Source organism: Thamnophis sirtalis, unplaced genomic scaffold (assembly GCF_051295495.1).
Source record: "Thamnophis sirtalis isolate CommonGarterSnake01/CBP01778 unplaced genomic scaffold, rThaSir2_p1.2 scaffold_7, whole genome shotgun sequence".
Classification (NCBI taxonomy): Eukaryota; Metazoa; Chordata; class Lepidosauria; order Squamata; family Natricidae; genus Thamnophis; species Thamnophis sirtalis.
In genome coordinates, this window is record NW_028261387.1 from 60703521 (window position 1) to 60775609 (window position 72089).

The 72089-nt window shown below is 35.5% G+C and overlaps 1 protein-coding gene across 1 annotated transcript; it reads right to left on the bottom strand.

Annotated features, from left to right (window-relative positions):
• Positions 1-8938: 8938 nt before the first annotated feature.
• On the bottom strand, positions 8939-60061 carry NGF (nerve growth factor). The gene is made up of 2 exons (XM_014053911.2): positions 59685-60061; positions 8939-9806 (listed from the first exon to the last, which is right to left on the bottom strand). Exon 2 carries the CDS (start codon positions 9792-9794, stop codon positions 9063-9065), a length of 732 nt encoding a protein of 243 aa, XP_013909386.1. The 5' UTR covers positions 9795-9806; positions 59685-60061; the 3' UTR covers positions 8939-9062.
• Positions 60062-72089: the final 12028 nt, after the last annotated feature.

Sequence of the window (72089 nt, forward strand, 5' to 3'; positions counted from 1 at the left end):
ATACTGTGTTAGACTGGATGTAAGAGGTTTATAGGCAGCCTTGAAAAAGTGTACATCATCAGCCAGCAATATTTGACTGAAACTCTGATGCACTGAAGGTAATGAATGCCATTTAATAGATATTTCTGAGGATGCAACAAGAACTATGGTTTTTCTTATTCGATTTTCTTAAGCCAGCCAAGGATAAACACTTGATTTGGTGCTTAACTTCAGAAAAAGAGAAAATATTTACTATAAATTGCCCCTGTGCTAAACCCCCCCCCCCCCAAAATCAGGAGACCAATGGCATCTATTGCTGCCGTTCCCCAGCAACCAGTGCTCAAAGAACTTTACTCTGAACTTATATGGAGCCACCAGGATAAGTAGACATATCCAAGCAATTTGTCTAATATGGCTTTTATCAGCTTCCTCTATCTGAATTAGAAATGCATCCAGATTTGCTTAAGAATTCTGAGATCTGCATTCCTAATAGATTGGCCAGGAGCCATCTCAAGAAAAGCTTGTGTAATATTTTTAGGTATAAGATGGTAACTGTTGTGGCCCAGCAGGAGCTGCAAACAGACTCCGATAATGAGGGGCCCTATGAATCAGCTCTGGAAGATGTGGAGGACCCTGGACAGGGTTCCGATTCCGAGCAGGGACCAGAGAGGAGGGTTGGCCACCAGGAGGCACCTGACGCATGGAGCAGTGGTGAAAGCCAAAGGGAGTTGGTCCTGGACGACAGGCAAAGGCGGGCAGATAAACACCGAGAGCAACTACACAGATACAGAAGATAATTGGACCCAGGCGGTTGTAATTAGGCTTCTCCCAAGGGAGTATATAAGGAGAGACTTTGGAAGGAGGCTATTTGCAGGATTCAACTAATATACCAATGCTGGAGAAGCTCTCGGGTGTATTTCTTACCTTGGAAGTCTGGATTGCTACCCAGGTCTTGTCAGTGTGTTAATTTACTGTGAACAAATTGTCTAGTAGTAATCTTGTCTTGGAGAGCTTCGGTGTACGGAAAGGCGGGGTCAGAACAGGTAACTATTAGCACTATTTATGGCAGTACATTTTGTTAATTATTTTGATTTTTAATCAATTTCTTGATTTTTATCTATCAATAAATATCAATAAATTTCTCAGCCACTGTTTAAACAGTAAGGAAACCAGTACAGGTGTGGCTCTTCTTACTGAACTATGTGAATCAGGTTTATTTCATTCTCAAACAGTATTCCTAGTTATACCAGTTGTACCCTTAATTGTAGTAGTAACAGAATTTCACTACATTTTGTATTGATTGATACACCAGCTCTAATCTGAGAATGCCTGGGGCAAACATTGAACTTTTGCACTGCAATATTCCAATTGGTGCAAGCAAGCTAAAGCATGTAAAGCATGCATTTAGGTAAAGCATATTAATTTCAAATAAAGAACATGGGTTTGTTTGTACAAGGCATTTGGAGATTTATTTGAAATTATATAACCACTCACATTTTACCTTTAGCAAACATCTATGATTCCAGAATGTATTGGGAAAGCTTAAAATATGTGGCTCCAATGGAATATGCCACAACTTTTAAAAAAATGTTAATATTGGGTTGAATGTAAATCTTGCATTTGAAACTTATGGACTTACACCAAATGCTGTGCTAAACCATAATGTAGTTTCATTTTTAACCATGTGACACTATCCAGTATAAACCCATCTTATGATTTATGACAGTATTCTTTGCAAAGCAAACCAATTGTTGTTTATCTATTGATGTACCACAGATTAATATTATGTATGAATTTACTTTTATGCTTGTCTGTAACCATCCATTGTACTTATTATGGTAAATAACTGAATCTTAGCCAAATACTACATCATCTACCTGATTATTAGAAATCTTATTTACAAATCATGGTTCGCTTCAATGGAGCATTTTCTGCATATTAAAAGTTTTTAACGTGTAAAATATTTGGCACAATATTTATTTTTGTTCTGTCTCTATTTTATCATTTGGAAAGCGATATGACAATGAAGTTCATAACAAAACAACATGTTAAATTTGGGATTTTGAATTCAGTTGCTGAATCCCAGGATACCCAGAATATGCAACTGTTTTATATTTTCATTTTCCTCTGAACTTTATGATTTAAAGTAGATGTAGAGGAGAGCCTATTTTTTTTATCTCATTGCCATAAGTGGCATGGATGCAAAATACAAATATTTGTTTTTTTTAAACCAACTTGAAAATAATTTGAATTCAATGGGACAAATAAAGGGTAGTTGGTCATTTTAAGAACCTGTGTATCTTCTGCAAATGAACTTGAGTGGCAGCTGTCGCTGTCTTCCCTGGCAACACTCTGAAGTGGAGGTATAACTGGAAGAACCCTATGCTGGTTGCAAGTATGCCATCTGCCAGTCCTTCAACTTATTCCAGCAATTTGGAGACTGAATCTATATCAGAGTTCTCAAGCTTTTTAAAGAGGTGCCAGGTCTAACACATGTTTCTGATTAAATCATTACAAAGACAGCAGTGGAGCAGCAGTTTTGTGATGTTGGTGGCAATCTCTTAGCTGAAGTTTGATAAAACCTCACAAGCTTTTACCATGCCAGAGCACCATATCGTTCTCCCAGTTTAGAAGACTGGTTCACATAGCACTTCTCATCTTAGAACAGGGGTGTCAAACTCACATTGTCATGGCAACATCATGTGATGTATCAGGACTTCCTTTGTTAAATCGGGCATGGGAGTGGCCAGCATGTGACACATCCAGTCTGCAGGCTGGGAGTTTGACAGCCCTGCCTTAGAACATTTGCTTGATGTTCCTGAATTCTTCTTAATCCATTTCTGGGAAGTGTTTTAACTACATCTGCAAACTTAGTTTCCTTTACTTTTCTCCAAATAAACCTATACATTCCTTCCATGGTTATGACCCATTCCCAGTGTAGGTCTCCTAGAATCCTCTTCTAAAGTGACACTTTAACTGACACTTCATGTGAATTTTTCCCTCCACTGAAAAATGTGGCCTCAGAAAATTAAAGAGCTACCAATCTTTCCATAATATAAAATGCCGTGCATGTATTTTATTTATTTTGTGGTTGAGAGTTATCATTTCAACCTTCTCCTATCTGGTATCATCTGCCATAAGAAAGAGATGGAAAATAATTGCTTTGAGTCAACTTCCCAGTTTTCAAGTAAAAAGCCTAATCCAACCCAACCCAAACACAGAAACAAGAGTTGAAAAGATTGAATTCAGTTACAATTTCACCAGAGAAGCTGCTTAAAAAAAGCTTCTTTAAGATTGCACTCCATATGTCAAACATATATTTGAAAAAATGTTGCAATAGGAATCAGCCTAGACTTAATGTCAACACTACATACTACATAGATATGCTCTGATTGATCTTTTAAGCCATTTTATCACATCTAAAGCATAGCCTGGATTAGCATAAAGTTTCAAGCATTTGTGACAAAAACACAGTATTCTCAGCAGTACAGAATTATTGAATTGGTAGGGGCTACTTAAGCTACCATACCTTACCATAGCTTCTCCCACCATAAAACCTATTAAATCATAGGAATGGAAAAGAAAGGGAGCCTCCCTCAGTAAATCTTTCCTATCGGTTCTTGTCCTACCCTTAGGTGCTACGGAGAATAAGCAAATACTATATAATAAATCAACATCTGACATATTTTCAAATATTGGAGGATTGCTATCATATCTCCCTTTAGGCGTTTTTTCTTTATATGGAACATTTCCTTTCCCTTTAACTGTTCTTCATTGGATTTAACCTTTGAGCACCTCACTTTTCTCTGAATTATTTTAGGTTATTCATTATCTATCCTTCTTATTTTATATTGACCATAACGTGATACAGAATACCAAGTGTGGTATCAAGCTTAGCATAGAGTGGAACTATTATTTCCCATGATCTTTACCTCTGTTAATGCAGCACAAGATTCCTTTGGCTCCTTTGGCAAATGCAGTTTACTGCTGGTCCATGCTTAATTTATGGTGTACCTGGCTACCCAAAAACCTCCTAGTAAGTACTATTGCTGAGTACATCTATGTTGTAAAATTGATTTTTCCTGCCAAAGTTCAGAGTCTTATATATCTCACCATTTAATATATAGTGTGGATAGGACCAGTGATGGGATTCAAATAATTTAACAACTGGTTCTCTGCCCTAATGTTTTCTTAAAACAACCAGTTCACTAAACTGCCCAGAAAGTTAACAACCAGTTCAGTTTGAACCAGTGGTGCAAACTGGCTGAATCCCACCACTGGATAGGACCCAATATTCAAATCTATCAAGATTCACCTATCTTCTGAGGTGTCAGCTATTCTCCCACCTTTATATTATTTGAAATTCAATAAGCATCCCTTCTATCTCCTCATCTAAGTCTGTTAAATTTAGTTTCTCAGATCCCATCTTCCCCCTTTTAACAAGATTAGCCAATCTTACTGGAAGTTCCCTTATATTTCAGGGGTTCAAAGATTGTAGCCAGTGGTTCTGAGACAAGATCTGCTTGTTCAGCACCAATGTTGTTCCAGAGACTTGAATTCACCCAAAATAACTAGATATTCTTTCCTTACATATTTTGATTTGCATTTCTCTTCTGTGGTTTTTGACCAATTGATCCTTTTTTCTTTTGCGAAGACAGTTTCAAACTAGGAGTTAAACAGTTCAGCCTTCCTCATATTGCAAATCACTACCTTGCCAATACCAGCCAGCAGATCAACCCATTTCTTGACTTTCTTTATGTTCCACACACATCCAAAGAATGCTTTTTTATGTGTTACTTTTGATGTTCAAAACAAGCCTCAGTTCATTCTAAGCCTTTGTCTTCCTTATAGATTCAAGCTGTTTCCTGATATTCTGCTTTTGTTATATGCCTTTCCATTTGTCCTTTTGGTTTCTCAGTTAATCAGAGACCTTTCTTATGCAACTATGCCAGTTTCAACAAATGATTCCCATTTGTTTTTTTCTTTGGTATTGTTTGGTATTAAGCTTGGGCCTTAATTATCACATTTTAAAGAATTTCCTAATTTTCTTGAATTGTTTTTCCCTTTAAGATTTCACTATTCTGAAAGACATTGTAGGTTGAAATTTGCATGGTATTTATCTTGAGCTGGCTTCTTAAAAGCAGATGCTACTTTTTCAAAGAAAACAATGAAATTAAGATTTATTTAATGCAGACTGAACGAGCTGAAACACACATTGTAGGTCTCCCCCCAATGAGTCACTAAGATTAAAAAGTTTTCTCCTGTGTGGGAGAGAAACTGAGAAAAGAACGTTTGTTTATGGGTTATATTCCTTTAAAAATTGCCAAAATCTATTTTAAAAAGTTGTGTAAACAAACTCACTTCCAACCCCAATATCAGTTAGCCAAATGAAGTCATCTGCATTTATCAACAGTATGATAAAAAGTGTTTCCCAATGTGTCTCCAGATGTGGTTGATTTCACTTCCCATCATTTCCACCCAGCATGTACACATGTAATATTAGTTGGGAATGATAGCAGTTGAAATGTACTTGTATGGATGGCACAAAGTTTGGGAAGTTTAAACTATATTTATATTTTAAAAAACTCTTGAAAGTCCAAATTTTTAACTCCAATGAATCAAACTACATTTCAGTGAATCAATTCTAAATACCCTGCATGTGCAACCAATTGTGTTTCTTTCTGCATCCAATCTTCCATTTGCAGGTGGCAATCAACTAGGTACTCAATTTTAATTCATCCTCTGAGTGAAAATGGCTGGAAATTCTGGGCAGGAGAGGGGAGAAATATCATTTGCAACATTTTCATTGATAACTTTCACAAGTAACTTCCACTGACTTTAAAGGACCAGGGTGATCTTTATTCCTAAAAATCAACCCAAAAGTACTTTTTTTATTCTATCAGAAGGTCTGTTTTCTCAGAAACCTTCTATTATTTATTTCTGTGTATTCAGCTTTGAGTAGATTAAAATTCTATCACAAACATAACTTTTGGATATTAGATCATCAATGTTTAGACTAATCCATGGAGTTTTGCACTGATCCCAAGCCTAACCAAATCAGTTGCAACTAAAACAGCAATCTTGCAATTACTTACCATGGAGAAAGTCTGCCAAATAGAACAGAGCATGAATAAATCTGAAGTAAATACATTCTGGGTTGCCATATGAGATGATAATCTTACATATACTTACTTGAGAGCAAATAGTATTGAAAATAATGGAACCTATTTTGAAACACGAATGTGTGAAATTGGATTTTATGTCTTGACGAAACAACAGTCAGGACACATTTGTTCTATTGATTTAAATGGGATGGAGTTAGACGTAAATCTAGCTGACCTCAGGTTGGTTTTAGTTTTGCTATGGGGGGGGGGGAATAGGGCCTCAAGCCTGCTACATATTCAAACATAGTAACTATAGGGAACTGGGAGTGGGGATGGTATGGAGCTTGGGAGATGTGTAGCCAAAATAACATTCCTTCTCAGAAAGCCAAGGTCACCTCATCCCCGCACCTGAATGGATGTGGATAAGAGGAATCTTCATTTGTGCAATGACTGATTGGACCATGTGATGGACTAGTGGGTGTTGGGGCAGGGTTTTGAACTTTCAACCCCTGTGCCCCTGTGCCAACATGGCTCTTCTAATAAATTGGTGTTTTGAGGAATCTCTTGCCTCAAAATATTATTTTACAGAGGATGCTATTTGGAACCCTGATAGGGATGGAATTAGACATAAATCCAGTTGGCCTCAGGTTAGTTTTAATTTTGCCAGGAGCTAACTAAAAAGTAGTTGCTTTTAACTACCTGTTATAAAATAGGAAGCAAAATGTTTCCTATAAAAGGAAAAATAAATTTGTATACACTTCGTAAAAAAGGCAAAGCATAAACTATAAGTTCAAGTCCCACTAGCCATTAAAGCCAGGTAGGTGACTTTGGGCCACTCTCTCTCTCTCAGCCCAATCCACATTGTTTCTGGGGGTGGGGGGGGAAAGGTATGTTTGAAAGGTACGTTTTAAACAACTACCGTCCAGTCTCCAACCTCCCCTTCGTGGGGAAGGTTGTTGAGAAAGTGGTGGCCTTTCAGCTCCGCCGGTCCTTGGAGGAAACTGATTATCTAGATCCCTTTCAGTCGGGATTTAGGCCTGGCTACAGCACGGAAACGGCTTTGGTTGCGCTGACTGATGATCTCTGGAGAGCCAGGGATGGAGGTCATGCCTCCGTCCTAGTGCTCCTTGACCTCTCAGCGGCCTTCGATACCATCGACCATGGTATCCTTCTGGGACGACTGCGGGAGGTGGGGGTGGGAGGCACTGTCCTACGGTGGTTCTCCTCTTACCTCTCGGACAGGTCACAGTCGGTGTTGGTCGGAGGACAGAGATCGACCCCTAGGCCCCTGAATTATGGGGTGCCACAGGGTTCGGTCCTGTCCCCCCTCCTGTTTAATATTTACATGAAGCTGCTGGGTGAGATCATTCGACGGCTAAAATACCATCAGTATGCGGACGATACACAGTTGTATCTGTCCGCCCCGTGCCAACTCAGTGAAGCGGTTGACGTGATGTGCCAGTGCCTTGAGGCTGTTAGGGTCTGGATGGGGGATAACAAGCTTGCACTCAATCCGGATAAGACCGAGTGGCTGGTGTGTTTCCCTCCCACTAATTGGCCAAGTTTTCCATCTCTCAGGCTGGGGGGTCAAACAGTACGCCCCTCAGACAGGGTTCTCAATTTGGGAGTCCTCCTGGACCCACAGCTGACTTTCGAACACCACTTGTCGGCTGTGACCAGGGGGGCATTTGCCCAGGTTCACCTGGTGCCCCAGTTGCGTCCCTACCTGAACCGGGAGGCCCTCACAACAGTCACTCGTGCCCTTGTGACCTCTAGACTGGACTACTGCAACGTGCTCTACATGGGGCAGCCCTTGAAGAGCATTCGGAGACTTCAGCTTGTCCAGAATGCAGCCGCACGAGCAATTGTGGGTGCACCTCGGTTCACCCACGTAACACCTATCCTCCGCGAGCTGCACTGGCTGCCTATTGGTCTTCGGATACGCTTCAAGGCGCTAGTCGTCACTTATAAAGCCCTTCATGGTATTGGACCTGGGTACTTGAGAGACCGCCTGCTGCCAATTACCTCCAATAGACCGATCAGATCCCACAGATTAGGCCTCCTCCGAATTCCATCCGCCGGCCAATGCCGACTGGTGACTACCCGGAGGAGAGCCTTCTCTGTGGCTGCTCCGACCCTCTGGAACAAGCTCCCCATGGAGATTCGAACCCTCACCACCCTCCAGGCCTTCCGCAAAGCCCTTAAAACCTGGCTGTTCCGACAGGCCTGGGGCTAAAGAGTTTTTCCCCCCCTTCTCGAATGGTATGGTTGTTGTGTGTTTTTAAATTTTGTATTGTTATGTCTCATCTTTTTTATCCCCCTGTCTGTACCTCCTTCCCTGATTGAATTGTGAGCTGCCCTGAGTCTCCTTTGGGGAAAAGGGCGGCATATAAATGTAATCAATCAATCAATCAATCAATCAATCGATATGTTCACTGCTTATTTGTAAAAATAATACAAATAGGATAAAAATAAAGTAATAATAAATGAATAGATGTGTATGGGACTGCTATGAAGACATGTTTAACAAGAAGTCAGCTGCAAATCTAATATTTAGAATGTATAAACAGAAAGAAGTCAATGTATCTGAAAACAATGATAGTTATGCATCTCCTCAGATGTCTAATGATTCTGACCTAGGAGAGGGAGAATCTTCCTAATGGACTTGTATGTAATGAAGTTTGATTTAAATAAAAAGATCAGGTGTAGGACACTGAAAACTGCCATACACTCTTTTCAGAAACTTTTCTATGACAAGCATATTAAAGAAAAGCTAAAATATTTGTTTAACAGGAAACAATATGCCATTAATGCTCACATCATGTATTCAGTTTTCAAAAGGATTTAATAAATTATGATGATTCATTTATTTCATTGTATAAATCATAAATATATCATAGAGCCCTCATAATTTAAAATAATTTACAGGCTGAGGTAGGGGATGGGGAGAAAGTGAGTATTGGAGCAATCAATGGTCAATCAGAAGTTTTCAGTTTTTCTACTGATTACACACACACAGGCAGTGTCAATCGCAATGAAGCGCCAGGATGCCCGATTGCCTTCCTGGGTTATTGCCTTAACAAAGGTGTGTGTTGTGGTGCAATAAGAATTCCAATGCCTGGAATCAATGCCTCTGCACCCACTCGGTACTGGTTTTGGATTTCTGCACTTGGTCTCAAAAAAGTACTGTTTATAGATATTGTTATTAAGATTTACATCTGCCAGCAGAGTCACCAGGTTGCCTTTGATGTCCGTTGCTCTGGTTTTGTTGGCAACCCAGACACTGGTACTGTCACACACAGAATATTCCCCTCGGTTATGCACAGGATGACTGTCACGTTTGCTCCGGATATTCCTATTAAGAGAGTCTGCATTGTCCAGGAACTCCACACTTTGCTCATCTCTTGACAATGGTGGGGGCTGAGTGCTGAACAGAACACGAGGCGACTGGAACCGCCTCTTCTGAAAAAGCTTGGGATCCACAATGATGTTTGCTGCCGATGCAATTTCTTGATCCTCTGCCTTCTTAGGAGCAGGATGGCGCTGATCAGTGTTTTGAGATGTTTTCAGACCCTCGTGAGCTTTAGCACTGCTGGTGTCAGAAAGGTCAGATGTTGCAGGGGAGCCCAGAGGGACATTATCTTCAGATTGTGGTGCTGCCCATATGCCAATCAGAAATGCTATAATCAGAGTGTAGCACAGCATGGACATTACGCTATGCACCTAGGAGAGATCAAACCAAGAATGTTACTGTGAGCAAAGACAACCTAGAAAAACATCCACTCCAAGATGAGTGGAGAGATATGCTGATGCAGCAATGCCAGGGAAAATGTATAGCTAAGACATTTCACCATCTGATGAGAGGCCCAGCCATGTGGATACCAGATGCTGCTTTTTCTTTCCACTGCAGAAAGGGCCATTCAAACAGCAACCCCGCTTAATAAAGTGTGGATGCTAGGAAACAATACACCTCCCAGAGCCACTTTATCAGTGAGATGGGTAGCATATAAACAAACACATGAAAAAACAGGGTTACTATTAATTCCTGAAGTACTAGAATATCAAGCAGTGTTCTGAGTTTATTAATAGAGAGAACAGATGTTGACAAGAATCTCTATAGACTAAGTTGGAAGTTCTACAAAAAAAGCCCATGTAAAAAATAAGTAGCTCAAATATGCTCTGTACTTGCATCTAGATTGTCATGACCCACATGTTCACAAAAAGAGGCAGAAAGGCCAGCACAAAAATATTACTAAATTAGTTACCTGAATAGACTGTGGAAGAATAATTTCTTCTAAGCTGCACTTACTTCAATTTCTTAAAAGCTTCTCGATACTAAGTTGTAAAATGTTTTTTTTGCTACTAGAATAAAAGCTATTATGCAAGTCCTGACCTGATATTAGTTATAGAATTGTCAGTTTCCCCAGAGAACTATCAGTACAATAAAACATGGGACAAATCCAACATCCAGTTAAATCTGCTTAGATTCATTGACTTTAAAGGGTTTAAGGCATTTAATCTCATGTTGGATTGTGGCCATAGTTTCAATTGAGTAAAAATTCTGAAAACAGAGTCTCTTTCTCTTGAACCGAGTAGAAAAAAGCCTAAACCTCTTAAGGGAGAATGATTCAGACTTTGTTGTTTATCTTTAGTTCTGCCATCCATTCTGAAATCCTTCAAGACAACGGCCAGTCATTATTTTTGGGGCTCTCTGACAAACCATAGATCCTCTTATTCCCTGCAGTTATACTTTGCTAAAGCCAATAATCTGTGTCAAATTCAAAGTTCTTTTTTTGTTAGAATTCCTCAGATAATTTATACTTTTAGTAGTAGATTTAATAAATAATCAATACTCTTAATCTTAGGATACTCATCATCAGTCAGAGTGGTTGCTATGGTTGCAGATTCTATGCAAAATATTTGCTAAAATCACAAGAAAGGAAAATTCCAAGAGGCAATATAACCTAATTTTGAGGTATAATACTTCAGCATGCAAAAATACAGCCAGCCAGAAGATGGCAGCAGCAGGTTTGAGTTTTATTTTGTAACTGCCATCTAATATTTATTTTGATTTATGCAGCCCACATACTATATCCCTATCCATCCTCACCATTCTGACTGCGCTACAAAAGCTGGAGACAAACAGAGCTAGATGCTTGTTGTGCTGCAAGAGGAAATTAGTTTTAAACCAAATATGTTATAGCTCAGAGAGGCACCAGAAGCTTTAATTTCTCAGATTCACTTGAAGCACTGGGGCCATGGCAGCAATTCAGAACATGTCGAATGCATTTCTTGATGTCAACAGATATGCTAATGAAAAAAGTTTATGCAACAAAATTTAAAGACAATATAGGCACACCCTAAAGTAGATCTATATCAGTTTTGTTTACTGTAAGTCATTTGAGATTCATCATTTTGCACTAAAAAGAAAAAAAAGAGATTAAGTATTGTATGTCAATAAAAGCTATTTGTATTTCTAACAGGATGGAAGAAGGGAGTGTTGTGTTAACATAGCAACATTTTTGAGATTTTAGACATAAAAATTTTAATCAGAACTTTTCTTTAGGATTAGATTAGCAAGCCATTTAAAAATAAATCATTAAAATCCAGGTGATGGTGCAAAATATTGTCATTGACATTTATATTTTCAAGCAGAGTTAGGTTCTGTAAAATACTTACAATATACGAGCTTTAAAAAAGAAGATTGGATAATTTGTTCAGAATCTGGAAAATACTTTAGCTTCTCAGAAAGTAATTTTATCAATATTCACAATGCCCATCTATACTCAAACAAAAGTGCAAGCTTAGTCAAAGAAAATTTTTACAATCACTGAAATACTAGGGCTTATGCTGTGTTAATATGGAGAAAATATTGTATGGCAGTTGCAAATATTAACTGGTTTAGCAATCATTAAAATAATAATTAGCAAGTTATCTCTGCATATGAATGACCCTGGTTGTTCTAAGATATCTTGTTGTCTGCCACAGTCCCCAAGAAAGATCCAAGATCTTTTATTTCACTCAATCTCTCCCCAATCCCCCCTCCCCACTATTTTTACATAGTAGAACCCAAGTTGGTTTCAGTATTAAAATACTAAGGCTATTAAAAATAATTATTAGTTTGGTAGTAATGCATTCGTCCATGCTAAAAATTCAGGAAGGGCAGATATAACTCATGGACAGCATGCAAGACTCTTTAAAAATTCTTAGATTTGCTATCAATTTCTAAAAAAACCAGTGTCAATTAGAGAAATTTTCACAAAATAAAAACCATAAGAGAAAATAATGAAGAATGGTAAAAAGAGAAAATGAAACATAAAAAGAAAAAGGAAGAGAACAAGAAATATTATAAAGAAGCGGTTTCCAGTCTTCTTGTCAGGGGTTACAGATTCATTTTTTGTGACTTCTTGTTCTAATTTCCTTCCTTTACCATAACTTCCTTCTTTCCATAAGATAACCTGTAAATCACAAGTTCATTTTTCTCTTTTTTCAACAAAAAAACCATAAGGAGTTTCCAGTCACTAATCAAGGTAATTGTTGATCTTTCTCTAATCAAACAGGTTAAATTTGTAATTGCTAATTCTTTCATCTTCACTAACCATTTCTCTGTTAAGACTTGCAGCACTAAAAAAAATATAAATACAATCTTTATTAGCTCTTTACTAATTGGCCGCTGTCCATTAATCCCAGCAAAAAAAGTTAAGGTTTCAATTGAAGGTTGTTTTTTAAAATCCTTTGCATTACTCTATGCATTTCAACCCAAAATTACTGGGTTTTTGTTTTTACAAGTCCAGCAGGCATGATAAAATGCTGTCCAACATGAATCTGAAAAAATTTCATACATTCTAAACAACTTTTCTAGATTCTTAACCAATGGTACATCATTTTGTGAAAATTTTCTTTTAGCTCATGATATAAAGCCCTCTGCAGCCAATTCCACTTTTGATTTCATCTTATACTTTCCGTGTTCCTGTTCTAACAACTCTTGATAAGCTAACAATTTGTCTTTATGTATTGTTTTTTTACTTTAAAATCTTCTATTACTAAAATCCATAAAGATATTTTTGATTATAGACTGGGTTTATATCTGTTCCATATTGTCAATATGGCACTTCTAATATACATATTGACTATTAAAATCTACATTAATTTTAACTTTATTGTACCATAGAAAACTAAATCCTCTTACTCCTCAGAAGAATCCACACTTTCATCCAGGTTAAGCAGCAGGCTTCAGCTATCAATCAAATTATTAAAATCATTTAATGATGTACATATCTATATGTTAATCAAATGTAATAATTTTGTAATAATTATAAACAATATAAATGGGGTCCTAAGAATACAAATATAATATAATTGATTTGTTATGATTAAGTATTTTGAGCAGATATAAAAGACAAAAGAAAAAAAGTTATTTTATATAGATAAATCTAGAGAAAATCACACTGTGTTTTAAAAAGAACCATTAGCACTTTGCAACTCAAATGTTGTGCTAAGCAAAGATTAAATACAAACAGATGAGAAACAAAACAAAACAAAACTTTCCATACCACTAAAGACAATGTACAAAAAATATAACATTCTTTTGCTAGTACCATAGTTTCAAATAACTGACTGGGATTTTGGAGGAATAACGCACTTCTTAGCCTACAGTAAAATGAATGGCTCTACAGTTACATAATAGTGATTTTAAAAAAAAAATAATTTGAATTTTTATAGATTCAGAATTTTTCAACAAATTATAGCCTGGCTTTATGTTTGCTTTTGCAAAAATTTCACAGGAGCTTATTTAAAAAACAACAACAAAGGAACGTGTCAAGAAGTTTTTAAGATTTGTTATAAACTCCTAGTAAGCTTTTTTAAAAAACATAAAAAATATTGTGCATGCCTCCAAGTTAAAGGTAGTTAAAGTTAATTAAAGGAGGCAATATTCAGGAAATAATTGTGTCACAAGCAGAAATTATAAAATGTCCACAAAGTGTGCTACAGGAAAGTCTTTTGTGGAATCTGCTACATGAAGGTATTAAACATTTCAAAAAAACCCAAAGAACACTTTTTTGGCACATTTATTAACTTGTATGTATATGTATAAACAGGTATGTATACCCCCTATTCCTCAAGGAGTTCAAGATGATGTATGGGACAGAGATAATAACTGAATTTACGCACCTGCTGAATCCCATATCGTGAGAACTTTAGCCAGAATCTTCCTGGTCTCATATCATCACTTTAATTAAGATTCTCCAAAAGTAAGATCTTGATGTTGGAGACGAGCAAACATAAATGCAGCGTTTTTTAAATATATAATCGAACTACAACCTCTACTCTCTAAAGAGAGAAAGCTAGCATAGGTGGCTATTTTAAACTTTGTGCTGTTTCTCAGTTATAATCCCTACATTATGTCAGTAATTAACATAAATTGCCTAGTTCTGGTAAGCAATACAGAAATATGGATTGGTCAGCTTCCTTCTTACCACTCTCAACTAATACCTCTGAGAACCTGAGTCAAGGATATCCTCAGGTTCTCTCTTCATCTCTAAGACTGGAAGGGAGGAGGCAAGCCCTTTATAAGGGGAGGAAAAATAGGTACCTCCTCTGTCAAAAAACTGTGGGAAGGAACAGAGATTTGCCAAGAAGGGAGTATCTGTCAGGTGCTGAGAAATGCCCTCTCCCATCTCGACCAGCAAAAGGAGAAGGATCAACCCATGCCCCTATAGATGACAATGTTACGTTGGTCAGTCTCTACAACCTCATTTCAAGAAGTAGCCTGCATCATTCAGTTTCACACATATTATACCATTTAAATAATGTAAAGTTATGAAGTTAAAGATATATCTGTAGGACACAAACACACACAAAACGCCTACATTTCAAACAAGGAACCAAACCAAACACATCCATCCTACTCATTAATGTCAAAGGTTTTCCTAAAATAAATACAGATTGGAAGACCTGGATGTTCTCCTTAGATAAGAATCAAGTAAAAAGACAATAAAGTTTAAAGTTATCTTAAGCAGAGAGGAAGAGGATCCCTTTTGGCTCCCTCTGTCTTGTGCTTTTTTCTGGTCATTTTGGGAGTCACCTTATTATTATAGTCTATGGCTAACATGACAATTAGCTGTAGGTCTGGGGTTGGCACCAATGCACCAAATAACTTCTGAACTTGGATGCTCAAGCTAGTTTTTTACTTTCTTCTGGGCCCTCTAATAATAAAGATTACTACTGAAAACCAAACTGCAAATCTTTTGCAGCAGAAGGTAAGCTTACTAGCTGATGCATTTTCTATGATCCTTTCCCCTCTTCTAATTCCTTATATTTCACTTTTTAAAATCTATCTAGACATGGGTCTTCTTGTTTTCCATCATTGCTTTTCTTGTTTTTCCTTCTCCCTCTATTTTCCCCATGAGCTTCCTTTTTGTCAGTTTCATCCAGTTTTGACTTCTTGAGTCCACTGAAATAGGCTCTCCTCAATCCTCATAGGTTTTTCTATCTCAGCAATGGATGCTCTTGCTGAGGTAAAAGCCTCACCTCACAAGCCAGTGAGCAGGTCCTATTAGTCATTTCATTCAACCTAATACCCTGCTCCATTAGGAGAGGATATTCCCTCAGAATGAGGTTTCTTTAAATTGCAGAGAGAGCAGAATATTTTTGAATGAAGTTGCCAACGCTGATTAAGAAAATGTTTACAGTCTTAACATCTCAGCTATGGTCCACTTCATAAATAACTGATGTTTATGCACTGGCATATTGTTATTCATTCTTTGCCACAGCTTGAAATCCTACACTGGAAATACATGGGTACTCAGGCTCAGATTATTGATCAGAGAGATGCTCCATTATCAAACTCTTTATTACAATCAGATATGAAAATGATATTGATTTCAGTTTATTATGCAGCCAAATAAATTGCTTGCAGTGGGTGCTGTATTGAAGCAACAACATTGATTTTAACAATACTTATATATTGTTAGTATCAATATTATCTGTGAGATTGTTTTTGAAATAGTTTAAGAATTTAAATCTTTTCAAACATGAGCTTCCAAAGTTTAAAGGGACAACTCCTGAATATTGTATCTTAAGGGTCCATATAATGAATACATAGACAATTTCTCCCCCTGAAAATGGAGACATGCATTTTCTTATGTCCTATTTTAATAACTGAAAGAAAAACCCCAACCAGAAGAAAATCATACTAATTATCTGATCTACTTTCTTGTCTGTAAAGTTTCTAATAACAATATTTATTTTCTTTAGATTTAGGCTCTTGAAAACAAGTAGGGTTTTGTACCATTTGAACTTTTTTAAACACACAGTTTGAGACAGATGATGGTTCATACTTTAACATCCCAACAAACATCACCAAATTCTCCAAAATGTTTCTAAATCTCTAATTCTCATTCTCTACCTACACTAGCTTCAGAAAATAAAGACTGCATATTTTGTTCTTTCTTTGGTCTGATCTCTGCATTAACACATTCCATAACTGGGAGGAGGGAGGGAAGCTAAGCCATGATTCCCAAATGTCTTGGTCTGTTCCAGAAGAGTTCAATTATTGAGAACAATCTCCACAACAAAAGATATCTGGCCATTCTGCATGGGCCTTTGAAAGGATTCCAACAGTCCTACTAGTTCTATTGAACCCTTTCCAAATGTATATTTTATCATCAGGAATTACAGAATTGGAAGGGATCCCGAAAGGATTCCCAGCCAATCCCAATCCCTTAATAATATATTTCATTATACTGTAATCTATGTTCTAAAGTACAGCCTTTATTAATTTTCTTTTGTTCCACACACATATGCCAAATTTCAAGTGTTCTCATCTTCCCATAAAACACAAAATATACTGGATTACATTTGTATAGGACTATCCTATTAAAACAACATTTTTGTCATAAAATCTACCACTTTAAACATTGATAAACACAAAGCTACTAGCATTGGCTCTTGCCAAAAACAATTGAATAGGACTTCCAATGACTGCCATCCTAAGAAAACAGAAGTTTCTATTTCAACCCATAGTTTGTTTTAACAAGGAAAAAAAAATCCCAATTCAGCAGTATCTTTAATATTCTTTTTTTTTGGGGGGGGGGGTATATTTTCCAGATACTGTAACAATGATATGTCCAATAATTTAAGCTCTATAAAGCAAATGAAGTTAAGGACAATATCTGTGAGTATTTCAGTATTTTTTTATTATCTATCCAGTCTACAAGGACTAACATTTTACTTTATGCCAAAGTGAAAACTTTATTTGCCAGTTGTCAATTTAGATCTACATACTTTTTGCTTTTCCTATTTGAACAATACAAAACCTATTCATTTTAATCATTTTAATAATAAGAAGCCAAATCTATGCAGCTTCTCATGTATGATACCATTGATGTCCAAACGATTTCATTTTTCAGTAGAATGGAGGGGGAGGGCTCTCTATTCAATAACAAAATATTTAAAAATAAAATTCACATTATAAATAATGACCAATAATTATTGCACTTGACAAACACCTAATGTGAATATCCAAACCAATATAAACATTTACCCTCTTCTAATATTCATATGAACGTTTTAGAAACTTTAAATATAACTTAGAATAGTATACATTATAAACATTACAATAGAATGCCTATTCCCGTTCCTGGAAAAAGTAGATAACTTTTTTTTAAATCATGGTGGGACCCAGTGTCTTTGATGATGTGACTGATAAGGCTTAAAATATGTTTAGCATTATTGATGATCTGGTTAAAATATATTTTCACATATTACAAGCAGTCTACCAGCTCTCTAGAACTTTGGATACATATCAAGATCTGAAATCTTCAAAATATGCTGTAAACCTATGCAATTTTTTATATAGATAGTTTTATTTTCCATTTTCATTTTCTTACAGTCACACATATACTGTACAGAACCGGGCCCATATAACATTAAACAATAAACACAGCCATTCCTCTTGTCAATAATACCCCCCAAAATAGAAACCCAATGTACCTCTTCGACTCTCCATACACCCTTTCTTTCGTCCCCCTCCAACTTTCCGTCTTCCCACCATCATTCCCCTCTACCCTACTTCCCCTCCCCCTCTACCACGCAAACCTATGCAATTTTTACTGAAAATCTACTTAGCAGTAGTCAGTCATATGCTAATATAACAAGTCAAATATCATTAACTTCTACAAAACATTAGCAGGATAGCATGTCACTCAGAGGTTGCATCTGCTGCCTTGCAGTGGTTGTATCTATTTAAAACAAATGTTTACCCTAAAAATCTATGACACTTAAATGTGTTCTTTTATGAACTAAAATTGGATAACTCATATTCTTGAGCTTTGCAAATGAATTCCTAGGAAATTTGAGAAGATTTTGATACAAAGCAAATAATCTAAAATGAACAATTTATATCTCTGAAATGCAGAATTTGGTCTTTCTAAAATCTCTCTTGCAGCTATAATTAAAAAAAATACAAGGTAAACCATCAATATATTATTACAAAGGAATTGCTTCATATAATTACGTATATAGTGTTAGCTTTGATGTTGAAAACTAAGTAGATAAAAAAATTGAAGAACCAAATAGGCAAAAGCTGTTTGAGCTTTCCATATATATTTGAGGGCTTGCCACAAAGAGGAGTGGGTCAACTTATTTTCCAAAGCACCAGAGGGCAGGACGATGGATGGAAACTAATCAAGGGGCGAAGCAACTTGGAATTAAGGATAAACTTCCTAACAGTGAAGACAATTAACCAGTGAAACAGCTTGCCATCAGAAGTTGTGGGTGCTTCATCATTGGAGGTTTTTAAGAAGAGACTTATCTGAAATGGAATACTGCTTGAGCATGGGGTTGGACTTCAAGGTCCCTTCCAGCTCTATTCTGACTGGTTGATTGTATAATGTTGTTGTTGGATGATACAGTTAAACTTATTTCATTCCAAACAGAAAGGAAACCAAACAAAAACAAAAACTCAACCCTCACCCATCCCCCAACAACAGCATCCTTACTTTATATTAAAAAGGTTATAGGTACCTGATTATATGCAAAATAAATCAGGGAAAGAAATAAGTTTCTGTGAAAGGGAGATAAAAACCCATCAAACTGCTTCTCCTCTTAGAAAAAACTGTTAAGGTCAGTAGCTGGGAGGTGAGGTGAAGAAAGAGGTAGTGCAAATGGATAAACAGACTACCCACAAGCTCCACAGAGTAACAACATTTTCAAAAGGGATAGTTTTAGATACACCATAACTGAGCTTTAAATATACCACAACTGAGCACGGGCAGCTTTTGAAAACATCTGGCAATGGGGAATTGCAAAGCTTGAGAGTGGGACAGCTCTTTGGCTCAGCCCCAAATCCTGTCACTTAGTATTGCTGCAGAAAAAGCTATCTCAATTATGGATTAATTACAAAGCAATACTTCTTTACAGTTAAATACAATCCAATAGACAGTAATATACCATTTTTAGTTATCATTTTGAATGTGATATATTTTCTTCTAAGCTTCTTTCAGCTATCTGACAACAGACTAATGGATTCCCAGGTGCTAATTCCTAAATCACCATTAGTGTGATTACCACTAATTACCACTAGATTTTTCCCCTATACAATTGTGTGAGATTGAAGATATTACAGTGTGACAAACATTGGTTCAGTGTACAACTGGATGTATATTTAAATGGGTGCAGATTATGCATACATGCTCATTATACAGCTTCCTAATTGGCTAGAATCACCAGGTGAACACAGCATTTTAAAAAATGGTATCAGAGTAGACAAGAAAAAACCAATGAAAAACACAGGTAATGTTTAGAAACAGCGTTTAAAAATGCTCAGTTTTAAAAATGCTCTCGTGTAGAACTGTCAAACTCGCAGCCCATAGGCCAGATATGTCACATGATGGCCACGCCCATGCCCGATTAACAAAGGGGGGAGGAAAGTTGTGATACGTCATGTGACATGCTATGATGATGTGAGTTTGACACCCTTGTTCTAGTGTAATGTCATTCTAAGGGATTTTTTCTTTGTTTCTAGCTAGGAAAATCAGCCTACATTTTAACTCACCATATAAATACAACCTGTTTCAAATGTATTTTTAATAGTTGGTTATGTACTATGTGTGTTGAAATAGTGCTAAATTGTAAACAAAATGAGGTCTAAAATATTTCCACTGGTCCCCTATTAAAGGGAAAATGTGCTATATTAGTTGGTCATAATTTTCATTTTGTTTCATTGTAATTGGCCTACATTTTTCTTGTAATCTAATGCTATAGTTCCCTTTTCAAGTTTTTATTCTTATTCTTGTTCTCCTGCTTTGTAAAGTAGGTGTGTTCATTGGTTTGTCATGTCTCCTAACACAAAACATGAAGAACAGGCACAATACATTTAAAACTTAATCATGTGCAATGAGTAATTAAAGGCATATTGTTGGGTTGTATGCTTTTGACACAGAAGTTTTATATAAGGACACTCATGAAACTTATGTTCTCTTGAAGACATCATCCATAATAGGAATAGTGGCATCAGTTGGAATCTGGTAAGTTTTTATTAGAAAAAAATAGCAAAGCAGATTGTAAGAGAATCAATACATTTTTAAATGTTATCCATTTTCTCTTGCTTTTGTTTAACAATCATAAGAATGAATAAGTTTTTGGGAGTCAGAGCCTGCAAATTTATCATTTTGAACTAAAATTGTTTGGAGTGATGGCTGCAGAAAGGATGTAAGGAACCACATGGATGCATCAAGATTCCTAATTTCATACCAGATACAGCAACACTTCTTGCATTTCGTTTAGTCAACCTTGCATTCAGAAACTTGCTTACATCTTAAGCTACACCAATATTACACAATTGGGCAAATATTTACTGAAAGGGTTAAGCCAGAGGTGTCAAACCCATGACCCATTGGCCAGATGTGTCACATGCTTAGTGAAGGAGAAAAAAAGTCTTGTTATGTCATGTGATGATGATGTGACAAAGTGAGTTTGACACCCTTTGGTTAAGCTTACAAGAGTAAGTATTTTCAAACAACCAGCCTATTTATAGACAATTTATAATTGCCAAACTTCATTTGTCCATTTTACTCATGTTCTTATGCTAGTACCTCACCAGCTTCAGTGCAATTTGGAACACTATGTGTTTATGTAATGCGGCTTGGGAAGATCATTCATATTCTTTACCTGAAGAGAATCCTTTTCCACAGGCAATTTTCACTCTTTCAGCTTACATGTGAGGCGATTCTTTCAATAAAGAAAAAATTAAAATAAAGGGAAAGAAGATTGTACCTTTTCTGAAATCCATGACATGTTCCATTCCACTGAACTCAACAGCTTTTTGCTATTTTGTTTGGCCATATTTACATATTAAGTTTTTGGTAATCTGGTTCTTATGCAACTTTGTAGGTCTCTGTTTATTAAATTCGGAACATCTTTGTCTTCATGGATCATTGAGGTTCAAAGAACAGAAAGTGTAATAGTTGAGACACAACAGAACAAATTCAAATTATATCTCTTCCATGGAACCATCAAACTGCTGGTTTATAGGAAAGTTTTAAATCATTAAAAAAGATAAAATATGCAAACATCAAGATAAATAATTTCGTCCACAAAATGTGTTTTGTGATTATGAAATGGTAAGTAACTAGCCAATACTGACTATTCAGGAAAAGGTAAGCATGCCAGACCTGATTTGTCCTTAATGGAAGAACATCAAGAAATACCAGGGCTGTTGGGTATATATAACATATGTGTACTGTTACAGCATATGCTTTGAATTAGAAAGTTTAAAATATGGCAGAAAATGGCTGAGGAAAACCCCTTGTGTTTTTCTTGTTGTTGCTGTTTTGCTACGAACACCGTAGATGTATCTATGAAGCCATTAGGAATTAAATTTGATGCAGAGGAGACATTAAATACATTTTTCTATATGTAAATTGAACATATTGTGAACTCTACAATTAATGCTATTTTCAGCTAGTGTTTGGGGAAAAAATCTTACTGGATTAAATAGATTCCAGATATTTTATTCTAGGAACTGCAGCCAACAACACAATAACAACTCCATAGATAATGTTTATTTAACAACCTGGGCTATTAAAAGACTATTAAAGCATCTTCTTACAATTCTCTTGGATGAGTGTTGGCAAAAAGCTGATTATTTGCTTTTGATGAAAGAACCAAGACTAACATTATTAGTAATGATTTTTTAAAAAGGTTAATAATAGCTTTATTAAATACACTGATCAAAGATGCTGACAGATATATGCAGATGTTTACCCAGCTGTATATCTCTCAGAAGCTGATAACACATATGCTACTACCTCAGAACAATGGTTTAACTGGTAGAATTCTTCAAAAAGCAGATATTGAACTACAATTGTTCACCAGAGCCAAATTATTCTCTTGTACCTTGAAACTAAAGCAGGAAGTCTAGGAAGAAGTAGAGATCAGGATAGAAAAAAAGGTGATAGGATGAACCATAGTCCTAATAATGCATAGTCTTTATTCTAAAGTGATATTTTACATTGGAAGGAAGATAAAATGTTAAATTCAATTGAGTAGCAATGCAATGTGACTGGCTGTTTTTAAAAAAAAATGAAAAAAAAAGTAGAGAAATGCTTGGATGGTATATTACTGGGAAATCTCAACAATGTAAGCTTTACTGGGATCCTAATAACATCCCAAGATGATTTTTTATAATACTAAATTCTGAGAGTTCATTTCTGTTATTATTTTATTAAATTAATTTTGGTCACCTTTCATATTTACAGCATGAGAGTATTTTTTGAATGAAGAACAGCTCTCTGCAGCTTAATATTCTTCCTGTTGCAAGACTAGAAAGGCCAACATTTTCAACCACTAGAGCTATTGAGTCAACATACCAACCCATTCTCTCTCTATAATGATTTGTATCACGCTTTCAGGATGTGTGTTGGACATAATTTTTTATTCTTCCACGCTAAAGGTTGCTTTACTAAACTAGAAGCAAATGATAAGCAATCTCCTTATCTACATTGTTTTAAATTTTATTTTATATTTAATTAAAACTAATTGAGCAGTAATATTGCACATCAATGGGAATAAATCAGTCTGTGAATTAGCCTTAGGTGAAACTGTCACGGGCCAGAAACTGACACCACCTGCTTATCTGTTCTTTGTGATCTTTAATGCCAAATTTAGTCAATGTGACTAATCAAAGCACTGCCTTTATTGTAACAACCTGCATTCCTCAGAATTATTTCAACACATTTCCATTGTGACTGGTTACCTATCCATGTGAGATTATAGCAATAGTTTTATACCACTTCATAGTGCTTTACAGCCATCTCTAAGTGGTTTACAGAGTCAGAATATTGCCCCCAATAATCTGGGTCCTCATTTTACCAAACTTGAAAGGGATGGAAGGCTGAGTCAACCTTGAGCCTGTGAGAATCAAACTGCTGGCAGTTGACAATTAGCCTGCAATACAGCATTCTAACCACTGTACCACAGCAGCCCTTATTATGACACTTAATTATCTGTGATCATTTGTCTGAGAGCATAAGGAAATACAAACAAGTAGCTAAAGGGAGAAGAGCAGCCTGAAAAATAGTAAAATAAGTGTATTTGAGAAATAAATGTGTTTTTGGTGTCTATAATCTCTGTTTAAGTCAGAGGACATTTTGATTCTTACATTGTCATAAATGTTTTACATGCATTCTGACAAATTAAGGTGAATATCTAAGCATATTGCCTCAGTATGCAAGTTAAAGAAGTAAATAAAGTAAATACATCAGTATAACATAGAACTGACAATTTTACCTCTTGTTTTCCTTTTAAACAGCAATGCATATATTATGCTTTAATTACTTCCTTATTTCTCCTTTTCAGTTTAGATCATCTTATCTGCCTTCTTAGGTTAACATTTTTTCATATAAATTTTAAAACATCTAATATTTCGCAGAGTGGTTTGTGGAGAGGGGTTGTTTTTACTGTATAGCTTTGCAGCTCAACCATGGTTGTACCCAGATACGCATGCGGACATCCTGCTCATTTAACTGCCCGAGACTTCTAAAATTAACTGTTTCTACATAGGAATAGTTTTATAAGAGCAGAACTACAGAGAACAAGGGCAGCTGCATTTTCTGTTTCATAGGAAGCTAGGTATGGATAATTGAGATAGGAAGTTATTTATGTATTCAGTTTTAGCACCCAGGCCATTCTAGAGAAAACTGTAGATTATGGTATTGTTGGAAGATAGTATAAACTATTTCTAAAAATGAGATTAAAATTTATAATGCAAGCATTGATATGATTTTGGTGGCACTTGTAGGCAGGATTGTCTGGTGAGATAAAAAAACAGCAAAGGGAAACACCCTTGAAGAGACTATTACAACACTGGATGTTATCTCAAAAGATGAGAAAAATGTTGAACCTGATGATCTCTCTCATGAGAATTTGCAAGGCAGAAACAAACACACATTTCTATTTCAGTTCCTATTAATAATATCTTTTTGAACTTGATAACTGGCATGGATTCATTTACAAATTAATTTATGACTAAAAGTTGAACATGTAAATAATATCCACACAAATAAATTGAAAAATTATATACATTTTAAATACCAAAGAGAGTTGGTGTCAGCCCACCCCTTTAAGCCCTTATCATTCTCTGAGGAGTTGGTTGCAGAGGTCTGTATTGTTGCTTGGACAATTCTAAGTGCTAACAGGGTGACACAGCCGCTGCTGAGCTCTGTTGACGTATGAGATAATTTAATCCAAATTAGATATTGAAGACAAAAATGATCTCTGAACAAACAGTTCTAAACTTAGCACTGTGAAAACCAAGCTTGCCTATGAAGTGTGGAAGTGTTTTTTTTAAAATAAATGGTGGAAGAGTTGTGTGCGACATTCAAACAAGAAAGAATGTGCACTTATAACAATGGAAAACAGAGTAGATTTAAAAAGCCAGAAATAGAAAATGCAGAGCTAGCAAGGGAAACACATTTGTACTATTGTGGATTCCACACAGCACATTTATTCTGTGAATAACATCATCATATTTCAAATGGATAGGATTAATTTAGTAATAAAAATGTTAAAAAATACCTCTAACTACTTGTTCAATTTCATCTATAAGATATTGATCAGTTGTTCAAACCTATCTGAAACTAGAGGAGGCTCAGATATCTTGAGGACTAAGTTTCCTTTTCAACTACTTGGGTAGCCTTTGTGATCTGCTTCTTACAAACATATCCTATTACATTTCAAAAAGCATCTCTGACTCTGTAGTCTACAAACCTACTCAGATCAGTTAAGCTTACTCCTAAAATGAGTGGATATAGAAATTCAGCCTCAGTCAATTGCATTCCTAGTTAAATTAGCCGGAACTGAGGCCATCAATAAACTATTTTGAAGTTTGCCAAGTGGGTAGGGGTTATTGCTTTTTATTGTATTTTATATTGGGATTTTATTTTTGTAAGCTGCCCAGGGTCACTGAGATGAGGGTGGCCATATAATAATAAATAAACAAATAGGACTGGACTATATACTGAGGCTAGTAATCATTGAAATATTGTAGTACAGACAAAAGCTGTACAATTAAGAATGGTGAAGCTTGGCTAAATAGTAAATTCCATGAATCATCAGGGTGGAGTTGAGGTGGTGATAAGAGAAGCTATTACTTCTAACTATATTTATTCTATGTGCTTATGGAATTGTGCAAACATTACATTATATAAGTGGCAATGCTTTAACTATAAGCAACCCAATGTCTATCAGTTGCCTAAGGCTTGTGAAGAATGATTTTCTACCCACTGTTGAAATTATTCAGAAAAGGCAAGCTTCTTTTAAATTCCCTTCATCTTCCTGCAGAGATAAGCCAAATAATCATAATTTCACACAAAAGAGTTGGAGATAATGCTTAAAATAAATCAGCCACTCCCATCACTTTCTGAGTTTTAAGGATACATACATATCCTCCAGGGCAGGTGTGATTTTCAAGTATGATGAACAGCACGAGCCAGACTTTTGTGTAATAATTCTTCATGTCTCATTGATGTTCTTTTATTTTCAAGGATACAGTATATGAATAAAATATAATATGTACACATTAATTTCAACAATCCATTTGAGCAGATATCACATGAAATTTTGAATAAGAAGCTGGGTGGCAGACATGTCAATTACAATAAGTGAATACATTGTTGGCTTCAAAAACATACATAGGGAATGTTTATCAGTGAGTCTTTTTCAAACAAGTGGGTTGCCTGAAGTCCCAGCCTTCAGCTTTCTACTCATCAACTTTCATATTTATTTTCTAAATGAACAAATGAAGAAGTGGGAATGCTTATCAAATTTGCAAATGGTGTAAAACTGCCTGGGATAACTAATATCCCAGGAGACTAAACATTCAACACAATTTTGTTAGCTTACAGAAAATAACTGCAAATTAAAAAAACAAACTTTAACAAAAAGAAATGCACTATGTTAACAGAGGAAATCAAATGAAGAATTTCTCACCTGATAACAGTGGTTATGAAAAGTATAATTGAATACTATATAATTACAAGCTAAAGATGTATCAGACATATTGATTCAATTATGTTTGATTTTACGGAGAATATAACTTGCTCCAATTCTCTGATGTATGATATCAAAGAAAAAAATTATAATAACAAATAATTAGATCAAAAACTGCATCAAAAACTGAAAACCAATGCTGATGTGAAAAGGTATTGTGAAATATATGTGATGCTACTTTTAACAAAGCACAGAATGGGTGGGGGGAGAGTATCATACTCTGACATTCTAATTAGCACTGACTAAATATAAAAAAGGCAAATGCAGTTTTAGGCTATATTAACAGTAGGAAAATCATAGGAAGTGATTTTTATTTGCATTGGTCAAACCTTACTTTAAGTACTCTCTCATTAAAGAGTACTTAATGTGGGTACCTCACATTAAAGTATTTCAAGAAAGTTTCTGTAGATTTCAAGAAAGTTAAGAAGTATGATTAGAGGACTAGGAACTGAGCTGACAGAGGTTGAAGGACCTGGAAATAGCTAGACCTGAGAAGATAGATGAAGCATATGATATCACTCTTAAATACCTGAAAACATTTCACTGAGAACAGTTAAGCCCTATTCTTTATAACCCCAGAATGCAAGGTTTGAGTTATGGAGTGGAATAATGAATTCAAGTTAAAGAAAAGCATAATGCAGTGAAGTACTAAAAATCCTAAAAGCAAATTGTTAGTAGGGGCAGAGGAGTCCCAAGCATTCAAGCCAAGAGTGGATTTATTGTGGATACATTCATTTAGATTGCCACACCAAACAAGTAACTTAAGTTAGCACCTGCTTTTTCAGGTCTTTGTTTACAATTTCACATTTTCTTATCTTCTTTAAATGGACAAGGGAAACCAGTTATGATTATATAATTCTTCTGTCCCTTCTCCTAGATTTGTTGGGTGGACAAACAAATTAGAAGAACACTGATTTTCTTTCTTTTACCTGGTAGTAGCAACAAGGCTTCTTAATGTTCAGAGATAGAAGGAGACACATACCAACAATGGATGAATGCATGGTAAAGTTAATGGAGTTGATATTGAAATTAAGATATTGAAATTAAGTGTTTTGATTAAAGAAAATGCTTTATCTAGCTTCATTTCTGCTTTCTGGGAACCACTTTTGGACTTTTTGCTTGAAATTGAAAGAAATGAAATTTTAACTTTGGGATTTGATGACTAGTAGAGTTTATGACTACTGAAGTACTATGATGTACATTAGCTCAAAGGATCATTGTATTTTATGCTGTGTCTGTAGAGAAATAAGGTCAGAAATTACTTTTGTCTACAGCTTTGTTCCCTGTTTGTCTGCACCTCCCAATTTCTTTTTTATTTGCAATGGTTTTCTTTGTTCTTTTGTATTTTCTTTTCTTTTGAAATTCAATAAAGTTTTGTGAAAAAATACAAGCCTTTCTTGCTATTTTTTTCTGAATATTTTCATGCTAAAAATAGGCATTGTTCATAAATATAAGTTCCATTAAATCAAGTAAGGATGTGAAAAATAAACATTGTGTTGAACTGATGTGAAATTAAATCAGTTTGCAAAGTAAGTGAATTTTTCTCTGCCTTCTCTCTTAGTATATTGGTTAGGCATCAAGTTGGAAAAAGTGCTAACAAATTAGGCATCAAGTTGGAAAAAGTGCTAACAAATGTAGTATCTGATTCATCTGAGCTTTAAATATACATTCAGGTATTGCTTGCACCAATCTATGAGGATTATAAATATCCAGCATTTAGGCTTATATCAGACTATCCAATAGTATTGTATTTGGGAAGCATTTGGGTAATAATTTTAGCACTGTATTTAAATAGAAGTTAAGAATTTGCCACAAAATTCTTAATAATGATAACCATGGATGCAAAAGCCATGCTTATGGATTTACTTTAAAGACAAACTGAATTAATTTCTAAAGGCCATTTGAGTTTTTCTGAAAAGAAACAGAAAAGTCTAATAATTGTTTTAAAATGGTTATACTGCATAAAGGATAGAGAAACACATGAGTTAAGAATACAAAAGAACTGTTTCTTTTTTCTTTGGGCCATTTATTTTCCAAACCCTGTTTCATTAACAAAATGAAATCTATATGACTGTCTAAACTACTTCTTTGTTGTAGATGCTGTCAAACCACTTAGTACCAGAATTTTTAAAGTGCTAACATGGCAAACAAAATATTGCAGAAAACTATTGAAAAGGGGATTGGGGCGGGGTGGGGAGAGAGACTGGAAATATTTTTGATGGCAAGATTCATTCTCCAACTCTTTTGCAATCTAACATAAGAAAAAGAGCTTGGAAAAATACATATTTTGAGAAGTTCAAACAGAAAATCACAAAATGCTTAATTATATTTCAAATATTGAACAAAACTATCAGTTTAGAAAAGCATTTCAAATAAGAAAAAATACAAAAATGTTTGCAGAAATTCATTAAGCAATTTCAAAACCATGGAGCTACATCTACATGGAGGGGTACACAATGGGATACCTCAAGGTGGATAGGCCAACTTGTCACAGCCAACTGACCATGGCCAAACTGTCATGGGACAACTCACTGAAGGACAATTCAACAAATTCAAAAGTTAAAATAATTTCAAGGGAACCATGGCCAATAATAAAGGCAATCCAGAAATACAAGAGTTACAATAATTCTGACAAAAAATATGGACACCAATAATAAAAGTAACTGAATAAAATGATAAATATAATGTTGAATTGTCCTGTGTCAAGTTGGCCATGGCAAGTTGGACACAGCAAGTTGGCCATGGTGAGTTGTCCTAGATCCGCCTCAAGGCTCTGTCTTAGGCCCATTACTCTTTAATATCTTCATAAATGATTTAAGTGAATGGGAACAAATCAAATTTACAGATGACACTAAGCTGTGGGGAATAGCAAACACTTTATAAGATAGGCTCAATATCCAGAAGGATCTTGACATACTTGAAATGGGCCATATCCAACAAAATGCAATTCATCGGTGAGACAAGTAAAGTTCTACATTTAGGCAAGAAAAACCAAATGAACATGTATACAATGCATGGTACCATGCTCAATAGTAGTAACTGTAAGAAGCAGCTAGCAGTCCTAGTGGAAAATATAAATATCAGCCAGTAGTGTGCTGCAGCTGCCAAAAATGTCAATGCATATATATATGTGCTAGTCGTTCCCTACTCTAGGGGGATGTGCTCATCTCTGTTTCTAAGCTGAAGAGCCAGCACTGTTCGAATATGTCTCCATGGTCATGTGGCCAGCATGACTAAATACCGAAGGCACATGGAATGCTGTTAGCTTCCCACCAAAGGTGGTTCCTATTTTTCTACTTGCATTTTTACATGCTTTTGAACTGCTAGATTGGGCGAAGCTGGGACAAGTAATGGGAGCCCACTCCATTATACGGTGCTAGGGATTCAAACCACCAAATTGCTGAACTTGCTGATTGACAAGGTCAGTGTCTTAGCCACTGAGCCACTGCATCCCTCTTGTACTTAATTATAGGCTTACAATTACTTCAAAAAAATCTATATAAATATATCAGTCCTGGGAAATTGCAATTTACAATGAATAGTTCAAGTGATTTTCACTAGAGCTACTATATGAAGTTCACAGAAATTTCCAATGAAATTTGTAACAATAATTTTACAGTTTTATCATGCAGCTGTATATTTTATGTTAGTTTGGCTGCATGATATTCAGACAACATTCCAAGATTCTTGTCATGTGTCATGGCAACTACTTCTGGTTCTCAAATGTTAAAAAATCTGCATTTCACAGAGTAAAAAGAAAAGAAAATCTTACTATCTATTTGCATTCAACAAATTCAACAGCTGAATATTTTTCTGAATATAGCTGACTCCTTATAGAAAAGGCTTATGGGATGGCAAGAAGACTTGAAAGAACTGCAAAATTTACTTAAAATATATCGTTACCTTGCTTTCCAAAACAGGGTTTGCCCCAATTAAAATACTTGTGCTAATAGTGAAGATGCTCACTTTGTAAAATTTGGCACATGGGCTAAGTAGTATTAATGGTACAACGTTGTCAACTAAATATTTGCCAAAATATACCCGCTGCTTCCAGCAATATTGAATGCCTTATGTTATTAACTCGCCAAATTAATTGACAGAAATGACAGTTGAACATTTTGCCTGTGCCGGTTCAACTTTTACCGGTAGATAATATGGCAGAAAGAGAAGCAAAGAAAAATGTTCTCAACCTGCTATATAGCTCAGTTTTGCTGGTTAAGCCACTCCTCAACTAAAGACATCCACCACACATACAAATTAGACACTGTGAGAAAATTGCAGTTGCATTTTATGTGCTTCTAAAAAAAGGGGTGGGGCAGGGAAACTTAGGACCACAGAGGATGGAGAAAAAGCTTTCTTTTCCTACATACTGCCATTTGTACAGGGAGAAAAACAGCCTCTAATGCTACTGGCAAATGGATGTTTCAGAGCAGATGCAATAACAAAGAAACTATTAATGGTAAATAGATCACTGTGCATTAACCTTTACTTCAAAGCCTAGCATTAGTTTATAAACACAGGTGATTTCACTCATCTCACAATTCTACCATTAAACTATGGAGTTGGGCTCCTTGGAGGAAAATCCCATAACAAAGCCCTTTGACGGTATCTTTTCTTTACAGCAGATGCATACTTGGTCTCTCTTTATGTTCAGGAGATTCTTTCTTGTTCCTAAATGAGAGAGGTCTGTTATCCATATGAGACCTTAGGGACTTGCTGTTTCTACCATATGAATTCTCCCTTTGTTGCCTCATATTACAACTCAAAATCTTGGAAAAAATTAATTAAAAAAAATCTAGTGACAGCTTGAGTTACTTTACATTTAGTTCAATGTCGGTTTCAAATAAATGAACAGATTCAAACCTAGTGACATTTACTCTGTGCGAACAATGCTCATATAATTTTTGATTTGGTTTTAATCATGTTATTTAAAAACAAGCTAGAAGTAGCTATATATGATGAAAGATTCATTAAGTTGGTTTTAGTTATATTCTGTTGTATAACAGTCAATTGTCGAAAGGGATACATTTAATGTTTTTTCTCTAAACAGATTCTACAGTTAAATATAAATAAATATAAGCTGTGGTAGTTGGTGAATATGTATATATTTGCTCTTTTGCACAGGTTTAAAGTTGCATGTTATGTGACCATATCAATTTTCAGGCAATGCTATGATCCATATGCACACTACTGCAGCACGCCTTTAATCAAAACAACTGTAGCTTTTTAGATGGAAAAGTCATATTTCAAAAATTACAAGCCAAAACATATTTGAATGCCAATGTTCTATTTACATTCCTTCTGTTGCTTATTTAAATTCCTATATCGTTTTTAGGTGTTGATTCAATTACCATAAAGATCAAAGAATCTCATTAATATGCTGGGCACCAACATCCATTGGGCTCTGTTCAGATAAGAAAGGTAGGTATGGGTACTTCCTTCCGTATTTTAAATCTAAATCTAAGTTTGCTGGATTTATACATGCAAACCCCCTCCCCCCACACACAATTTGTATTCCAGACACAAATGCAAACTACTACAGTAATTCTATCATGTAATCTATGTTTCTATTCACTGTTATCTTGGTTCTGCCTGAGGGAATTAAATTTCTTATTTTCCTTGTTTGTCATTTTTCTATAATATATCCAAAATTAGTAGTGAATACTATCACTTCTTTATTTGACCGAGATTCTTGAAAATTATCTTAATCTGTATTTTTTGGATTACAATAAAAGCAGAATGTAATAATTTTTCAAAAAGTGCAGATCTCTGAATAAACGTCTGCATCCAAGGATTATGTACAAAAATGTATGTATGTATGTGTGTGTGTGTGTGTGTTGTATTTGTGCTGATAAATAAATAAAGGGAGACTAGTATAGATCTATTTCAAGCTATTTAGCTCTCATCAGCTAGCCATACCCTTACTGGGATTCGAACCTGGGCTGTATTACATATTAGGCAGATGTGTTAACCACTAGGCCACAGGCTCTTCTCCTTTTTATCAGCTGAGCCAGGGGAATAGGTATGTAATTAGTGTCACAACCCCCTAGTATGCCAAAATATGATATGATATGATATGATATATATATATATATATATATATATATATATATATATATATATATATATATATATATATATATATATATATATATATATATATATATATATATATATATATGTTATATTTATGCTGATAAATAAATAAAGGGAGACTTTAAGTATATATATATATATATATATATATATATATATATATATATATATATATATATATGCAATATATATATATATATATAAGATTTTTATCTATTAGATAATATATATATATAAATAATATATATATATATATATATATAAATAATATATATATATATATATATATATATATATATATATATATATATATGCAATATATGCAATATATATATATTAGATTTTTATCTATTAGATTATATATATATATATATATATATATATATATATATATATATATATATATATATATAATATATATATATATATATATATATATATATATATATATATATATATATATATATATATATATATATATATATCAGTATATACGCATATATGCAATACATATGTATATAGCAGTAAAATATATTGTACCTAATCATGTAATTTTACCTCCTAATAAGATATTTTATATGTGTATCATAAATAAATTACATATTAACTATTTCTTGCTTGATGAAACTGCAAATGGAGTTTCTGATAGTTACATGACTATCTGTCTAATACTGTATATAATTTTTCTCATTTATGGGATTTATTAACAATAAATGTCTATTAATCTGAAGAATTTTGCAAAGGAAAATGTATATGTTGGGAAAAGTTGCATACATTAACAGGAAATTGGGTACAAAATATATGTGTGTTGAGACAAGTTACATCTGGAATTTTTAAAAAATAATTTTGAAGTATCATGCAAAAAAGCTTGATAGAGCAAATATGTGAATTGACAGATCAGATTATCAACCATTCAAATACACCTAATGGGCAGAACATTAGGAGGCATGTGCAGACAGACAGCATTATACAAATAATAATAATTCCTGTAATGTGGAGAGATAATATAGCCCATGAGAATGTTTCTTCAGCACAGTTAGCTTAGTCACAAAGCTTTCCAGCTGTGTTAGCTGAGGCCTAATCAAAAACCAAGAGGAATCCTATTCAAACCAAGAAATACCTTTAGTTCTAGGCTGGAATCCTATGAAGGTATCAAACGCAGCAAGGGCCACCCACTGTTGCTTGGTTCATGGCTCCCATTCAGGGAGGTAGAAAGAAAGACAGGCTTGAATTGAATTTTGGCGTGACCTCCTCAGAACCTGGGAACAGGGATGACTGCATGTTCTCATTATTTGTTTGCCAATGCTGGAGGGAAAGCAGCTGCTACAGACCTCACAAAACAGGTCATTTTATTGCCCATGGAATACATTAATGAGGCCTGGAAAAAGAAACTGGTGAGAGTCAACAAGCAAAATGGATTTTAATCAATTGAGGAGACAGAGGTTTCCTTTGACACTTTATCTCAAAATACTTTGTGGATATTTTTTTCTTCAGAGCTACCAAAAAATTATGGCCTAAGGTGTGAGAATCAGCAGATAAGACAAAAGTTTTTCAAATGGCAGAATAACATCTGATACAATTCAGAAAGTTATCCAAAAAGATTTTGCTTGTATTTTTTATTATTTTTGGCAGCAACATGTACCTTAGATAGTATACAATAATATAGCAAATGCTGCATGGACAAGGGGAATAAAACATAGCTAAATCTCAATTAGTCCAAGACCAGCATAAAATCATATTTGAAAATATGAAATTATAGATCCTTCTTTCCCTTTCTCTCTCTCTGATTGATTATGAGCCATAAAATTGCTCTGACCACCTTTTCTCCATGATGCTCTTTGTCTAACCCAGTGATGGGATTCAACTGGTTCTCTGCCCTAATGATTTCTTCCAACAACCAGTTCACCAAACTGCTCAGAAAGTTAACAACTGGTTCTCCCGAAGTGGTGCAAACTGGCTGAAATCCAACACTAACCTGGTCCTTCAGGTCTTCCATTAGTAGTGAATGCTATGCACTCATTGTCACTATAATGAGTCCATCAACCTTTGTTCTGGGAGATTAGCTTGAATAAATAAGGCATTACACTCCTTTACCAACATGAAGAGAGTCTGCTTCACTTGTTGTATCATGCTATGGCTTCCTGACTGTATATAGGTTTTTGTGAGGACAATGAGATATTCCACTATTTCCATTTTTCTGAGGACATTCCACTGTTTGAAGTGGTCATCAAACTTATCAAGCACATAGTGACAAAGAATGAATGAACTTTGTTTTTCTCAATAATCAAGTCATCATCAGCAATAATATCTTCTCTAAAGCCAGCTTCAACATTGGACTTCTCAAGATGGAAAGTTGGAGGGGGGCGAAAGAAAGGGTGTATGGAGGGTCGAAGAGGTACATTGGGTTTCTATTTTGGGGGGTATTATTGAGAAGAGGAATGACTGTGTTTATTGTTTAATGTTATATGGCCCCGGTTCTGTACAGTATATGTGTGACTGTACAAAAATGAAAATGGAAAATAAAACACATTTACATATAACATTGGACTTCTCTAAAGCCAGCCTCAACATCTGGCATTATTTTCATATGGGACTGTAATCTACATTGGATTACTTTAGGATATTCCATAAGTTCCTCTAACCTTCCAATTTGGAAATAACCAAAGTGTTGATCTAACTTCATCTTCTAGTACTAGCACTAGAGCAGGGCTGTCAAACTCCCGGCCTGAGGGCTGGATATGTCACATGATGGCCACGTCGATGCCCGGTTTAGCAAAGGGGAAAAAAGTCCTGATACATCACATGATGTTGCCATGATGATGTGAGTTTGACACTGGTTTAAGAAGTCATTTTTTAACATAAACTGGTTTACATCAAACATAACTAGATGTTTCACTGTCACTGTCATTAAGCATTATGTGTTCAGGTTACCATTAATATTGTTTCATTTGTAACAACCCTTATTTCCTTGAGTTCATAATTATCTATCAAATAACAATGAGTCTTTAAAGTATTATAGTATCACCTATCTCTAAGGAGGAAAAGCGAAGATTGGGACAAAGAATTCCCATTGGTTTATAATTTACATTCATATTTTCAATTAACTATAATGTCACCAATCATCCAGAATTCCAATAATAGTTTCCCATTATTAATTATTAATCCTTATAGTGGTTAAGTATTTCAATTTATGTATATATCAATTATCCTGGTATCTTGAATGTTGAACATCTCTACAGTACAGTATTTCAGTATACATGTTCCATCTTTGTTTGATCTCCTTTAAAACAGTTACTATCTGTCTATATGCATCCTTTAGCATATATCAATTTGAGGTTGGAACATTCTGATTCATAGATCTGTGTATACACAAACTGTAAGATAACTAAAATATGAAATTTCTAGCAGATCTAGAGCTCTAAAATACTTATAGGACAAAAATTGAATGAGAACTACAAGTAGTACTAGCTCAATGACCCGTCACTTAGCAACTATTTGAAGGTACAACAGACCCTCCCCCTGAGACAATCCAATGTTAAAGTTCTGACAGCTACAATTCCCCCACCCATGTGATTCCATTTTGAGTGCTTGGCAACCAGTTCAGTTTTATGGCTGTTCACATTATCCTAGGGTCACCTGACTGTGATTTTTTTTTTTGCTGGTTTCTGGTGTTTACATCTGATTTCCAATAAACTTGGAAGTTAAGGATTACCTGTACCTAGTAATTAACATCTCATATTGATTTTGAAGCCAACAGTTTTAAATTATTCTATGCTAATATACTTTAATAAGACTGTTAAACAAGATGACTAGAAAAGGAAACATAACGTTTACCAATATAAATGTGTAGGTTTTGTGAGATCTATTTCATCTTGAGCACTACCACTTGAAAATTTCCTTAACTCCTATGATCTCTTAAACTCCTTTTTTCTGTTTTCCTCATTTTTTGTAAGGTTTCCAGAAGTAGAGTCCCAAAGAAAATGCTTAAATATATTACATAGAAACATATTTCATTAAAAAGATAAAAAGCAAAGTATACTCCAGGAGTTTAATGAATCAATTTTCATCAATTAATGAAATGTTGATAACTATTTCCCATATAATTTTCACACCTAATTCCTTGCCATCCTACTAGTGCCCAGATTCATATTTTTGAAAACTGAACTTTAATATCCCAATATACATAATGGGATTCCAATTTTGTTGATCTAGGGCAGCCTTTTCCAACCTTGACATTCTCCAAATTGTGAAATGCAACTCCCAATATTCCTCAGTCAATACAAAGACTGTTCAGATTTGGGAAACCAGATCTAAGAGCTTTCTTCTCTTGCCTTTCATTCAGAGTAATTTTATCTCTCCAATTTTTATATTTAGCATGAATTCTTGCATGTGCCTGAAAAGCAGCTTTTGGGATCCCTATCCTAAAATTGGGAACTCATTTGGTGTACTGGTTTAAAACACCGGATTATAAACCAGAAGATGTGAATTCTACTGCCTTGGGCAAAAAGCCAGCTTGGCCATTTTGGGTAAGTGCCTTTCTCTTAGCTTTAGAAAGTGGAAAACCACTCAGTGGCTAAGACGCTGAGCTTGTCGACCAGAAGGTTTGCATACCTAGTGCCATGTAACAGAGTGAGCTCCTGTTACTTGTCCCAGCTTCTGCCAACCTAGCAGTTCAAAAGCACATAAAAATGCAAGTAGAAAAATAGGGACCACTTTGGTGGGAAGGTAACAGTGCACTGTGCATCTTTAGCATTTAGTCATGCTGGCCACATGACCACAGAGATGTTTTCAGCTTAGAAACAGAGATGAGCACCACCCCCTAGAGCCGGAAATGACTAGCACACATGTGCGTGGAAACCTTTACCTTTAATCCAGTTGCTTACCTCATGTCAAGACAAGAGATCAAAGTGTTAAATGTACTTGCCTGTTCAAACCTATAATGGCAACTATATTGTATTTAAAAAGAACAATCCATCCACTGGAAAAATATTACAGGATTTTTAGGTATATTACTATCTAGTTTACTATGATGCTTGACTGCAGACTTATTAGTAAAACAATCGCTTAAAGTTTTGGTAAGCATACTTTTTTTTCTTGCCCCAGGAGAGGATTCCATGCTGCCCTTTGGAAAAGCCTCAACTCATGTCTCTCCCTCCTGCATTTTTCATGGCAAAGGGAGCATAGCCATGATGTTGACCTCAATGTGAAATGAATATAGAGGTAGCCCTTCAGTTATTCTGTTTTTAGACTGTTCAAGGCTTTAAATAATATTAGGCAACCTGTGAAGATGTAAGAAAACTGGTGTAATGTATTCCATATGGTGTACATCTGCTAATAATTGGGCTGCTACTTTTTGAACCAATAGAGTTTTGAGATACTCTTTAAAGGAAGTCCTTTGTAGACCATGCCATAATAATCTTTTCTATATGTAATTCAGCCAGATTAAGTCATGAATAATCATTGGGGAGCAGGGGACGGGGGGAGGGTTTATAATTCTTTTGTGAGATTGCTACTCATGTATTCTTGGATTAACAGAAAGGCCAAATCAATTTTACTTTCAAATCTCCTGGATCAAAATTTAGTTGGCACATCTGCATATTGTTCCCAGCAACATTTTAATGACACACCCTACCTTGCTTAATTACCCTCTTCTGTCCAATAGACAAAATAACTAAAACTATATCCATCAACCAAATATCTATATTTTCCCAGCATTTTTTATAATATATTGACTAGAATGAATGTTAAGAATGTTGAGAAAGACTCTTATAAGGCTACCTAGGTCAAAATTCATGGAGTGGAACAGCAATTCCACAGCATTAATCAAGATAAGAAAGAACCTGTCAAATCAGCCAAGCTGTCATAAAGTGACACTATTAGTACAAATAGTGAATTTGGAAAGTTCACAAGCTAAGACAGTAAGACACCTCTATCACTGATTTTTCCAGGAATTATTACTTAAGGTATTCTATATATGAGTCATTAATATTATTAGTCATTGATCAAAGATATAGGTTTTCTAAAAAATGTATGTAAAAGCATATTTATCTCAATATGAATATATTATTTGAAAAAAAAAGAAACAAGGTCTATTGCATGAGTTCAACATACAAAGCAAATCAAAACTTTGATGTTTGGAGAAAGATAATTTAATTTAATAATTTTCCCTGAAATGAAAGACTGATACAACTTTAAAACTGGGCAGAAGTGGAATTTCTTCCATAAAGTTTTTGATTCCCCACAAAGTTTTTTGTAGAAATTTTCACCTCACGTTTCTGCTATTGATATAATCTAATCAATCAGCACCCTCCAGGCCCCTTTTAAAATCATCCAAAATGTGCTTATGTTATCTGATTTTTCATAACAGGAAAATGCAGTGATCAGATTCCTACATATTCTTTGTCCTCTCTAAGATTGCAAAATAGCTTTATTTAATAATTTGTTAAATTAATGTGCTGCTCAACTCAGTACTAATTCATCATAGTACCAGTCCTGTTTTCACAACTTTTCCTAATCCTTCCCACCATAGAATGTTTTTTTCTTTTAAAAAAACAGCAGCAGGATGGTGGGTTGAAATATTTTTGAGCTATCCTACATGTCTATATAATTCCTTTCCTGCTAGTCACATCCAGTTGAGATCCCACATACATAAAGATGAAGTTTTGATTTTTTGTGCCAACTTCCATTACTTTATATTTTTTGAAATTGGCAAAGACTTAAGCCGAAGACATCAATTATTCAATGATGAATGCTACTGAAAAATCCAAATGTCCATTGTGAATACCCTGTGTTTATTCATCATTCTGCTGTCTATCATATAACTTTAAAGGAATAATCTGGCCATCCAAGTCACAATTCCTAAAGCAATCAGACTGAAGGATTTCAGTCTGATCAGCTTAGAAAGAATGACGTAGATTTACCTGAGATCTATACTGAAACATATTTGCTGCTGTGAAAATAATTTATGAATCATATCATATTTGATAAAAATGCAGAGAAATGCATTTCACAGAATTTGGTACATAATCCTACCATTATCTGCTTTAGAATAGCTAAGAATTCTGATTTAAGCAAAATAAATGCAGTGCAAATGCTATATTTGACATTTATTTAAGCAAAGGAAATTCCCAATCCCAAGTAATTATTGATAATATGCTTTTAGGAAGGAAGGAGAGAGGGAGGGAGGGAGAAAGAGAAAAAGAGAGAATTGAATTTATATGGTGTTTTTTTAAATGCATGATTTCTTGCATGTTGTAGGTATCATTTCTAAACAGATGGTCTTAAAAGTAAGCTGAATTGGTATCTGCTGATAGAAATGGGCTGTACAATAGAACCAAGTAATGTTTCAAAGGAATGTTTATTTCAGCAAAGATTTAAATAAAGCATACTCAATGTTCAATGTTTATTACACTTGTATGCCGCCCTATTCCCGAGGGACTCAAACCTGTTTTGACAAACACTGCAGTTCCAAGCAAAAATGATTGTGTTGTTTCACTTCACACTGTGCTGTGATGATGGAGTATTGATGGGGTATCTTTATATGGGCTGGAAGTCTGTCTGGGATGCCTTGATCAAACACTATAGGCAATGCCAGAATGGACACCAAAGCTGCTCATGCTGGACTGTCTTTTGGATCTCTCAACAAAACTTTTAGCATGGAATGTAGAGGCATTGCTTCCAGAAGTTTTCCAATCTGAATGACTTTGGTGCATAGTGTATATTGTTCTGAAGCTGCCATAGCCTGCAAGCACCTTAGCCAGTGCTCCGTGGGAAGGTTGAAAGAAGCCTTCTTCTGTGTTACTGACCCAAATTGCTTTGCCAAGGTCAATTGGGCATATCTTCACTTTCAGTGAAGAGAATCATGTTGCCTCCAAGATGCAGCCTGCTTTTGCAACGCAAATCCAAATTTCTTTATACAAGCAGAGTTATTAGATAATAGATATCAGGTTTGTATCTGAACACCTACAAATTTGTCATTTCTAGACAAACAGAAATTGAAACCAATTGTAATTTCTAAATGAGGACTACCTATATTATTATTGTAGTTCAATTTGATTCACAGTCTGGGATTATTATTATTATTATTATCCTACATTTTTATTATATAACTGAATGTGCATAACATCTTTAATACTCCTGCCCTTATTTTTCTCACAATAACCACCCTGTTGGTTAACTGCTCTTATTCATCTTAAATTGGTGCATCAATTACATCTGCTCTTAAAGATGTCAGATCAATTTCCCTCAGTTTCCCCAACTGTCAAAAATGTAAATACATTTTCATTAAAATTAACAATTGTTTTGTTGGCAAATTTTTAATAATTTTTTCAAGGCATTTTTTTTAATATAATGCATTTTTGTCTATATAACTCAACAATTAACATGTAAGCATATATTTCTCTTATACAGATATAACAAATGGAGTGTGGATTTAGTTCCATAAAAATACAGATGCTTCTTCTAATTTAGCTTGACTTCTGGTAACATTATATACCAGAAGGTGATGATGGTAGTGTGAGACAATAATAGAGAAATGACTTGCCATTGCTGCCTTTGCGGATTTTATCCAACTTCTCACTCTAAGTTCATGGAAGTCTCTGATTGACCTCTGTCCATGTGCTAAGATTTAATTGGTGGAATATTGTGAATCAAATGCAACTGAAGGAAGGGAATGGAGGGAATTGCATTTAGAAAGACCTAGAAGACTATGAACTAACTGGACTATTATGTTGCTTAAGGTAAACCTTCAGAACAAAACAAAGACACATTTATCAACAAAAATAAAGAATCTGAAGAATGTAATTCAAGAAATGTGAATGTGCTTGAATTAAAAATTAAGAATGCAACGGTGCATTTATTTATTTGTAGGTAAATTCCACCCAAGTAAAACAGGATTCACTTCTAAGAAATCATGTACATGATTGCAGTGCACAATTACCTTAATTTAACTCACATTGGAACTAATGTAAATTAGGTTATTTCATTGCTCACTAGGATGCTATTCATAAGTTCTTTTCACACTAAAATAGCTCTTAACTATCCCAGATTCTTGGGAAGCGTATGATAATCAGAAGCATCAGATTGAATCAGAACTATTTGGTAGACTGTATGTTAATAGCAACAATAATCATATTAATGTTTTAATTATGATAGTAATCTCATTTCCCTCAGGGAATTTGTGAAAGAGGATAGGAATCAACAGCCTCTGATGTAATACATTTTAGGTCTATCTGATTAACTTTACTGTCTCTGTACCTGCATCACAAATGAAATTCCAGCTTTTCTAAAAAGAGGAATCAGATTTTTAATATTTTGTTTCTTGACTTTTTCTTAATATTGATCAAGGAGATTGAATTTGTGACCTTTCAGATAATATGAATATCACTCCAACATAACTTATTATTTGCTATAACTTCTAAGCCTGTTGTAGGTTAATAATATCTACAGGATCTGAGCGCCTTAAATGTGGTTTTGATTCCGCGGAATGTAGATAGGATTGGCAGGATTTTTCAGTTTATTCAATCATCATCATTATAGTTAAATATTACGGTGCATGTCAGTCTATCTAGCAATATGCAATGGTGGAACTATAGGAAGGGAGGGAAGGAATATTTTATTTATTAACTTGATATTTAGAGCACAACATTAACATCCTTAGGTGATAAAAATGTATAAAACACCTTAAAATAGTAACATCTCACTTTCAGTAAATCAAATCAAACCTTTATTATGGTCAAAAACCAGCATAAGAAGGATGGGGGACAAAATATGAAATACAGTAAAATAAAATTATATATAAAAATTGTGAGGTGGGAGAGAGAGCCACAAAATGGACAACTGGCATGTAAAAGACATTTCAGCACATGGAAGGGTAGATGGCATGGGAAATGTTTCAGAATGGGTTCTTCTTAATTTTCTAGTGAGTAAAAGGAAAACAAGGGAGAAACACTTCTACTCTTGCAAGATTTCATAATGTAACCTTACAATAAACATAGAGTTGCTAGTCCTAGACATGCTTCTTTTTTCGGCTACCTTGCAGGGTTAACACCCATCAGTTCCATGTGTTTGTAAAAAAATCAAAGATAAAATTGAGTTTTGAGGGACCACATTACTCAGCTTCTGAATGAGTATTTGAAAGTTTCATGATAGGAACAGAGCAATGCTCTCAAAAATTTCCAGGTGGTCCATAAAGATCTTGAAATTTAAGAAAACTCAAACAATAATAACTTTCTATCTCCTTCCAAGGATCGTCCATCAGAATGACCAAGGAGTCTCAACCTCACAACCTACCCTAAAACTCATTTGAAATCAATGTAAAACATTTGTCTAGGTTACCTTGTCCAATCATGGAAGAAACTGACCACAGTTGCCCCATGTCTGAAAGATCAAAAAAGGACTTCTTAAAAAGTGATCAAATGTGCCTTCTTTAAACAAGGAAGTAATTTCCCTGCTCTCAGAGTGGCATTAAAAATACTTAACATGGGATGTAAGTTATGCTGAGTAATGGTGAAAAAGATTGTACTTTCTTTTTCTTTTCAGACCTGCATCATTTATTTGTTGTTATTGTACAAGAAACATCACTCATAACCTGAATTACAAAACCTTAAATTCATTCAGCTCTTAAGGCTATTAAGACATATTGATTCTAGGTAGGACTTTTCTAGAAAAGTCAGAAAACCATGTTTGTGTGGAGTTATCTATTCTGGAAAATGTATACTATATTGAGAAATAAAAGAACATTTATTTGCAGCTATACACATTTCCAAACCCTGAGGATGGGAGATAACTATTAGCTAGGTAATTAATAGCTAGGTCCTGCCAAAATCAAAGATGACACATAGCCATAGTGAAATTAGTTTCAGAATATACCAATACATATTGATTCAAGACAGGGCTGGGTTCCAGCAGGCACTACTGCTGGTTCACTCATGTGTGTGTTGCATGTGCACGCTTAATGTGTGCTATGTACACATGTGCAGTACAATTAAAATTGTTCTGTGCATGTGCAGAACTGAAAAATAAGGTGGTGGCGCCTATGGTGCCACCCGGGGAACTGGTTTGGGGCATGGCAGGTCTAGGTCGCTGCCAGTTTCAGCAACCCAAGCCACCAAACTACTACCTGTTCAGTCAAACCAGTCTGAGCCGGTAGGAACCCACCATTGATTCAAGGACGAGGTATATGGGCTGTATTGGGTTTTTTTAATTGCTAAGCTCATTAAAACTAACAAGCAGAACTGCTCTTAAAATTTACAACTATTTTAAAATTTAAACAAATAGTGAATTGAATAGTGAATGTTGTATTATAGTGCAAATATTAGACTTCCCACATAATTTTTATAGTTTACATTTTAATATCAATCAACTAGATTGTATTTCCTGAATGAACATGAGAATTGGAACACAATTATTGAATCCTTTGGTTTTTTTCTATATTTCAAATTTTGCAATATAGTTCTCCAATCAAAGATTGCATACATATTGCACCACATTAGGAGAAACCCCTGCCCCCCCACCCACACAAATGCCTAAGTGGAAACTATAGAAACACAGAATGAAGCCTTCTCAATGGCTCTTTCTGGCCTCCAGATCTCCCTGACATTTCAACTAATTGTGGTGGAATGTAGTCTGGAATCCCAGGTCGGAGGAGAATCCTCCAAGTGGATAAAGAGACAGTGGAGCTTGGAATGTCTGGTAGTCAGGAAGGGGCAAGGTGGACTCTCCCTAGCAGTTTCCAAGAGTATCTCTAATAGTTATTCAGATAGTTGTTTTGGCTGGGCAAGGTTAATGTCAGGCTCAAAGAACCATGCAATTACTTCTGAGTAGTTCCTTACTGTTATTTGCCTACAGACAAAATCTCCTTATAAAAAGACAAACATATCTTTGAAAGTTAAATATGGTTACTTTTGTTCAGAAGTCTTCAACTATAGCAAGTAACACTGAAATGAGTAATAAAAAAAATATTTCACGCCACATCTATCCAGAGTATTATCATGGGACCACATCACAGGCACAGGGCGTTTAGCTTATGCAGTTGACAATAAATATTACATGACGCATGAGATGGTGAAAAGGAACACCATTTAAATAGTGAGAAAAGTGAATGGGCCATTATCAGCTGTGAATTAGTCATAGAGAAAAGGGAATGTATCCACACAAGGGAGATGATAATTGATGAAAATATTTTACAAAATAAAAAAAAAGCATTGAAAGCAATGGGACAAGATCAGTTCACATGGCCTTATCATCTCTGTTTTGCATGCATGGAGCATTTTGCTGAAATGCCAGCGGCTTTCTCTCAAAATGTGGTTAATTAAGCTATTCATATTTAAAGATTTAGAATTAAGCCTGCGTGACTATCATTAGTCATAAATAGATTTTGATATCTGTGCTTATGCTTCTCTACAGAGATATTGTACAAACAAGTTTAACATAGATAGTTTTTGACACCAGCTTTGTGTGAATAGTTTCAGTTTATTACATATTCCATGCAAAGGCAAAAATAACAGAACCTCATAACTTAATGTTATCCATAGGAGATTTATACTGGCAGCTACAAATATTTTTTTCTGAAGGAAGTAATTTCTTAATATTAGGTAGCCAAGTCTACTGTTGCTCAAAATGAATGCTAGTGTCAGCCTAAATAGCACAAATTGAAATTTTTACTTTCAACTTAAAAAAAAGTGGAACGGTACAGTATTGTTTTAAGAATTGCATTATAAATAAGCTTATTTATCTGCTCCCACTTTGTTAACAGAACATATGATTAGAGGGCCATAGATAGAGTTACTATCTTATACAGAGCCATAAAATCTTGTCAGTTTCAAGTAGCTTTTTGTTTTTGTTTTCCTGCTGTGTAACATTTTATGAGTTTAATTGTAGTTTTCTTGGTTTTATGTGAAATGATTTGAAATTTGTTTTCAATTATTACAAACTGCTTTGAGGAGGCAATCCAGATCAAAAGGTGTAACTGAACTATTTCTGTAAAAATAAGTGTTAAAAAGAAGCTTGGAGTTATATATGCTTATCCTTCACTCACAGTAAATATTTAAATAAAAGGCAGCAGTGTACTGGTAATATTTCCTTACTTTTTTGATGGCTGGTTGAATGACTGCAAATACAAACATCTACCAGTTGTATTATTAATAATGTCTTTCAGGAGATTGTAAGTAGAATAAGTAGAAACTGCAGCAGAATGTTACACCAACATTTCCCAACCTAATGTCTTCCACATTTGTAGGGGTGTCAAACATGTGACGTCACAGCGTCGTCACATGACATATCAGGATTTTCCCCTTCGCTAAACCGGGTGGAGTCGGGGCCAACATGTGACACATCTGGCCCGCGGGCCACAAGTTTGCACCCCTGGTGTATAGTGTCTATAATTTATTTATTTATTTTATTGTGTGTCTTCTAGTCAGTGGTAACTCCTGGAAACTGTTGTGATTAGTCCCTGCAATTTTCTTGGCAAGATTTCAGAAGTGACTAGTTGTTGCATTCTTCCCAAGGCTGAAAGTGACTGGCCCAACTGGCTTTGTGTCTAAAGTGGACTAGAAGTCATGCTCTTTCAGTTTCTAGACTGCTGCCTTTAACCCCTACACCAGATCTCAAGACAAATAAAGTTTACGTTTGCCGGTAATTATTGGTATTATGTGAGAAATGCTAACTATCACTATTACCATATTTGAGATTAGAATATATAACTTTACTTTTTAACTGCTTCAGATGAAGTTAGTAAAATTATTTGGGGTAAATTAGCTTGGCGTAGTGGCAATATTTCAGTTTTAAATAGTATCATAGTTGCAGATCTCAATTATTTATAATAGTCCTTATGAAAATAATGTTAGTTCTGAGCTATTTTTTTAAACTGGGTATTATGTCCTTGTTTAATTGATATTAGATACTTCTGCATTCAGGGCTCTGTAATACTTTAGCACAATAGTTATTTCACAAAGATTAATTGTTCATATTTTTAAAGATGTTTTTCTATGTTACACAATAATTCTTAATTGTTGTTCATCCAAAACAAACTTACATTTTCTTCCAAACAAGAAAGAACAACACCCCAAAATGTTCTACCAGGTACTGCAATTCACTTAGTTTGCTTCATGCTTTGTGAAGTAGCTGTTATCTGGATGAACATGATAAATTTTCAAGGCTGTTCATTTTTTGACACATTAATTTCTATCTAGTAATGTGATAATTCATAAATTAAATCTACTACACTGCAAGCATAATAATTACAATATTTACTAATATGCTCCAAGCACTGTTGCCAACATGTGTCAGCTGGCAAGACTTGGGAGGTGACCCTTTATTGCCATGGCACCTGCCCCTCACAAACATAAATCCCTCTGAGATTAGGTTAGTTCGGACCCCCCCCTACTCCTCTGGCCTTTTGTAAAGCACTAAAACTTGTTTTGTGACCAAGTCTAGTGCTACAGAAGTACAAAATTGCTCATCTTGGTTTTGTTGGTAGTTATTTTATGGTTCTTGGCTGCTATGTGTTTTTATTATATTATCTATTTTATTTGTTTTCATGTATTTTATCATACGGTGTCTACGTTCATGTATATGAGTTGAGAAGTATATAAATCAAATCAAAATAATGGATGAATTAATGAATAACATTCCTAGTATCTGAAAAAAGAATTCTGACCTGTATTCATTTATAGAAAATTGCTTCAATTGTGACTACATAAGATATCTTATCTCTTATTGTGAACCCTAGCCTCTACCCTGGAAATCTTGTTGCATATATGATAATCAAATCCTCTGCAATATTATTATCATCAGTCTTAAAAACTAGAAAATGATATAGTTAAATACATAAAAGAAAAAAATAGATAGTCTACCACAAGTGAAGCATATTACAGCAGGAGAATATTTGCAGTAGATAATTAGGTAATTATTATTATTATAGGATTTGCTAATCATTCTCATTACATTTAAGCATATGAAGAAACTTACAAGTCAGGCAACTAATCTGTTTAACTCTGTTTTGCCTATTTTGCTTGAAAAACTTTCCAAATAAATCATTTACCAGGATATTATGCTATATATAGTTTGCAAGGTGTCCCAATAATTGAAGTTCAATGCTCTGCAATCTTCTCTACCAAGATAAACTGAGCTTCAGGATTAACATTTTAAACATCACAAGAGTCAGTGTACTACATATACATTTGAATTGGTGTGATGTAGGAAACTATATTTTGATTTAAAAGTTTGTAGAGATTTTTTTTTAAAAAAGAATTTGTGCGAGCATGCTTGATGTAAAAGTGGGCATTTTTGGCCTATTGCTCCCAAAGTATCAAACTGACCAGTACTACTGATACAACTGCACATCTATAATTAAAACTGATAATCTAATCTACTATTTCTCATTCTTAATATACAGCAAGACATGAAAGTGCTGCTAATCCAAAGGCATGAACAGCAGAAGCCATTACCTATGACCCTGTTTGGTGAAGAGTATGGAGTATGGAATGTTATGACTTGAAAGTAAAGAGGAATAAATGGCAAAAAGTATGAATTAATGAAAGGAAAATAGTACATTGTGTGTCTGTGCAACTAAGAGAAAGAGGAATAATGTAATAAATATTGATGAACTAGCATAACCTTGTGAGCTACAACAGATAAACTCATGTGGGGAATGGATTGGAATGTGGAACAGACCAGTTTTTTTTAATCAAGGTAGTTCTTGGGAAAAAGGGAAGGGAAGGGAGGAGACTGTAGGGGTGGGAAAGAGTACCAGATAGGAAAAAAAGTAGTAAAAGACAAATCTCTCAGTGGAATTGATTAATGTTTTAGTTCTTCAAAACTCAGGCATTCTTCATCCATGCACCTGCATAGAAGGATGCAGATCAGGATAACCACAACAAAGTGACAGTGTGACAGTACTTGCAATGACTCAGTAATGAAAATACAGTAATTGTATTCTGCAACAATTCCTAACAATGCAACTAGCTCTCCAGGATATGAAATACACACTTTTTCAAATTTGTTAACTGAGTTACTTAAGTGGAATTAACTGCACTTAACTGATCTACTTAACTGGAGAACACATGAATGAAACCTAAAGCCATCAATCTGGGAAAGAAAGAAAGAAAGAAAGAAAGAAAGAAAGAAAGAAAGAAAGAAAGAAAGAAAGAAAGAAAGAAAGAAAGAAATGCAATCTTTCCTTCAATGAGATCTGAGTGAAAAGTTTAAATGAAATTCAGTCCTAACATTACCAAAAAAATGTACTTGTCTACCTCCTTCATACTCCCCTCACCATAAACACAGCATTCACAATCCTCTTCATTGTGTTATCATGTAAAATAAGGATAGTGTTTTTGTCTCTAAATATTGATAATGGGAATGACCAACAATGTGTTGCAACTTGTATTTCATTTTCTCAACTCTTATTTCAGTTGTATTGAAAGCAAGCATATGAGCAAACATAGTTTTATCTATTCAAAAATCTTTGATTAAAATAAACAAAGATGAAAAATATATTATATTATATATTATATTACATATTATAAATATCATAACATATAAATATCATAACATATAAACATCATACCATACCATGCCATACCAAACCATATCATACCATACCATAAGATGAAAAATATAATGAGATCCATAACGATAAACAAAATAACAAACAGCTGCAATACTGTTTATAATACTCAAAAAGCAAAAAAAATGCATTTCGTGCAGTAGGAAAATCTTATCGCAGTAGTTCATCACTCATTATACAAGAAAACTTGCTAATTTCCTTCAGGTGGTCCAAAACTGTCAGAGTCTAATTTTTGAATCAGTTTTCCAGATAATCACTATCACTTTGTGAAAACAAATAAGCTTTAAAAAAAATAATAGCTCCAAATTGTAACCTGTCATAGAAGCAAAAACAAAATAAATGACACATTGCTAGATTGCAAGTTATAGTCATGTTTATGCATTTCAATGTTAAAGAAAATTTTGGGTGAGAAGGAAGGACATATTCATTTTTAAGTTGTCACGTTTAAACAAGATAGAGGAAAATCCCCCAAAGCACAGCCAAATAAATCACTATATCTGCTGGTGGGTGAATTCCTGCATCTTTGCCTGAACGTGTTCAGTTGGAAGTCAGTGCATTCTCTGATAAGTAACTACCAGCAAAACTATAGTTGGACAGCAGAAAGAAAACCCCCAATTCTGTGCTTAATGCTATTGACTTCAGTGGCATCTACTGCTAGCACATTATTATTTTGCTTTTGACAAATTTATTATTATGCAAAGAAAGTCGTTTAGAAGCAAAAAGGAGTTGTACTAAAATTTGAAACAAAAACAAAAACCATGAAAGTAAAGTTAGTGAGTTACGTAAGGCAGACATTTTTAGGACGAGGGGAGCAAGAACTGTAATAACTTGGGATTACAAGAGATGAACATTGAATCTTCACTGACAAATCACGAAAGACTAATCACTAGATGGATACCAGGTCACTTAAAAGTTTTGCAAGAACTCAAATACATGATTGACAATCTTACAACAAAAAATGTGCAATATTCACAAATCATCCTCAGTACTAAGAGAATACATCTGTTTTCTTTACTATTGTTTATGTATTTTTTTTATTTTCAGTATAAATGGCCTGCTTCAGCCCTGATGGGTTGTGGATTCTGTGAGTGAGATGGAAAGTCATTACCATAAGCTAAAACATCCATCCTTTCCAAAATAAGAACACATGCCCAAGGCTCCTAAGAACTACTAAGGTCTGAAAGAGTGTTGTAGAAAAATTGTTCTTATCTTTCTTATTATAAACAAGTAGGTTTGGGCTGCCAGAATCTACGGTTGAGTGTATTTGAAAGGCTGAAGGACATGACAAAGGAGATTTGTTGGTGGTTATTTGAACGCCACAAGGCAGGGTATGTCTGACAGACCTACATCTCTGGACTGGATAGGTAAATTTTTTTCTTGACAAGATATTGCCTGATATTTCTCAGAACTGTGCTTCACAGGGCTTTAAAGGCAATAAGCCAAAACTTTTCAGCAGGCCTGGAGGCACAGTGATAAGAAATGCAGTGTCTCAAGGATTAGGATTAGTCTACATTGGTCAGATACTCTCATTAAACTGACTGCCACATTCTGTATGAGCTACAGCTTTGAGTTCATTTCCAACTCAGCCTTCAACCCATCCTACAGTAATTCAATCTAGTTGTGATGAAAGTGTGAAATTCCATTGTTAAGAAATTCTGGTCCAAATAGCACCAACTAAACCTGCATAAACCCTCCCTACCTTTGCTTCCTTCTGCTGCTGGCAGGAGCAAAGAGATCAGGTGTTCTGAAACTCACAAGCCACTTTCTTCAGCAAGATAGTGACTCTTACCATAGGAATTACAGAAGCTAGGATTTAATCTTAGTTATTTCATCCCAATGAGAACTACAGAGCCTGTCAAAATATTAAGAAATAATTTCTGTCATTTGTTTGATTGTTTACTTACTTTTTTGATTTATATCCCATATTTATAATCAAATAAGTTCTACCAGTAAATATCTTTACTATTTGTACAGCATTACTGGCCTAAATTATTTACCCCATTTTGGTGGAAATATTAATTATGAAAAGCAATTATGCAACATACACATAATTGTCTATGTTTTAAACAACCTTCAACAATAGCATATAGCAATGCTTGATCACAGGAGAGATTATTCAATTTGGTTTCCAAAGAATTACTTCCTAAATATATGAACTCAATTTTAATAGAACACGATGGTTTACATATGTTGAAGACAAAATTCTGTCTTAATTGCATTACACAAACTTTGAATAAATTATCAGTAATGAAACACATTTAAGGCAAGGTAAATTATTCTGGAATACATCATAATCATATTTTACCTTTCAAGGTACCCACTGACATTTTAAAATGTTTATTTTTAAGTACATTGAACTTTACTAAGCAATTGTGTAGATAATTTGCTGTTTTAAAATAAACTCCTTTAAGTTAATATTAATACAACTATGGTTTGGAAAATTGAATACCACATAAAGCAAGTCAGTAAACAGAATGTGGGGTGTGATTGTCCACTGTTCTAGCAATTTAATCCGAATATATTCTTATAATGCATTTTATCCTTTCCAGGTTTCGTTGGATAATCTGGAAAGAGTAATCATGTGGAATTTGATATGGCCACTTGCCAAAGGGCCCCTCTTCCTATAAATTTCAGTAATACCATAAAGTCAGAATTTTTGGACAGAGAAGAAAGAATGTGTCCTGGGATGCAAATATTTCTTTCTTCATAAAGAAGTTTGTTAAAACGAACACTGACACATACAGATGGAAAAACAGAGAGCAATCCAAGGATATAGTTTTGCTAGATTTTCAAAATATTGTTTGCTACCAACATTTATACATTATTTAAAATAGTTTACAGTTTTATTGCCTACGTTTATCTTAATTTGGTAAGAATTTTAATGTAAACCATTTAAATTAAGATTAAAAGATGTCAGACTGCCTCCTTCAATCTGTTGACCTCCATATATGTTGAACTAACCTCCAAGAAGCCTGGACTTTTCACAAGTGTTGTTATGAAGTCCTTTGGGATGAAAGTGCTTTTAAATAATTTTATATTTTAACTACATTTTGATCTCCATTTTGAAATCCGTATCATAATAAATCTTACAAAAGTACATTCAAGGAATATCACAGACATAATTTTATATCTCAGTAAGAGAGTTTAAGAAACATATAGACCAACATTTGGCCATGATGGATGTCAAAGCCCAACACAGATTGGAGAAGACTATAGATATAGTGAATGAATTCACAGAAGAGTAACAAAAACTGACAGTAGTCATAAAATAAGTTCTATAGACAACAGGAGGGGACTGCACAAGTTTAGAATAGATTAAAGCAAGGCATGAAATGAGTTTTCTCCCCAAAGAAAAATAAAGACTTCTCTGCCAATCAATCAAATCCACTTAAATTATGAGAAGACAGATTTAAATTAAACTTTCAAAGAAATGTCCTAATAACACATGCAGTTCACAATAGAGCTGGGTAGTCAGACGCGCAACAGTACCTTTTATCTGTAGATCTATTTAAACAGGAGCTGGATGATACTTTTCAGGAATGGAAACTGAACTAAGTGGACTTTCAACTCCCTGAATAAATTTAAAATGCAGACATCTTTTCAGTAATACTAATGTAGCCTTACTGATTCCAGTTGAGTTTCATCTAGTTTAAAAACATAAAAGTCATACAGTACACTCTATATAAAAATAATGCAAAGTGCTCTACAATTTAAGGTACTCATGAGAGGCTTAATCTCTTGCATTAGACATTAAGGTTTGTGAGTCCTGATATGTATGTATGTATGTATGTATGTATGTATGTATGTATGTATGTATGTATATATGTATATGTTTATGTATCTGTGTGTATGTGTATGCATATGCATGTGTGTGTATGTGCTTGTGTGTGTGCATGTATATGTGTGTGTGTGTATGTATGTATGTATGTATGGTTAGGGTTAACCATGCACATATTTTTTTTCTGGTGAAACACAAAACAAAACAAAATTGACATGAAAAAGAATTCAAACTTGAAAAGAACAATTCAGTTATTTTTTTGGAGAGCCTTGGAGTCAAATGTAGAGTTTATGTTCATAAATCAAATCAAATAAAAGAATTAGATAGCCATATTTGTCATTTGAGAAGTTGCAATGTAAGAAGACAGGGCCGCATCCTCTTAACTTCAATATGAATTTTCCTGGGATTGTAGCCAGTGGAACATTAGCTATGGAAAGACACAGCTTCTTTACAAAAGTATAAACAGGCATCCCTCAGAAACCTCTTGTGTTTGAGCTTTGGATCCTTACTGTAAATCATCCTAGACATAAGTATTATTTGCTAGAAAGTGCAGAGGGGCAATATCTTCTGTTAAAGTATTGTATAAACATCTAGACATCAGCTGATAGCTCTGAATGCTTCAGAATTCCATTTAGTACCAGTAATATAGAATTGAATACATCTGTTATAAAATAATATGTTTAAAGAGATACCATACCTTGTTGTTAAATACACTAAATTAAATGTTGGAGAGTACAGAGAGACATGGAATAAAGAGCATCTAATGCCTAATGTCAGTGGAAACCTTTTTAGCAGTCATATCACGTTTTCATAGAGTTAAAATCTATACTTCACCCAATTTTTAGGACTGTGGTTCTCAAAATGCAACTGCATAAGTTCTTGATTTTAATGTGACAACCTTTTGGGCAAAATGTTATTTCACATATTAATTTTGTCCCTGTTTTTTTAAAAATGTGTGCAATATTTTGAACTATAGTGTATATTATTAGCTGGTAAGAAACAGAAAGTTAGTGAAAAGGGAAGGTATTTGCTTTTACAATCTACCCAAAAATGTTCAAGGTTTGATTGATATTCAATCTTTGTAAGACTTACAAGAAGCTGATGAATCTTGATTTGAGGACTATTGAGAAATTGGCCCACACTACTGTCATTTATATAAGGGAAGAGTTTTTTAAGTACACTTGGTAAATATAGTTTTGTGATTTTTTTTCTTCTATATTTTTCTTTTTCATCTTTTTGCATAGAGGATGTTTAGAAACATAAAAAGACCCAACATCAGTAAAGAAAGGAAATACCAGAAGTTCTCTCGTAATTAAATTGCTACTTGCCTTTAATTGTTTTGTAATTTTCTTATGAAAAAAATGTTAATTCCACAACCAAAATATATTTTAGACAACAAAAGCTAATTATTTGCTTAAAGTGTATGCCTAATGCTATTTTAAAGAAGCAATCCAAACTCACCATAAAAAAGCCATGCTAAATTCAGTGGCTTGTCTCAATAAACATATCGACAACTATGTGCAAATTCTCTCCTACATATCTTGCTCTATGACTTTACTCTTACATATGCTATAAAAGTAAAACATTTCTCAAACTAACGTTTAGATAGTTCACATTGCATTTCAGTTAGAAAGAAATATATATTTAGCTTTCACTTGTTAATGTTGTTTAATTCAACTAAAATAATTCCAGATTGTTTATGCCTTTATTCATTTACAGACACAGTCTCTATCCTATGTTTCATTCTCCGGAAAAAAGGAAATTAATCTTCTATGTGGTTAATACTAAAATATACCAAGTACAGCTGCAAATCATTTCAGTGAGAAATGAATTAGCTATATTTATACAAATTCATCATATTTTTAAAATCAGAAAAAAACTATAGTAATAAAATGAAACATGTATAAGTAAGGGAATATATTCAGAAAGTTGTACACTTTAAAAAAATCAACTGAATTTTCTGATTTGGGGCTATAAGAATGATGCATTCAAAGTGGTCAATCTATAAAATACTAAAGCTCTTATGTCTGTAACCTTTAACTGGCTGTATCATAAGGCAGTACTTTTTAAACTATGGCTAACTTCACATAATGTCTCCAACATCTGGACTCGTGACTCCTGAGGGATTAAATTTGGCAAATTGGTGATCATTTCAATGCTGTAGCACTGCCACTCAGGGGTTCTGTACACCGGTTCCACCTTAGCATTCCAGAGGCTAGGTAGACCAGTCCTGTTGGCTACTGGCGAACAGTCAACTATGGTGAAGCAAACAGGAACTTGGAACTTACTCCCATTCCCACTGGTCATTCTGTTTCTGTTTAGATAAGGAAATATCTATGAAACAATGATACTGCAAATCACAGATTGTCTAGTAACTCCTTAATATTATGACATTTCAAATATATGAAAATGATATAATTTATCTTACAGTTTTATGTTGATATAGATATATAAGAAATATAACTATATACTCCCGTTCGTCTAATTCTGAATGTAAGGAAATATAATAAGAAAAATGAATTTTTCCAAGATAAATTGTAGGAGATAAAATGCCAGGAATAACTAATTCCGCAACTTGATACCATTCATTAATCCCTGTAGGAAGATTCTGCTAAATTACTGGATTTGAATACAAAACAAATGTGATGCATTGATCATCGTATACAGTTTTTGAATGGCAAACTGCACCACAAACTTCAAAACATAGAGACATATCAAAGCATATCTGCTTCCTTGTCCATGTATCAGGTTGGGAAGTACACACTGGATATCTTTGCATTAAAGCAAGAAGTACTTTCCCCATCCTTATTTAAAAGGACCTTTAAAGATAAGAAACACAGCCATAGTACATACTGATCATGCCATACTGAATATAATACACTGACAGCATGAGTTAAGAAGGAGGGATGTCAGATTTTAGAATCTTAACAATCAGGTTTAACAATTCTTTTGGAAGTGACAGACTAAAGCATTCCGCAACAATCTTAGATAGAGAGGAAATTATTCTGCCTTTGGTTCCAACTGAATGCCACATATGCCACTGTCAGAGGGCCAAAAAGACACCTGGTTATAAAGGCAAAAAATGCCAGAAAGATAATATCAGACAGATGAACTAGTGGTACATCCAACTCAATAGTCACTACATTGAAACTGACTGAAATGGCAGACTTTCTTTTACAACCCCCCACTTTTCTCCCAATTAGTTCTGAAAGAACATTTATACATTGTAAAAGCTATAATTTAAACAAATTTTTAGAGTATTTTTCTTAGCTTAATATTAAGTATCACAGAACAATTTGGTTATTTTCTATTAACAAATAACTCGCTTATGTTCTAAGAACAGCAGTTTTTAGCAGATGTAACTCTCTATTCTGAACCAACAAATATTTCTTTCCTTGGCAGATAAAATCTAATTGGATCAACAGAGTTTATCAATCTCTAGTTTACTAATATTGCTAAAATTCATGCTATTTGGCTATTTCTTGTTTCCATTGACCATCATGTACAATCTTATATGTTGTCTATTTCTAATTAAGTTTTACTTGTTCAGGAAATTAAAACTAAAATACAGATAAATTTAGCCAGCAAGCAACATTAATGGACAGCCATATGGTGTTTGGGGGAGGGGATTCTCATTTTCTTTTAATTTCCTGAACTCCATTGCATATCTACTTCGTTAGTCTCCCAGCACAAAGCATGGGTATTCTCCCTGCTTCTACCAGTGAATTAATTCTAGAACACAAATTTCAATTTTTAATGCATAATAAAAATAAAATATTTTTCTCTAGAAAATGAGATATTCACATGAAAAGAGTCTTTCCCCTGATACTTTGTTTTATTATTACAGTTACTCCTTTACTATGAAGAATCACAAGGGTTCCTGGTAGAAGATATGATTAAAAATTAGATCTTATATATAATCTGAGCTACATCTCAATACATAAACCAAAAACATATCTACAGAGGTAATCTAGTTTTGGCTTGTTTCAATTTTTTAGCAGCATGATTCCATGTACACTTTGGCAGACATAAAATACATTAAGTTTAATGTAATTTAGAATTTGATTGATTTGTTCAATATCTGCTTTAAATGGAACTTGTGCATTAAAAATGGAACTCATGTCTTGTCTTGTATCCCCCTCCCATAAATTGTAAGCCGCCCTGAGTCCCCTCAGGGAAAAGGGCGGCCTATAAATAATAAACAAACAAACAAACAAACTTGTTAAGTATGAATTGTTTCACAAATACTCATCAGTTTACTACAGCGGGTATATACCGGGTTAGGTGGAGATTTCCAGTAGAGGTCACCATTGCTTTAACAACAAAGTAGACAAGGACATTACATTTATGTTTTTTTTAAAAAAAGAAAACATGGTATGGGAAGGTTATATTTCCCAAGATTGGGCTAACATTATATGATCAAGGCTGTTTTTCATTCTTTCTCTACATGTAAGCTTTTGATTACTAAACAAAAATGTTTAGTGATTACAATATGGCCACAAGGCAACAAAATTAAATGATTTAGTTGTAACAAATGCACCTCTTTTCTAGGACTTGTAAAATTGTATATTAGACTCAGAAGACAATCTTTAAATATACTTAATTTCAAGTGAAATCTAAACAATAGTACTAATATGTATTCAGATCCACATATGAGTTTAATTTCGGTTATAATGTAATCATGCATTTTCTATTCATACAGAAGCTATACTGTCTAAGAGATTAAAGCAAATAAAATGAATGGCTTTTTTTTCAAGTTAGAGTTGCTACTTGTAGTCGTATAATAACTTGGTGAAAGCACAACATAGTAGAAGCACCAACATTTGTGCTGTCCCTTTAGGGCAAGTTCTCTGCATTTCTCAGGTTTTGAACAATTATTATAGTCCTTTGAAAAGGACTGTAATGCTCAACAATGTTTCCAGATGTTCCCCAGATCTTTTAGCAATGATTTAAACATCTAACATTAAGACCAGATCCAAATAACTTGCCTTTTGCTCATTATCATCCCTCTGTCATGAGAATGAGATAAGACTTGTCATCTCTTTTTCAAGAAGGGTTCTATGGACCCTAATGACATGATTCTCATTTTCATTTAAACCATATACGAAAGCTTCATAAAGCCATAGATGTTTATTATAATGTATATTAGTGTTATATTAGGTTATGCCTACACTGGAAACACTGTAATAACATAGCAACTTTAAGTTATCCACAAAAGAAAAGCAATCTTAGTGCATTTTAACAACCAGGAGTTCAAGTGTAGTTATGTTCTCAATTGGACTAAGATGTTAGACTACATGATTAGCTTAACTAATATAGTTTTCAACTTTCCAAGCAGTGACTTTGGAAAAACCAGGCTGGTAAGCAAGCATACAACTATTATCTTTGCAAATTTCAGACTGGGCAAGGAAACAGGATGTCCACTTGAAACATTTTTTTTAAAGAAAATCCAAAAATCCATAGGGAATAATAGGAAATGAGAATAACTACTGACATGGCCAAGATTTAGTCAATATAAACCACAAAAATGAGTTATAGTAAAACATAAAGCAGAGTGGATCTTTAAATGCCATGGAATTGTTGGTTTTAAAATATAGCAAAATATGTAATCTTCTTGTCTTATTCATAATATTACATGTATGTGTGCTTTATATTAATTTGTTCACTAATTGACTAAAATACTGATATTACACAGTGATAAAGATCAACAGTAGGAAATAGCTGTAAGGTTTATGATCAACATTCCCCTCCCGGGTAATTATTTAGGAAACTTCTAAGCCACTTTCAGCATCAAAATTTACTCTGAAAGGGCACCAGAAACAGTACTGTTTCATTTCTACACCATCCTGTAGCCTTTCCATCTTCTGGCATAATTTCAGTGGATCCCTGTTATTGTCAATAGCCATGCTCAGGTCCCAGTGATCTCCTACAGACCTTCATATGGTGGTTCTCCTCTTTTCCAGGGGATGTTCTTGTCCTTCATTTTATGCATCCTTTGGGAGGGGAGGAAAAAACCCATAAACTTCCGACAGGCTACAGAAACAGAGAAACTTCTCTCAACGGATCGCACCTCTTGCCTCCCTGTCTGGCGTTTCTCTTCTAAAAATACAGCTTGATCACCAAACAAGAAACAGCGAGCAGCGCCCTCACTTTCCATCCCTTCGCTAGGCAGACAGCGGAGAGTTTGGGGGTGGGGTGGGGGGGCGTAAGGGGGAGAACCTGACTTCAGAAATGCAACCCGACTAGTGTCTGTCTGGTGATTAAAAAGTAGAAAGGACTGGGGGGGGAGCGCGGGGGAGGAGAGCTTGGTCCCATTGAAAACAAAGTAAAGCCTCTAAAGGGACAAGAGCTGCTTATCCGAGTCTACGTCCAGATGTCTTCCTGGAGATGGATTCCTGCCGGCAGAGTCAGCAGACACAAGATCTTCCAGCAAAGTGTTGGGTATAACCAGCGGCAGCAGCCAACGGAACTGGCTGCTTGAAGAAGTGGCAGGTTCAGAGTTGGCTAGTGGCCCACTAAGGTTTTTCCCCCCCAGCCCCTGGAGCCTAGGAAAGAAATCCCGGAGTCCGCTGCTCCCGCCAGGACGGCAGACTTTCTCCCTCGCCACACTTACCTCAGCGCTGGCCGCGGGCAGGTGGAGAGAGACCCCCTAGGGGCTGCTGCTGCTGCTGGACGCGCCCTTGCCCAGCCCGCCGGGGATCCGAACGCGCCTTGCTCCGTGCCCGCTTTCCCGACGCGCCCCAGCCATTCACTTTCACACGACCGCCGCAGCCTCATTCGGAACTCGCTCCGCTCTGCCTGGGTCCTAGCGCCATAAAACGCGCGTCCGGGGAACTGCGCGGACTCGGCCGGGCGCCAAACGGAAAGGCCCCGTCGGGGAGCTGGTCTGACTCCTGAGGAAAAAGCTTCCTCCCGCTGCTCGGCGGGGCTCCTTTTGCTTCGCTTCTGAGGCACGCGCTCAAATCCCGTCTCCTGAGGAGGATTGGTGGAAATGTGAGCCACGGCTCCGGAGCTTTCCAATTTCTGAGCGCGGGAGGAGGCTGGACCCCAGGAGAACCCCCCGCCCCCTGCCATACCCAGCCGGCCAGCGGGCGGGTCTTTGGCATTGGCCTGATGTGAAGAGCAGTTCAAGCCTGCACCGGAGGAGAGTCCGAAGTTTGACTCCCCTCGGTCACGTCCGATTCAAGGGACCGCTTAGGATTCCAAGTGGCGCCTAACGAAACGCCGAACCCTCCAGTTATGAACTCCAGGCTTTAAGAAAACGGCTTCCGGGAGTCCCGTCGAAGGACGCCGGTCTCGAGTAGCAGGGAATTTGGTTGCTTAAAAAAAAAAAAGTGGCGATTAGGCGAAAAGAAAAGACTCGGCAGTGGAGACTTAAAATGGGAAGAAATGACTCGGCAAACCGACTGAATCAAATCGAGGGAGAAAAGCGCTTTTGGAAATGAACCGAGTTCCAGCTGAATGGACTTTCGACGTGGTGCGGTATGCTTACTCATAACTTCAGAACCGGTTTTCAGATGGGTAACAATCTTACAGTCTTGCGGTCAAAATGGTAGAGACACGTTTAGACACAGCAGCGAACCCTGATATGATTTGCTACTTTGTAGCTTAGTGTGCTGTTCCAATCAAACCAATGTTTGCTGGTATATGATGTGAAAGGCTTGTGGCATCCAAAAGAGCAAAACTGGGGATAATAGTTGACTTCAGGAAATGAGATGTGGTCAACTAGGACTTGGATGACTGAGAATCTTCATAGACATTAATCTGATATATGTACCCATTCTTGGAGAAAAACGGGAAATAGGGGGACAGTAAAGAAAGGAAATGCTGACCTCAGGAAAATCATCATCCCAGTCTTACATCAAAGAATGCAAAGAGTGCTCTTTAAAAGCCAGTTCAAACGCCACACTATATCTCACAATAGCGAATTCTGTGATCCAATACAGTAACAAAGCAGGCTACCGTTCCTTCATGTAATAATAAAGTATCGGCAAAACTGATAAAGAGAACACCCCTTTACCATTCCATAGAGGCTACTGGATGCTCTTTAGGTCTGGTGCAGGGTTTTCCAAAGTGGATGTCCTGGAGACATATGGACCTCGGGGCCTTGAATTCTTAGGCCAGCAGAGCTATTGCTTGATCCACCTGGTAGCACCAGGATGAGGGAAGGCTGACCTCTTTGCCATTGAAAATCTCAGTCCCTCCCATGTCTGTGATAATACCAGGGCTACCAGATTATTACAAGAGAAGGACCAGGCCAGTGGTGACAGTCATCAAGTAGATTTACAACATTGGTGTCTAGGGATTCTCTGGATTGTCAAATGGTATTGCTCTTGCATGGAGCCTCAAATATGGGCTACTGTTTTGGTTAGTTTTTTAATTTGATTTATATATTAAGTTAAAAGTTCCCCTCACACATATGTGCTAGTCATTCCTGACTCTAGAGGGCGGTGTTCATCTCAGTTTCAAAGCTGAAGAGCCAGCGCTGTCCAAAGATTTCTCCATGGTCATGTGAACAGCATGGCTAAACGCTGAAGGCGCACAGAACGCTGTTACCTTCCCAACAAAGGTGGTTCCTATTTTTCTACTTGCATTTTTACTTGCTTTTGAACTGCTAGGTTGGCAGAAGCTGGGACAAATAACAGGGGTCACTCTGTTATGCGGTGCTAGAGAACCACCAAGCTGCCAACCTTTCTGATCGACAAGTTCAGCATCTTAGCTACTGAGCCACCACTTCCGTATATATTAAATACATTTATATGGCTGGCCAAGTCGCTCACAGTGACTATTGTTGCATCAACTATACCAAAAGATGTTTAATATTAACTGAGCTGTCTCTCCTTTCATAGATTACATCTCCAAAATAGTTTCTTCTACAAATTTCTTTTATGACAACTATAGAGAAAAATAGAAGGATAACGTTGAAATCCTGTGGAAATGATCCATAATACAAGTAATGGGAAAAGACAGCTGACAATAAATAAATAGATGTGATTAGATGTGAAAACAGAAGAAACAGTTTATAAGGAAATCTTGACTAGAACAAAATAGATTGTTAGCCCTCTTGCTTTAGAGCAGACAGCCTCATCTCCCAATCACAAATATTCATAATATAATTTAACATTTCTGATTCCATCCAGCAGAGGGCAGGATTTTGAGATATGGACCATAATTATTAACCAGACTACAAAAGATAATTTAGAGTTCAGCATATATCTTCTTACCAAACAGCAAATTGAACTAAGTGGGATTTCCTTCCTTTTCTCCCTGATATGAGAAGAGCTTTTATTAGTGCTGATGATAATGTTATACACAGTAATTATGAATTTAAGCTTTATTTCTATTGATTCCTGTTCTACTGTCCTACATCTCACTTGTATGTTCTCTCTACCAACAATACACAACTGTAAAGTTATGATTATACATTGTTTCATACACAACTTTGGAATGCATTATTAAGTAATTGGGTTTGTAATCAAGCAGGGGAAAAGATTACTTGTCAGGACATGCCAAAGCCAACTGGTTTTCTTTTTTGATAACATATCAATTTAGTTAATTAAGGAATGTGGTAGACATAATACTTTTCATCAGAGCATTTAATAGTCTCCCACAAAACCTAGTAGAAAAAGACATAGGTTGGAGTGGGCTGTGCTATCAGTAGCTGGGAACAATTCCATCATCATGCAATTATCTTGGCAACATTATCAAAAGAGGTTTGCCATTAACTTCTTCCTAGGGTTGAGAGAATGTGATTGGCCCAAAGTCATCCAGTGCATAATCTCGCAGTTTCTACCTAATGCCTTTAACCACTACATCAAACTGGCTCTCATCACCTCAGAGACACTTCTCACCACATTCACTTCCATATATGATAATGTTGGACTTTAAGCTTTTGTAAACCTTTTCTGTTTTTATTGTAGAAGATGAAAAAGTCTCCCATTCCAGCTCATTAATTGATAATCCTTATGTGAATGCTGCATATATGTTTAGCGATCGTGTTTTAACAGCTTGAGTGGACTACTAGTTCTAAGGGTGGGTGGGTATCCAATAGGCTTCCAAGTTCAACCAAACATGCTTGGGCCACTTCCTCCAGATAGAATTTGCCCAGACGGTGTTCGCATATAAGCAGTAAATGCTTACTACCTTCCCTATGAGATGTCAAGGGGGCATAGATCAGAGACAGTCCTTCTTCAATGACCAGTGCTATAGTACACCTTATCCTTGCTACTGGTCTTCGATAAGGCAATCAAGACAGCACTTTTAAATGTGGCAGCTCTTTATGATTTGGCTTGCCATATTTATTCATACTTGTATGTTTTTTGTTGAATGGTTCATATAGTTGCTTCAACTAGGTGGTATAAGAATAATTATTCTATTCTATGGAATAGAAAAGTGCAAACAAAGTACCCCAATATTTCTGGTCTTCCAGAAGAGCTTTTTTTCTTATTCTTTCTTTTTTTCTCTGCACTTGCTTTACTTTTTTCTTCTTTAGTTTAGAAATTCTTCTTAGTCTGCATTAGTCTTTTATTTTTGCATTTTCTCATCCCAATCCTCCATTTTAAAACACTGCATTTTGTCAATCTGTCATGCCCAGCAATAATTCCTTAAGCATTGTTATATTGCTTACTCATTCTGCCTCATATTAAAATTCCTGCCATATAAGTTCAATATGCACAGAACTTAACTGGCATAATCAAAGCATCAGTTGTCTTACTTTTTAAAACAAGGGGTTACAATCCAGTCAAGGCCATGTTTAACAATACTCTGAATGGATGAATCCAGTGCCTTAGTAGGACAACGTGTTTCCCTTCATAGAAGAAAAGAGCACTGGAGTTATATATTTTCCATTGATAGTGCTACTATCATAAATGTATAGAGGAAAAAAAATCAGATAATATTTGAAATGAAGTAGTGGTCAGCTTTCACTGTTTTTAATTGGAACGACCTCAAAACAATTAGCAAGCAAAGTATTCATTGACCTAGATAGACAGTAATTGTAGTTCTCAAACATACAAAGGCCTGCAGCCACATAGGTCCTTGGTAGCAACAACTGATTGTCACTTAGCTACTGCCTGTAATTTATGGTGATGCAGCTCAGAAATGATTACTCTTTCAAATATAAACCACATTGGGAAATCAGACATAAATCAGCAGCATAAAGATGAAAGTCCTGAAAGTTGCATTGCCTGTGCTATAAGCTTCGAGGTAGCTGTTAAAATAGGATAGCCAAGAATTCTATACAATTGTAAAAATTTGAGTGTAGCATCTTTGAGATCAGTACTGTTTGTTGGAAAAGAAGAGAAGGGAGGGGAGGGGAGGAAGTAAGGAAGAAAGGAAGGCTGTATAACCTGCAAAGATGAATAATCAAAGTTTCACAGTTGTGTTGAAATTATACAGACAACATTCCTAAATGCATCTTTCTAATACTTTTCTTTAATATTCACCAGTTCAGCTGATCTCATTAGTATTCCATTATGCAAGTTTCTGGCAGGCTAATCATGACAGATGTTGTTCTGCTGTTTATTCTCTGTGCAGAGCAATTTTGTTATCAAAATGTTATTTTAATTAATAGGAAAAGATCCTCAAAGGGGTGTATAAGAACTCTCCTTTCAAGACGATTAGCTTAAGCAGTTACACTGCATGTTGGAAGTGCAGGATAGGTGTCTTACAATAGTGATGTCAGCTGAATTTGCCATTTATATATTCTTAGTTTAACTATTTTTACGTGGTCTGCAGGGTCTGAAGAAGAAAATGAACATTGGGTGGCTCTTTCTTTGACCTTCTCTGCTTGAATGCATGGAGAAAGTATTTCCATACAATCATTCAAGAAACCCTTTTTGCTGATGATTATTCACTCTTGGCACGCAAAGACAGTGATCTATAGTTGATAACGAAACAATTCTCAGATGCTGTTGTGCTCTTCAGCCTGACATCCTGAATGAGACTAAAGTACTTTACCATCCCATGCCAAATACCAAGCCTATAGAATGAAAATTCACTGAAGACACCCAGCTGACAAATTTTGACAAGTTCAAATACTTTGGAAATGAGGAGTCTTTGGACCAAAAAGTTGACTTGAGAATCAGCAAGTCCAGCCAGGTCCTGAGGCAGCTGAGTACTAGAGTGCTGGGTCAATACAATATCCATATCTTCATAAAACTGAAAGTCTTCAGAGCTATGGTTATTCTTCTCTCCTAAATGGAAGTGAATCCTGAACGTTGCAGCAAAGATATATAAAACAACTGGAGAAATTCCAAGCAAGATTATGTCTCCAACCTGGAGGTCTCAGAGTGGGTAGAGTCCACCAGCATTTTGAGTCCACTAGCATTGAGTCCCTGGTTATCAGGGTCAAGATCAGGTGAATGGGATGCATCATCCAAATAGATGACCACCATATGCCGTGTCAGTTGCTCTCTAATGTACTGGAATCTGGTGACCTTGAGGTCAACCACACAATTGTTACAAAGATATTGTGAAAGAAATCCTATGCCACTGTGATAGCCAACCAAGGAAACTAAAAGCTGTGACTGCTGACACAACTTGTTGGCAAACCCTGTGAAGCAGAGGTGGTATTCAGCAGATTCTGACCAATTCTGAGGAACCGGTAGTGGAAATTTTAAGTAGTTTGGAGAACCGGTAAATACCACCTCTGACTGCCCCCACCTCCATCTATTCTCTGCCTCCCGAGTCCAGCTGATTGGGAGTGGATGGAGATTTTGCAGTTACCTTCCCCTGAATTGGGGAGGGAACGGGGATTTTACAGTATCCTTCCCCAGCCATGCCCACCAAGCCACGCTCACCAAGTAACACCACGTCCACCAAGTAACACTCCCAGAACCAGTAGTAAAATTGTTTTAATCCCACCGCTGCTGTGAAGCCTCTGTCAGCTTTGAAGAAGGCACCACTAAAAACTATTAGAAAAAGTGAGCGGCATCGCAGAATAATACCCAGAGGCTTCTGGTTCCTTCATGCTAGGCTCTACATTTCCAGATTGGAACTTAGAAAACTCTGTTTATGTCATGTTGCATTATGGTTTTTAATAATTAAAAGGATTTGTTTAATTGGTAATTCTTATTGATTAATACCATTAGAGTTTCTTTTTAGGTGTTTTGCAAATGAGGCTCATCATCATTCTTAACAGAATGGAACCTGTTTTTCCCTGCATAGGGTGGCTCTTAGTTGTCCCTGCATCAGGCATGACGTGAAAAAAAATTGCTTACAAAACCCATTTTTTTTTCTCCTTAAGTATTCATTTCTACACTAGACAAGCAACTGAAATGGAGTCTATGATAACAGAGTTTACAAGATTCTTTGGGGACATAATCTCATTTTCGGGATGATATCCCTTTTGCAATCTGAAGAAGGTTCAATAAACACTCAGCATTAACCTGCATAAACACAAATACACACATTTTGCATTTTATCTCTCCAATTAATCAGCCATAAATTAATAAATGTATATACTCTTCTTTTCTTATATCAATATTGCCTATGTACAAAACAGTGTTGTTGATATCTGTTCAATAAAATAGTTCCCAAGCAATTCCTTAAGCAACATACATGTCAAAGCCCAATTTAGAAGCTGCAATCTTAATAGAACAAGTCTTTACAGGGATTAATACCTAATTTATATGCTAATTTATCCAGGGTCCAGGGTCTTAAAATATTTCTGATTACTTGTAGAAAGACATAGATAGATAACCATTTAGTTTAAGCCATACATTAATTTTAATTCCTAAAAGTACATGAAGCTGTGGCCAAAAAATAAAATAAAAATTAAATGCCACAAAAGAAATAGCTGGAATCCGAAGCTAGCTAGCATTTAGAGGTTATAACAATATAGTAAAATTGTTCTATTAAATGATGAATTATTTGCTTTGTGTTCCTTTAACTGTTGATGGAGAACAGAACAGGGTCTGAAGAAAATACAGAACATAGGTGGATACAGAGTTCTGTCTGCTACTCCTGATGTTATTGTGCTACAACTGCCAACATTTCACCATTGGCTACCTTTTTAGGGGTGCTAGGTTAGCAACATATATAGTGCTGTAGATTGTCAGCTTATGATAGAAAGCCTATGTAAATGCTCTTTGTCCTCAAAGTAATCTTGGTTAGTTTTCAGCACAGACTTTTTTTGACATATAAATATTCCTAGATTTAAGAACAGTTGCTTATAGATTTTAAGCCAGAACTATTTCTGTTAGGTATAATGTTAGAAAAATATGATAAAGAGAATGTATATTTTATATTACATGTTTTAACAGCGGCACGAATTATATTTGCACAACATTGGAAAAGCAAGGAAACACGTATGGAAGAAGATATAATTTAAAAAATATTGGACTCTGCAGAAATGGGCAGATTTACATTGAAGATAAAAGAAAAAGAAGAGAGGATACTTTTGAACTTGGGACTTATTTTATCAATGGTTGAACAACAGAGGTAGACATTAGGAACTTAAGATGTAAGCAAATCTTAAGACTGTTCTTTAAGCACATATTATATGTAAAAAAGAAAATCAATGCAAAATAAAAAAGAACTGATGCTTAGAAATGTGATTAGTGTGACTTTAATGTAATTTTTTTTAAAAAAACAACAGATTCTAGAATAGATTCTACTCCATAAAGCTTAGACCATCATTTTTTTAGGGTGGTGGTGGTAAATCTCTGGGGACAACTATGCATAATGAACATAGATGTTAAAGATGGTGGATGCATGTCACTTGGCTTAAAAGATCCATTTTATGTGCCCTTCTGCCCAGACTGGTAAGTGAGAAAAATGGGTTTCAAGGTTATGCCTTTCTCCTCCTCAAGACAACCTGTTGAGATCCCTTGTCATGCAGCATGAATTAAGCTTTTTCAGGAGGTTGTGCAGGTAGTATTGGAAATTGCATGAAGGGTTGTGTGTCAAATATATAGTGGACTGGACTGAATTAGGAATGACTGAGGGACTAAAAAGGTATGAAGCATCACCACAGCTTTACACAGCAGACGCCATCCAGAAGTATTTTCAATAGGATTTCCAACAGACAAAGGGTGATAGCATCAAGGTGAAGAAATCTTGGATGTCTGTGTGCTTTTAGTCAATTGCCTCTAATTGTTGTGATTTTAAGGGCTCTCATTCCATTAAGATGACAGCTTCTCTATATTTATCTCTTCATATGTTTACTATACTATTTGGTTCTGTATTGTCTATGTTATTGCTACTGATTATGCTTTGAATAAATACCTTAAATATTTATTTGATCATCCACCACAAAACCCTAAGGCACTTTGCAGTTTAAATGTATAACAGGCAATATTTAAAAAAGCAGGCAAGACCAGGCAACAAATGAAGTGGGAACAGTATGGTTAATTTTAGAGTACATTTGGAGAAGTAGGCTGTGGAAAAGAGCCCAGACACGCAGAATATCCAGGACACCTTAATTATGGTAAAGATTAAAAGAACAAAAGAAATCCAAGAGGATGTTAATGGCACGTAACTGAATAACATTTCCAAAATGTTTCATGTGAACTCAGGAAATTTTTAAACAAATTTGATTTGGGGAAAGTTGGGTTTATTCCAGGACACGCACCGTAGTGCTTGAAAACCATGGGTAGCGTAGCATAGTACAGTTCATCTCTTTTAGGGGGACATCTGTGTTGCAAAAAAAGCAAATTACATTGAAACACGCTGTATTAGTTACAACTTTTCAATAGTCTTTGATATCCACAGCAAATGTTTTACATAATACAGTCATGTTATAGTATGCCAGCAGTAAGGGATTTTGTTTACATCTCTCCTTTTTATGAATAACTTGGTATTTAGTGCAGCATTTTTTAAAGGTTAAGCAAGGTAGTTTCAATTAAAAGTTTAATTGAGTGATGGAGGACAGCATCATGTATGTTTGCCTTGCTTTTGTTTTTAAACTAGATGGTGCTGGATGCTCTTTAAAACAAAGGCTTGGCTGGTTTATATGGAATTATGGATTTTTCTGTTTGCTTGTTTTACTTTTTTTTTTTAAAAAAAAACTGTTTTTGGTACACTTCTTTTGTAACCCTACAAGGAACTGGTACGTCCTGGAAGGGTTTCTGTCTTTCTAGAATGTCAACATATAAGGATTTTTTTTAAAAAAATACAGAAATAAAATGGTATGCAGTCTCTACATATGGATAAAACCAGATACCATTAAGGTAAAGATAAAGGTTCTCCTCACACATATGTGCTAGTTGTTCCTGACTCCAGGGGGCAGTGCTAATCTCTGTTTCTAAGCCGAAAAGCCAGCACTGTTCGAAGACATCTCTGTGGTCATGTGGCTGGCCTGACTAAATGCTGAAGGTGCATGGAACATTGTTACCTTCCCACCAAAGGTGGTTCCTATTTTTCTACTTGCATTTTTTACATACTTTCGAATTGCTAGGTTGGCAGAATCTGGGACAAGTAACGGTAGCTCACTTCCATTACATAGCGCTAGGGATTCGAACCGCCAAACTATCGACCTTTCTGATCGACAAGGACAGCATTTTAGCCACTGAGCCACCACGTCCCTTCAGATACCATTAGGCAGAATGAAATATTTTTGGGGTGTGAGGTAATGTTAGTTTATTGTTATTGTTGAATTTTCACTATGAGGGAAACATGCACGTTTGTGAGTTTTATTTTTCATGTATCAAAGTAGATGTTGACATAGTGAGTCATTATGAAGGCTTAGATAATATCCAGTTTGCTATTTGCATGGGAAATCACCAGAAAATACCAGATCTGTGGGGCGGATTGGGAAGTAAAAAGAACATCCAGGATGAATCCATACATTCATATGGCAGCAGAAAAGATGATGTTACTAAGATCAAGCTGAGCTTATTTTGCTATAAATTACTGAGCCTCAGGATACAAAAAGTCTTGGGCAGGACCTAAATTGTCTTCCTGATTTCATAGCTTGAAAATTGCAGTATTATCCCTGGAAGTGCTGCCAAAATTAAATCAAATCAAATCTGAATGCCAATATTAATATTGTCAATATTGTTGCTTTTAATTCCCATTATCTAATTTTGCTAAGTGTTCAATTTGTTTGTTCAAAATTAACCTCTTAAACCCTTAGTCAACTTGGCAAGTTTACATAAAACATTTCTTTTTCTTTGACCAGACCTCAGAACAATCTGACTAGAACCACTAGCTTTATTTAATTAAATAGAGACAGATTTCTTTTTCCCTCTGTTGGTTGGACAGGTAGTATGGCTAGTTGCAGTGGTGGATTCAGCCAGTTCACACCAGTTTAGTTGAACCGGTTGTGTAGTTTGGTTGAGCCCACCACTGACTCACCCCTCCCCACACTGCCCACCGAAGCTGCATTCAGGGTGGGGAGACTGCAAGGGGATAACTGGGAGCCATGCTGAGTAGCTGAGAGGCAGCAAATGGACCAGTCATGCTGATCAGCTGGGTGCCTCCCCTCCCACAGTCCATTTTTTGCCTGGACAGCCTCCTGCAAAATTCTGCAGCAACCACCATTCTCTAACTGATCTGTTTTCCAGCTCCATTCCCTGGCATGCAGGGCAACAAAAGAAGACCATGTGACTTCCAGTTTAAAAAAAGTTCATCAGACCTTCAAACTTCATGAGAGACCCCCCCCCACGAGAAGTTGGAAGGTCTTACTGAACTTTTTAAAACTGATCTTCTTTTGTTGCCTTGCATGCAGGAAAATGGAGCTGGAAAGCAGGTTAGTGAGAGAATTGTGGTTGCTCTGGGATGGATTGGAAGTGAAGGTTTTGCATTATCATTGCTCTGGGATGGGGAGGAAGTCAGTATTTTGCATTATCATTCCTCTGGGATGGGTTGGAAGGGAAGATTTTGCATTATGATTGCTCATAAGCAAGTAAGGACCAGTAAAAGAGGAATGGAAAAAACCCTATTTGTATATCAGTGTTTTTCAGTGTTAGCAAGTTTAAGATGGGTGAATTTCATGCTGCCTCAAGAATTCTGGGAATTGAAGTCCATGCACCTTAAAGTTGCCAAAGTTGAGAAGCATGGGTCTATGTTAGAGTTTAGGATTTTCCATTCCTATTTTATTTAGAGTTTGGTGCAATTAAATAAACCAGTTGTGGTCTCCTTAACAAATAGTGATTAAAGCAATATGAACATCACTGGATTTTTTGTGAGAAACTGAAATTAAAAGTTGATCTGGGCTTTGATGATTAGATATGGGATTATGGAAATAATGTAGACAAATGTTAATCTTATAGTAAGAGGTTTTTTTATATTTTTTACTTATATTTTTTACTTATATCCATACCAAAGAAAGTTAGAAGTCATTCTTTATCAATTTCCTTCTTTTCCTCTTTCTTTCTTACACTTTCACTCTTTTCCTTTCCTGAGCCTTTTCTTTTTCAAATCTATTTTTCATTTGTTTATCCCTTAGCTTTGTATTTTTTTTTGATGTATGAAGGATCAAATACTCAGCCATTATAATTCTACATTCCATATTTACAGAAATCATATCAAAATTTAGAATGAAATCCACTGGGAGCCTTCTCATATAAGGCAGGCTCTGAATACCTCTAACCAAAAAGTGTTTATTGATAGAAGAGAATATTTGTAGCTCATGGTTGAACAGCGAGGTCCTTGGTGTTCTCTAAGCTTGATGGTTTTCTTGCAAATGTTTCACCAAACTAGATAACATTATCAGTACTAAAAGGGATTGGAGTTTGCTCTTATTTTCATATACTAGTGGCTTACCCTGTCACTGTTGATCAGTTGTTTCACAAACAGTGTTTTGATTGGTGCCAGGTCTCTACAACCTCAGGTAGAGAATGGCAATTCTGCACCCCTCTCTCAAATGTTCTTTAAAATACAGAGTTTACCAACATTCCTTTAGGAACCTCCAACATGCAGATTGTGGTTACTCATCCTAAAATGAACCCTCTTTACCTGGAGCTTCAAAATGTGCTATTTGCTGGGAAGATGTGTAGCTAAAAGTCAGTCTACATTTAGTGTACATGTGACTTTGGGGGATATTTCTTCATAACCAAACAAAAGTGTATTTTCT

What these genes read in the sequence shown, in the direction of transcription:
- NGF (XM_014053911.2), bottom strand. Translation starts at nt 9,794, where the DNA reads ATGTCCATGCTGTGCTACACTCTGATTATAGCATTTCTGATTGGCATA.